General features: G+C 35.2%; 1 pseudogene; it reads right to left on the bottom strand.

The window, feature by feature from the left end:
* Positions 1–31,027: 31,027 nt before the first annotated feature.
* LOC112865220 (non-histone chromosomal protein HMG-17 pseudogene) lies at positions 31,028–45,027 on the bottom strand (annotated as a pseudogene).
* Positions 45,028–72,089: the final 27,062 nt, after the last annotated feature.

Consider the following 72,089-nt stretch of genomic DNA (forward strand, 5'->3'; position numbering starts at 1 on the left):
TGTAGCCTTTTCCCCGACCAGGAGTAATTTGTAGAATTTAAATCTCTTCTAAGTATGTGAGAATTGTGACAATAGGCAATGGATTTGTGAAAACAGATGATAAGAATAACTAAAAGGTTTGACTTGGAGGTCTAGAACTAAAGTTCATATATTATTAGAATGCCTCTCTTGAGATATCTTTTCACAAAAATTAAAAGTTGAATTGGATCACTACTAATTCTGTAGCAAATTCATGGTATAACTTGGCAAAACTTCCTTGAGCTCTCCCTTTGAGTTTTAATTACCTTATCTATAACATACTTTTTTTTTTGTAACGTAGATGATCAGCTCCAACACTCTATGTCTCATTATGACTGTAATATTTTTAATGCATTTAAATTAAAATGAAAAGGTCAATGACATTTCTCTGAATTCTCTTCATGGATATCTGGGTAGCATGTATTTATATAATATACTCTGTCAGTAAACTCAGGTACTGACAGCAGGATTTTAAGCCCTTGTGCTTTTCTTTATTGTCCAGCTGAGAAATTTAATTTCTCATTTCTTTGTATGAGCATAATCTCCATGATATTATTTCCCAATCTCTTCTTCAATATTAAATGCCTTCAAATTCTGTTCTCAAGTTCTTACTACTCTGTTCTCAAGTTCTTACTATCAAGTTCAGAACTTATCCTACTTTCATATTAATGTGTCAATCAAAAAAAAAGTCTAAAGCTTAATTACATAGCGATTTGATAAAGATCAGGAGATTTACCTTCCTTTCCTCAGTTGACATAAATGAATGTGTAGTTTAGCTGAAGAAAATAGCTTCATCTTTTGGCAACATAAAAACATTATTCCCTCTTTGATCATTTTAGCTAGAGAACATTTTTGTCACCTGTACATAACAGTGGAAACAATTTTATTGGTCATGTAAATCCCATAAGCTTTTGTGAGTCACTTAACTACAGCAAGGGATTGAATCATTTAGATGAGGAATGAAGTAATGGCAACAAAAGGGAGAGATTCTCATGGTTTTGTGTTTGCTTTCTCTGTGACTCATAGTCTGTGACTTTTTTTCAACAAAGGCTATATCGGAGCAAGGGGTCTCTGAGCAATGAGGTGATAGAAACTGCATGAAGATCATTGCTATAATTTGCCTTGAGATAAATGTAAATTGTTAGCTACTTATCTAAATCATCCTTTATCTGTCTAATGCAGGGCCTGCTATAGTTAGCCACAATGCCTCTCAATTTCAAAAAAGCATTACCTAGGAAAATGGCAGATTGCACAAGTGAGAAAATAGAAAATAATTATAAAATCCTCTATTATGTTCTTTACAGTCATTGGAACTGTGTTCTGGAGAAAGCTTATCATATCAACAATGAGATAAATACAATGTAAGAGCTTTGGGGGACAATACAAGGAGACTAACTGCTCTGGATTAGAGCCCTCGTGTGGCATCTACAGGTTGCATGATGGGGAACAAGTTACCTGGCTCCTCAGTCTTAACTTTCTCATCTGTAAAATGTGGATAAAAGTAGCACCTGTCTTACAGAAATTGTGTTATATGTGAGGAAGCTTTATAGTACCTTGTAAGGTACATAATATATTCTCAACAAATACACATTATTATTGCTTAGGCAGGAAATACATTCTCAAAAATATACATTTTTATTGCTCAAAGAACAATCTTCATCAAATTTGTTTTCGCCTGTTCTTCATTGTACAAGATTCATAATTCATCAGTGGTAAAAATAAATTAATTTGGATTCAGAGATATATCACCCTTTCAGATAAATTATTTTTGTAGTAGGAATTATTTTATTTCAACAAGTTTTTTTCTCAAATGCATACTATGTGCTACCCACAAAGCTGTAAGGATTAAAGGAAAGAAAAGGCTGAGGCTGTGATGACAAAATTGTTAAATGTGTTTAGGATGAAAAAAATATTCTCATCTGTAAAATGGCAGTTATGAAACTTACTTCATTTACCTCACAGTCATATTTTGGACAGTAATATAAGGTTATTGCTCTATTCACTCATTTTAAGATCAGACTTGCAATGATAAAATCATGGATACTAATGTACATAATCACATAAAGTAAAAAAACAAACACTTAAATGTAAAATGACACCATTAAAAGTGTGTACCTATCACCTCAGAAAACCCACTCAAAAGATAATTTTTAATTCTATGACAGGTAACATTTGGATACTGCTTCAGGGTTAGCCATAGTTGAACATAACCTTTAAATAAGGTGGCCTGTCAATAGACTACCAGTATTCAACATGTAGGCCATTAAATATTTTGATGGCAGGTAGTATTGCTAACTAACAAGGGGTGTTAGAAAGGAAAAATTGGATAGGAAGGGTGTGTCAGTGGGTCTGCAATATCACTCAGGAACACTGAGCCTGATTTTATTAACCAAATATCAATATTCTACCATAGTCTCAAATTCAAGTGGTTTTATTCGTCACTGTTGTAGAGTTAAGAGATGCATAAGAATATATATATTTTTAATTTTTAATATTTATTTTTGAGATAGGGAGAGACAGAGCATGAGCAGGGGAGGGGCAGAGAGAGGGAGACACAGAATTGAAAGCAGGCTCCAGGCTCTGAGCTGTCAGCACAGAGCCCAATGTGGGGCTCAAACTCATGAACCACAAGATCATGACCTGAGCCAAAGTTGGATGCCTAACCGACTGAATCATCCAGGTGCTCCAGAGATATATAAGAATATTAAGAGGATAATAAGAATGGAGATACATAAGATGCATAGGAATAACATTGAGAGAGAGAAATAAATTTCCTCTCTAATATTATTTAAAGTAAAATTATTGAACATCATGTGGACTAAACAAAATGCTTCAAAGGACAAATTGGGCTAAAGATTATGGACACTGAAAGATGGTGGAGTAGGATGCACCAGGGATTTGTCTCCCCACCTAGACAACAAGTGCACTCGCAGAATCTGTCTAACTGTTTTGGAATTCTGCAGTTTATCAAAGGCTTCCAAATTCCAGGAAGATTTGGATGGTAAATTTCACTTAATTTTTATCAATTTTATCTCAGCACAGTAGCAGCCATTCATCCTCCACCCACAGCCTTTTGGCAGGCAGCTATCCATGTGTTCGTGGAGCAACCTGCACGCAGTTTGTAGAAGCTGGGGTGAGCAAAAAAGACCATGTTCTCCAAACAGAGAGTATCTGTTCTCTGGTTGCTGATTGCTACTTTTAATTTCTGAAGTGCAAAGAGGCAGGTGGACCATTGCTATTACACCTCCCCCCTTTGTTATTGTCCCCTTCCTCTCTGGCTGGAGAGATTACCAGGAGATGTAAAGGGCCAGCACCTTCTCCCCTCTTCATTTTTTCTCTTTTTCTTCTTTTGGGAGCCAGACATTAAAGACCAGATATGTATTTGGGAGAAATTAAAAAGTGACCTTTTATGCCAAGGGAAAGGCACAGACTCATCAAAGACAAGATGACCTTGGGTTTATACTTCAGGCTGATACACAGAGATAGCTCACAGAATTAAAAACACAAAAACAGACATGAAATCAATAACAACAACACAAACACACAAGAAAATGAGGAAAACAGAGAATCTGATTTCCAGAGCTAACACATTATTAGATTCAAATGTGGTTTTCAACAAAAAAAGTCATAAGGCATAAACAGAAATAGGAAAATATGACCCATTCAAAGGGGAAGAAAACAAATCAACAGAAACTCTCTTTGAAAGAGATCTGCTGTCAGATATACCAAAGATTTTTGAACAATTGTCTTACAGATGTTCAAAGAACTAAAGGAAGTTGTAAAGAAAGTCAAGAAATTGATGGATGAGCAAAATGGTAACACTAATAAAGAGAAACTCTGGAAATTCTGGAGCTGAAAAGTGCAATAATTGAAATAAAAATACAGTAGAGAGACTCAAAGCAGATTTGAGGAGGGAGATGAAAGAGTCAGCAAACTTTAAAATTGGACAAAGGAAATTATCAAGTCTGAGGAACAAAAATAAAAATCTTGAAGAAAAGTGAACAGAACCTGGAACACCTGGGTGACTCAGTTGGTTAAGAGTCTGACTGCAACTCAGGTCATGGTCTGGTGATTCATGAGTTTGAGCCCCATGTCAAGCTCTGTGCTGACAGCTCAGAGCCTGGAGCCTGCTTCAGATTCTGGGTCTCCCTCTCTCTCTGCCCCTGACCTGTGCATGTTCTCTCTCTCTCTCTCGATCTCAAAAATAAATAAACATTAAAAAAATGGAAAAAAAAAAAAGAAAAGTGAACAGAACCTAAGGGTTCTGTGGGACAGCATCAGGAGACCAACATAGGCATTGCGGGAGTCCCAAAAGAAGAGAGAGAAAGAGTTTGAAGAAATGATGGCTGAGAACTTTCTAAATTTGAGAAAGAGCTGAATGTAAACATTCAAGAAGTTTAACAAACTCCACTAAGTTGCAGTCAAAGAGACCCAAACCAAGACACATTTTAGTCAAATTCTTGACTTCCAGGAACAGAAAATCTTAAAAGCAGCCATTAGAGAAGTGCTCCTCAGTAAGATTATTAGCAGATATCTCACCATAAACATTGGAGGCCAGAAGATAGGAGCCTAATATATTCAAAATGCTAAAAGAAAAAAAAAAATCTTAACCAAGAATCATCTATCTGGCAAAACTGTCATTTAAAAATAAGGGACATATTAAGACATTTTCAGATGAACAAAAGCTGTGTGAGTTTGTTACCTCTGGACCTGTCCTGTGGAATGAAAGAAAGGATACAAGACAGTAACTGCAAATGGTGAAGAATGAAAGATCTTGGGGCACCTTGGTGGCCCAGTCGGTTAAGCATCTGTCTCTTGATTTTGGCTCAGGTTATGATCTCATGGTTTGTGAGTTTGAGCCCCACTGTCAGTTGTCGGTGCAGAGCCTGCTTGGGATCCTCTCTCTTTTCCTATCCCCTGGTCGTGCTTGCTCTCTCTCTCTCTCTCTCTTCCCCTCCCTTACTTAAAATAAATAAACTTAAAAAAAATCTCAATAAGGGTAAATACGTGGATTAGTATAAAATTTAATATTATTGCCACAACAGTTTTGAATCCACTTTTTGTTTCCTACATGATTTAAGAGACTAATATATTAAAAAAATACAATTATTAGTCTAAAACCCAATATTATTTTAACTTTATTTGTAATGCTAAATGTGTTTTTGCATAATTTAAGACAATTATGTGTTCATGCTTTTGGGCACACAATGTGTAAAGATGGAACTTTGTGACGTTAACAGCCAAAAGTGTTGGAATACACACTATTAAGAAGCAGTTTTTATATGTTATCGAAGTTAAGCAGGTATAAATTCAAATTAGAATGTTATAACTTTATGATGTTAAATGTAATTTCCTTTATGTTAACATAAAGAAAACAGCTATAGGACAAAATTAAATGAGAAAAGATTTTACTCATTTCTCTTCAAAGAATAAACTAAACGTAAAAGAGGACAGTTATACATACAATGAAGAACAAAAAATATATAAGGCATATATTACTACCTTCTTTTATGTTAATCCCTTCTTGTCAGTAATTTTATTAAATGTAAATGGATTAAACTTACCAATCAAAAGGCAGAGATTGAAAGAATGGATAATACACATATTCTAACTACATGCTATTTACAAGAGTCACTTTAGATACAAAGACACAAATACATTGAAATTGAAAATATGTGAAAAGATACTCCATGCATATAATAACCAAAAGAGAGCCATGATAGTTACACTACTATCAGAAGAAATAGTTTTCAAATTAAAAATAAAGTTTACAAGAGACAAAAATGGCATTGTATATTAATAAAAGTTTTAATACAGCAAGAAGATACAAAAATTATAAACATTTGCACCAAATTACAGGTCATAAAAATATACACAACAAAGACCAACAGTTTTTGGGAATAATAAACAATTCTGAAATAATAATTGAAGACTTTAATATACCACTCTCAATAATGGATAGGAAACCAAACAGAGGATAAGTAGGAAAAGAAAGGACTTAATACAATAACAAAAAGGATCTAACAGACGTATACAGAATATTCCACAAGAGTATATGCATTCTTCTCAAGTGCACACATGGGATATTTCCAGGATAAACCATATATTAGGCCACATATTAAGTTTCAACAGATTTTAAAAGATAGCTATCATATCAACTATCTTCTCCAACTACAGTGAGATAAAATTAAATACCAATAAGAAGTAAAACTAGAAAATTCACAATTTGTGAATATTAAAACCTCTTAACCAATTGATCAAATAGTAAACCAAAAGATAAATTATGAAATACTTAGAGACAAATGAAAACAAAAACAGAATATATTAGAATTTTGGGATACAGTGAAAAGGGTCCTAAGGGGAAATTTATAGCCCATAAATGCTTACATTGAAAAATAGGAACTATCTCCAATCAAAAACCTAACTTTACAACTTAAGGAACTATAAAAGGAAGAACAAACTAGCCAAAGCTAGCAGAAGAAAGGAAATAAAGATTAGAACACAAATAAAACAATGGGAAAACAGTAGAGAAAATCAATGAAATAAAAAGTAGGTTATTAAAAAAAAAATCTATTGACAAAACTAACTAGATATACTGAGAAACAAGATTAAAATTATTCAGAAATTACTATTGATTCTATAAAAATAAAAAGGATTTTAAGAAAGTACTATGAATAATTATACTCCCACATATTGGATAACCTAGGTAAAATAGACACATTCCTAGAAACACAGCACTATCAAGACTAAATCATGATGAAATAGATGATCTGATTAAACCCATAACTAGTAAAGAAATTGGATCAGTAATAAAAAATCTCTTGACAAAGAAATTCCCTGAATCTGATGACTCCACTGGTGAGTTCTGCCAAACATCTATGAAAGAATAGTAATCTAACTCAATTTTTCCAAAAATTTGAAGAGGAGGGAACACTTTCTGACTCATCTATGAGGCCAGTATTAACCTGATACCAAATCAAAGGACACTACAAAAAAGGAAAGCTACAGGTTAATACCCCCTTATGAACATTAACGCATATCCTCAACAAAATATTAGCAAACTGAATTGAGCATATCAAGGGATTATGCACCATTACCAAGTGGAATTTATTACTGGAATGTAAGTGTGGTTCAACATATGAAAATCAGTCAATGTATTACACCACATTCACAGAATGAAGAAAAAAACCCACATGATCATATCAATCCATGCAGAAAAAGCATTTGACAAAATTCAACACCCTTTCATGATAAACTCAACAAACTAGGATTAGAAGAAAACTACCTCACCCTAACAGCCATATATGAAAGACTCATAATGAGTATCCATACAAAATAGTAAAAGACTAAAAAATTTACCCCTAAGATCAGTAACAATACAAGTATGCCTGCTTCTGTCACTTCTATTCAACATAGCACTGGAAGTTTTAGTCAGAGTAGTTAGGCAAGGGAAAGAAAAGAAAAAAATAAATAAAGTTATCTTTGTTTACAGGTGATGTAATAGATATAGAAAACCATAAAGAGCCCACAAAATAACTCTTGGAACTAATAAACGAATTCAACAAAATAGCAGGTTATGAAGCTGACATGCAAAACTAAGTTGCATTTCTATACATGAATAATGAACAACCTGAAAAAGAAATAATAAAAACAATTCCACTTATGATAACATCAAAGACAGTAGAGTACTTAGGGATTCACTTAATCAGGAAGATGAAAGACTTGTAAAATAAAAACTTCAAAACATTGCTGAAAAATGTTTAAAGTAGATATAAATAAATGAAAATATGTTCCATGCTCATGGACTGGAAGACTTAATATTAGTAAAATGCCAATACTACTATTCAAAGCCATCTGCAGATTCAAAGCCATCTGCAGTTTAATCCTTGTCAAAATCCCAATGACATTTTTTTGCAGAAATAAAAAACTCATCTTAAAATATATATAGATCTTAAAGTACGTCAAATAGTCAAAAGAATCTTGAAAGAGAAGAACAAAGCTTGAGGACTCACATTTCCTGATTTTAAAACTTCATGCAAAACTACACTAATCAAGACATTGTAGAACTGGCATAAAGACAGATACATAGACCAATGGAAGAGAAAAGAGAGCTCAGCACATATAGTCAGCTGATTTTTGACAAGGGTGCCTAGAACATTAAATGAAGAAAGAACAGTCTTTTCATTGATTATTGCCAAGAAAACTGGATATCCATATGCAAAAGAATGAAATTGCATCCTTTCCTCACATCATATACAAAAATTAACTCAAAATGGATCAAAGACCTAAATGTAAATCCCAATTGTAAAACTCTTAAGAGAAAACATATTGCAAAAGCTTTATAACATTGGATTTGTCAATGACTTCTTGGATATTATACCAAGGTCACATGTAACAAAAGAGAAATTAGACAAATTGGATTTTATGAAAATAAAAAAAATTCTGCATCAAAAGAAAATATCAATGAGTAAAAGAGCAACCCACAGAATAGGAGAAAATCTTTGAAAATCATATCTCTAACAGAATTAATTGCCAAAATATATAGATAATTTCTAAAACTCAACAACTCAGCAACAAAAAACAAACAATCCAATTCAAAAATGGGTTAAGAAATTGTATAAGCGTTTCTCTAAAGAAGCTATACAAATGGCCAATAAGCATATGAAAAGATGCTCAAAGTCACTAATCTTTAAGGAAATGTAAATTAAAGCTACAATAATATGCTACCTCACTTCTATCAGGACAACTACTATAAAACAGAACAAAAACAAAGAGAAAAGAACAAGTGTTGACAAAGATGTGTAGAAATTGGAACCCTAGTGCACTATTGTTGGAAACAGAAAATGGTGCGGCCACTGTGGAAAGCATTATGGCAATTCCTCAAAAAATTAAAAAAATAGATAGGATTACCACATGATTTAGCAATTTCACTTCTGAGTATATATGCAAAGAGTTGACAGTAGAGTCTTGAGATATTTGTATATCTGTATTCATGAAAACTACTCACAACACCTAAAACATGGAAGCAACCCAAGTGTCACTGATATAGTTGAATAAACAAAATATGTTATACGCATTCAATGGAATATTATTCAGCCCTAAAGAGGAAGGAAATACTTCAATATGCTACAATACAGGTGGACCTTGAGGACATTATGTTAAGTGAAATAAACCATACACAAAAAGACATTTATTGTATGATTCCACTTATATGACGTAGTTAGTCAAAATTATAAATAGAAAGAATGGTGGTTGCCAGGGGCTTAAGGGAAGGAGGAGTGGGGAGTTATTGTCTAATGGGCATAGAGTTTCTGTTTTATAAAATAAAGGTTTATGAAGATGGATAGTGGTGATGGTTGCACAACATTATAAATTTATTTAATACCACTTAATTGTATACTTAAAAATGGCTAAGATGGCAACTTTTATATTATGAATATTTTACCATAATAAAAATAAAGGGAAAATTATGAACATTAAAATCCCAGACATATTCCTAGAGTGGGGAAAAGCATACAATTTTAGATGTATAAGTTACATAGCACCATAGGTTATGAGGAATCATAATGAAGGATTCTCCCTTGTAGTAAAATCTAAATTACGTAAATTTTATTTATTAAAAAGCCTAAATAAGCAGTTTTCTAATGTATTTATAATTACAAAGGAGTTAAAATAAGCCATAAACAACAAAGGGAATGTTTTCTTCAAAGTAGGAAAATACTGAATATGTGTGAATTTTCTCTGTCATTAAAAAGTATAAATGAAAAGAATGAAGGAGAAAAGGAGGCACAGAAATCTTTAAAGCTAGTAAACTTTATCTAGTCAATTAGCTTTTTAAGTTTTCCTTAGTCCCCTTGCAAAAAATCAGTAATATTAATAAAACTGTATGTATGTATCCATTTAGAACTGTCCATTAATTTTGGATTTGAGATTTAGATGAAAATTAATGTATTTATCATTTCCTAAAAAAAAAAAAAAAAACACACAAAACAAAAAACTTGTGTAGTTTGGTATCTTGCCACAAATTCTGATATATCAAAGTGTGAAATGCAATGTATACTGTATTAGTAAAAAGGATAACAATATAACTAACATTTATTGAAAACTTAGTGTATGCATAGTATTTTGCAAATATTTTGTCATTTTTTCCTCCCACTAAATTTGTGATATCAACTTTAACAGATGAGAAAACTAAGGCTTAAAAATTTCCAATTATTTCATATAGGTTTCACACATAATAGAAAAGAATCAATATTCAAATCAAAGTGTACTTCACTCCAAAACATATGTTTTTTGGAGACACAAAGACTACAGAGAAGTGACTCATGAACCTTAGAACTGGAAAAGGTGGAGAGTAGGGGAAGTCAAGAGCCATAATGTGTCCCTTTCCCAGTTTCCACCAAAGCATTTCATTGATTATTGGTTTATATACTGGACTTGGATGTTGTTTCAATAAGTGTTTCATTGCTAAATATTTTTTAAAAACCACTGTTTTAAAGCAAAAACATTTCATGATACAAATGTGTATTATTACTTTTTTTTTTCTTTGACAGATTCAAGTGGTAACCTTAAAAAACAACCTCAAAATTACCTTGCTATGAAAAGCTTTTCCTCAGGTTTTCCTGAGTCTTCATATCCTCAGGCTAAGTTGTGATCAAAGGCCTTCTTCCAAGTTCACTTTGGGCACATCATTCAAGGTCATTATTTCTGTGATTGCCATTTTAATAACTTGATTCTGGAGTAGTTTTCACAAGGATTTCAATTCTTCACATCTGTCTCATATTAAAACTTATTATCTTTTATTTATTTTTTTTAATTTTTTTTTTCAACGTTTATTTATTTTTGGGACAGAGAGAGACAGAGCATGAACGGGGGAGGGGCAGAGAGAGAGGGAGACACAGAATCGGAAACAGGCTCCAGGCTCTGAGCCATCAGCCCAGAGCCCGACGCGGGGCTCGAACTCACGGACCGTGAGATCTTGACCTGGTTGAAGTCGGACGCTTAACCGACTGCGCCACCCAGGCGCCCCAAAACTTATTATCTTTTATGGAAACCAATTTGACAATAAATTTCATATATAAATAAAAAAAAAATAAAAAAAAGTAACAAAAAAAAAAAACTTATTATCTTTTAGAGGGGTGAGGGAAAACGAGAAGACAAACTAGTTATATTTTCCTAAAATTATAGTCTATCCCAGTCAAAGGAGACCTATGGTTTGTTTAACCAGATGTGGGCAATGAAACTGGTCCTGTTACTTTAGAGCTCTCATCGACTGGTGCTCCTACCTTACTCTAACAAAATTTATTTCCTGTCATTTATTGGTTTATTTCCAACCATGGTTTTAGGTACAAATTTCTTCAAAGTTGCCCAAGTAATGAAGTCAACATTTAGAAGTTCTTATAAGTTCTCTGAGGTCAGAAATCTTTGCTTCATTTTTGTGTTACCTTCCTTTCATCAGTACTATGCAAGACTAGTATTTTTCAAAGGAAGACAAAAAGATATTTATTTAAAATACTTAGAGGAAGGAATACAGAAATGAAAATGTACAATGAGAAGATCAAACAAGATTAGATTTATCTATGATTAAAACTAATAATTAGTCTGTGTGTATGTGATATTTGACTAGTGCCTAGACACACACACACACACACACACACACACACACACACACACACTATATATGAAGATGGAGTTATATAGGAGTCCATTTTTCCTACCACTGTTGTCTTCACATCTTAGAACATAGTAAGTTCTCAATATTTATGTGTTAAATAAATAAACTAATTTACACTAAATTCAATTTTTTTATTATCATATGTGCAACTTTGGAAGGGACTATGTCTACTGCAAAGCAACTTTTGTCTAACTTTGCTATGTTGCTCACTGACATATTTATTTGACTGTAAGTTAATTAGTTTGGGATCTGAATTTCTGTACATATTTATGACTTAAGACATCAGGCAACTTTGGAGTGGGGGTAGAGAAAGGCACTTACAATTTGGGACTCATAAAGGAATATTTTTATGAGGACAATAATATCTTGGATGGGTTTTGTACAAATTTATTGCATTCTCCTCATGGAAAAGCTTAATGTAAGAGTTGTAAAAGGTGCTCAAATGTAGGGTCATCACTCATTTGATAAAAGAAGACTGAATGGATAAATAAATGGTCAATGATTTGTTTTATGCCTACAGTCGCTTAACCACAACCCTTTATAATATTTTAGCACAAAGATATTTATGAGCAGGCATTAATATCTCTGCACATACCTCATGGCCATGCTGAAATGCCAGTAAAATGTTTTCAAGCTGTTTTTATTTGAAAGGTAAGATTTTCAGCCAAATCAACTTCATCTTGAAATAAAAATGAGTTAAAGACAATAGTACCAATTTTTATTGATTGAGGGACCTATATATTTAAAATCACTGTAATGGATGATGAATATATTCACAAATTGTTAGACCCTTAGAAGCAAGGAAAATATAATTGTTATATCAGATTACTAAAGAGTTCAAAGTTTTTTTTTTAACATAATTGAAATTCAACCATCAAAATACCTACAGGCCATGACTATCTATCTATATTCAGATTTAAGTTAATTTCTCAGACAACTTAAGTTTTTTAAACATTCAGTTTTGTGAAATGCTTCTTTATGTAGCATTTTGCGTGAAGCCAAGGCATGAAAAGGATTAATCCATACCTGTGTCATGCCTTTGTATTACTAGACAACTGGTTATCAGTTCTCAAATATCCTTTTAGCATGATTTAGAAATAAACATAACAGCAGAGAGATACCATGATTCGTAAAATCTAAAGGGATTTTCTGTAGTGTGTAAATTTCCTTAATATTATTTTGAACAAATTTCTCATTTTTTTTAAAAAAAGCAGCTATATGGGGACAAAATGATTTAACCCTATTTTATTCCTTAAGCTCCCATGTCTGATGTTCCCTCAAGACCAAAAGATGATGCAAAAGAAATTGTGCTGTGGAAATTTCTAGTATACTTTATGACTTTATTATTGAACACTATATTAACTTAAGCAACTCTACTTACCCCCAACATGTCTAGGGATGGAAAATTAAATACTATCATTGAATAGTCAGCGCATATAGGCATTCCTTTGACCCTACTTTGCTCATCTCTTTATTTTCCCTATCCTGTATAGGTAGACAACAAAAGAAGCCTTTAGAGCTGAATTAGTTATTAGCACTGTGAAATATCACAAGAATTCTAGAAAAATAACTGAATTACTATATATACAGTAGTTAACATGTTTATGATATATGCCAACATATCTGATGGTTTTCCTAACATCTTATGTGGTGAGGAAGATTTTTTCTTTGTATTACCATCAAAAGAATTACTTTCTTGCCACCATTATATGAGTTGGCTAACTATATAAACAATAATAAAAGAGAGATCTAGTTTTGTTTTTACCCCCAAGAGAATGCAACTTAAAAATGTGTGACTTGAATTTAGGTTTCCTGACACCCTGTGATGCCTATTATTCTAAATTGTGATTGACAAAGTGATGTAGCAATGCCTTGTACTTCGCAACACATTTATTTCTGATATTTCCAAGCAACATATAATTATACTACTACCATAATGACTAATAAGGAATATAAAGCAGTTTAGATTTTACTCTGGAATCTATAAAAAACTCAAAAAGATCTGAAACCAGTCAAGTTGAAAGCTGTACTCTAATATAAGCTGCATTATTACTGTTTAATTATCTCCCTCCTTTATAATGTAACCTATATGAGGGTAGGGACTTTGCTTGGTTTACTCATAATTGTATCCTAAACAGTTTACTAAGATAACTATATAGTAGATACTTAATAAGTAATTATTGACTAAATAAATAAATGAACTCTAGGGTAGGATACATGCAGAATTTTAGTCAGCAAAATTTTTCTAAAAGATTAGAAAAAAATCAAGGGAAAAATTGACAGGCTCCAAAAGGTCCTGGTTTAACATTTTTTCCCCAGAATTATTTAATAAAAATTGTATATATTTGGGTTGTACAATGTAATAGTTTGGTATATGTATACATTGTGAAATGATTATCACAATCAATTTAATTAACATATTTATCACTTCACATAATTGAAAGCTTACATCTTTGATCAACATATTTATCCCCTTTTTCTCCACTCCCAACTCATGGTTAACTAACTCCAGTTTAATCCATGTTGTTGTAAATGGCAGGATTTCCTTGTTTGTTAAGGTTGAATAACAACTTTATACCTATAAAATTTCACTTGTCAATGCACAAGTAGGTTGTTTCCATATGTTGACTATTGTGTGAACATTGGCGTATAGATATTTAAGGTAATGACTTTATTTCCTTTGGGTATATACCCAGAAATACATATGCTGAGTCATATGATGACTGGGTCATATGATAGTTCTATTTTAAATTTTTTGAAGAACTTCCTTATTGCTTTCCATAATGGCTGTACCAATTAACATTCCCTTCAAGAATGTACAAAGGTTACTTTTGTTCCATATCCTCACCAATAGTTACTATCTTTTACTTTTTGATGATAGCCATTTGTACATGTGTGAAGTAATATGTCATTGTGGTTTTGATTTGCATTTCTCTAAGGGCTAGTGACACTGAGCATCTTCTTGTGTGCCTGTTGGCCATTTGTATGTCTTCTTTGTAAAAATATTTATTCAGGTCCTTATTCCACTTTTAATTGGATTATTATGATTATTTTTGCTATTGAGTTGTAGGAGAGCTGTCATTTACTGCAATAAAAACAGTCTTTAAGAAGACCTTTGAGAGCTATCATAATCAAAACAATATGGTACTGGAATAAAAACAGTCACGTATACGCATGGAACATAATAGAAAACCCAGAAGTATATGCAAGCACATACAGTCAACTAATCTTTGACAAAAGTGCCAAGAGTACACAATGGACAACGTATAACTTATTCAGTAAATGATATTAGGAAAACTGAATATCCACATGCAAAAGAATGATATTGGCCTTTATCTTACACCATACACAAAACCAACTCAAAATGGATGAAATGTATTACCTGAAACTAAAAACCTCCTAGAAAAAAAAGGGAAAAACCTCCTTGACATTGTTTTTTGCAATGATTTTATGGATTTGACATCAAAAGCACAGGCCACAAAGTCAAAATAAACAACTGGACTACATCAAACTAAAAAGGTTCTGCACAATAAACAGTCATCAAATTGAAAAGGCAAACCTATGGAATGGGAGAAAAGGAATCCTGTGAAAAGGCAAACCTATGGAATTGTAAACTATATATACTAGGAGTTAATATCCAGCCTGACTTCTTTAATTGGTTATTTTTATCATGTTGGCAATGTTCTAAAGATTCCAATAAAATGAAACAACTCAGCAATAGAACCCAGTGAACTGTTGGGCAAAATGAAATTGGCAAATATATAGGCAGATGCATTTTGGCATAGAACATTGCAATAACAAAGTTGCTCTGATCATTTGAGCATTCGGTTATTAATAAAGTTCTCCAAGCAATTATATTGTTCTCTTCCTATGCATACATTTATCCTAAAATGCAAGTTGTAATTTTATCTCTGGAATTAATGTCCTACAGCTTGATTTACAAGATATTTTCCCTATTTCCACCAATACAGGTGACAAATGATAAATATGACTCATCAACAAATACATACTACTATTGTATCTCACTAAATGTGTATAACTCAAATTCCTTGGATATTAAATTTAGTGTACACATTGACAGATAAATAGAATTTAGAATCCAACTATTTGAATGGAATTGCAATAGCCTAGAGCTAATACCCTGTGGCTCATCAATAGTGATGGTCTTTTTTAATCTCCAAATTTCTGCATTGAAATTCAAATTTCAAAACTTATATGACCCACACTATCAGTGAATCTGGTGGAATATTTCTCCAACCTATATTTTCTAGGTTCACCTAACTTCAGGTAGACTCAGATATTTAACAACTTTATGTAATATTCGACTACAATTCTTTAAACTAATGGGGGAGCAATTTGAAATCTTACATATTTTAAAGCCCTTTATAATTTAGTTTCAGTTGTTAAGCCTTCAAAAATGTTAACTCCATAAAATAAGATACATTAAAATAACAAACATTTCATCAATATTTCTCTGTAACTCAAGTTCTACAAATTTATCTTAAAAAAATGTTTATCTATTTTGAGAGAGAGAAAGAGAGAGAGAAGAAGAGAGAGAAATCCCAAGCAGGCTCTGTGCTGACAGTGCAGGGCTCGAACCCACGAACTGTGAGATCATGACCTGAGCTGGAGTCCAGAGTCTAAAGCTTAACTGACTGAGCCACTCAGGCACCCCTACATCTTGAAACATGAGGTGTAGCAAAAGATACGGTGTGAGATTTAGGACAGCTGTAAGAATTTGGATGGCCAGGGGCTCCTGGGGGCTCAGTTGGCTAAGCATCATGCTTTTTTTTTTTTTAGTTAAAAAAAATTAACATTTATTTATTATTGAGAGACAGAGAGAGACAGAGCATGAGCAGGGGAGGGGCAGAGAAAGGGGAGACACAGAAGCAGAAGCAGGCTCCAGGCTCTGAGCTGTTAGCACAGAGCCCGGCCCCAGGGCTGGGACTCACAAACCCCAAGATCATAACCTGAGCTGAAGTTGGATGTTAATCGACTAAGCCACCGAGGCCCCCCAAGCATCATACTCTTGATTTCCGGCTCAGGTCATGATCTCATGGTTTGTGAGATCGAGCCCTGCATGACCTCTGTGCTTGACACCCTGGAGCCTGCTTGGGTCTCAATCTCTCTCTCTCTCTCTCTCTGCCCTTCCCTTGCTCACAGACTCTCTCTCTCTCAAAATAAGTAAATAAACATAAAAAAAGTGTACCTTAAAAAAATTTTTTTGAATAGCCATTGTGGGATCACCAAGATGAGATTTGTAGATACTTTTTTCAAATACTTTGAGAATTCTGTTGACTACTTTATTAGAATTTACTGGGAATTGTAAGCCTGAAATGTCTTAAAAATCAAAATAAATAAGCCCATTCCCTTCTTAACGAAGAAAATGTATATTCTGATCATGATTTTGAAGATAGGTAACACAGTTTTTAAGCATTTCTGTGTGTATAGGTGTGTGTTGTATGTTTTCAGCCTAAGACGATTTTATTTTTATAATGCTAGTTGCTGAACAAATTCACTATGTACAATGTACATATGTACAAACTATATATAGTGTTTGTTTTATATATATATTATACGTATTATATTTATATAAATTATATATATAATATATATGTATAATATAATAATATAATAGTATAATATAATATAATTTATATAATATATATGTATAATTTCTTGCTTGTGTATTGTCCAGGATGTATGAACCTGGCAGACTGTCTTCTTTCAAGAGTGGTTCAAGAATCCCAGTATCTTTCTCTTGTGGTTTTACTTACTTCAACTTGTGGCTTATATGGTTACTATGTTTATTTTCTCTCAAAATGGCAGGAAGGAGAGGGAGCTTGAAGTTTACATATGGAAGCTCTTAATGAGTTAGCAGTAAAAGGGCTTAATATGACTTGTCCCTATATTCCACTGGCCATAACTCAGTCACCTCGTGTCATGGGCTGAATTGGGCTTCCTTATAATTTATATGTTGAAGTCTTAAAACTCTAGTATTTCAGAATTTGACCTTATGGAGATAATTAAGCTAACATGAGGTCTTTTCTCCTTTAGACTCTTAGTTATCTGAGGTCAGGAATTGGATGCTGTCTTTGATTCCAAAGTGCCTAGCACACTGACTGACATGCAGTTGACATTTAACAAATATTTGTTGAATAAATGTTGAATGAATAAGAGATTATGTCAATATGAAAAACCCTGGAGGGAATGTTAGGAGTTGGTAAATAGATCGCTGATGAACTTCAGATATATATTTTTTTTCTGGGTTATTCCAAGTTCTTTATTTCTTGCCACAGAAATTGACCAGCTTGTGTATTTTGATTAACTGTTAGCTCCCCATGGGATAGTCAGAGGCTAGCAGTCACTTTGGCAAATACCATGAATATGGAGCATCTGGTTCTCTAAGGTTTAAGTCCCATGTTCAAGTCCTGTGAATTGTTCAGTCTAGAGACAGGCAGAGACTTTTCATTTGCATGCTTTCCCAGACAATAGTCTTTCATTAGACTTTCAGTAACACTCCTAAAAACCAATCGAACTGTCAGGAACTACTTGTCACAGTCTATCCTGTTTTCTTGGTTGTCCATTAGCATACTTGGGTGCCCATAGAGAGTTGAGACCCCTCATCAGAAGAGAAACAGGAATATGAAAACTCCTGAGTCATTCAGGAGTATTTACTGTCCCAGAAAAGCCCGGAAGTCATCAAAGGTTAGAATCAAAGCTGATAGCGATAAAAGATTATCCTGCCTAGAGAGGTAGAAGGACCAAAGTCATAAAGAAAACGAGGGGTGAAAATGTTTTTACTTGAGGTAAAATAATAGAGCAGAAAATGTAGAGAGGAAAGAAGGTTGTTGTTTTTTTTTTTCCCCCAATACTGCAGTATGCTTGTATGAGATATTAATGTCCCTCAACTGTACAAGATTCTTGAGTAGCTCTGGGAATTGGGAAGTCTGCAATTTACAACCTCTCTCCTCTGTTCTCATAAGCAATTTAACCAAGCTCCTGTTAGCAAGAGACACTTAAGCAACAGAAATCCTAGAGGAGATTTTTAAGCCCATAGTAAAGATAATACAATCCTCCTGCATAAAAACAAAGGATTATTAATGCTGTGCTGCTGGTGAAGTCTCATTTCACAACCGATGTAACTTTCTGTATTAAATCAGCCCCACCAGCCCTGGAATGAGGCAGGCTCAGGTGTCATTTATCACTAGCCATTTTGGGCGCACCAACCATAGAGCCAGCCCTCATTTTGACCCTTCCAATGGCTCACCCCCCTGTGAGCACAGGGGTTTTTATCTGTAGACATGCTGATATTTTTCAGGATTCAAATTTATTTTCCTGACATGGTTCATGGCTCTTGTCTCCAGGTGCTTGTCCTCTGAAGGAAGAGCCTGCCTCTGCAGAACACCTCCTGTATCAGATCATATCCCTTTGGCAATTTGTAGCTGTGGCTCCTTTTCATCTCCTAAATCTCAGTTTATGACTCATTTACCTGAATAATTCATAATCAATTGAGTTGCTTATTTTGCTATTTGCTGAATCACCAAGGATGTATGTCATGAGAAAGTGTTACTGAATTAGCTGGTGATTGGTGATTGATAGATTTGTTGGTTTTTTTGTTTTGTTTTTGCTTTGTTTTGTTTTGTTTTATAGGTTATTTTAACAGACCTGAAGAAAACACACTCCTCTTCCTTTCCCAGATGAAATCCTATATAAAAACAGGCAATGTTATTTTATACTTCTTTCTTCTTTTTTTCTTTACTTTTTAAAAAATAAATCATATTGTGGAAAGCAAGTCCTTTGCTCACGCCTAGAATGGATAGCTCATTAGAGTATTTTCTCATCATTATGTTGCTCCTCTATTCTTGAGGTGTTATCAGTGGGGGATTATAGTCATACATTACATATGAGGTCACACCAAAGTGGCTATAAACACCAGCATTATTCAATTCATTCCTTCCTCGGGAAAGGTTAATGGAGTGCCTATAATATGCCTGTAGGTACCTACATATGGGTGCTAAACATACAAAGGAAACAAGAAAGACAGTGTTTTTACCCTCCTAAACTAGTATTTTATATTCTTTGGATTACATCATGGTAGTATGGTGTCACCAAAAGACTGCAGGCTTTGAAGCCAGGAAACTGGAAGTTTCCCCATACACTAGAAGTTGATGTCACAGTATAAGGGAAAGGACAATATAATGATTTTCTCATACCCTTCAAAACAGACAGGTCCACTTTTTCTCTGGCTTTGTGACCTTAGCCAGATGATTCAACTTCTTTGAGTTTCAGATTTTCTCACTGGTACAGAGGTGATATTGATACCCCTTTCCACCCCAGACTATGATAAGGCCAAGATCAATAATAGATACGAAGTCTGTGATACCATATATCTAAATGTTTAAAAGGCATGAGGCAAGTTAATGTGCTGTTAAATAAACGGTCTTTACTCTCACCTTGGTATTTTCATAATGACCTGAACATCCAATTTAAAATTTAAAATTCTTGAATTCCTCAAAGTTCTGAACATGGAGCACTGATGCCTGCTCTGCAGTCTCCAGCCCAAAGTTTATGCTTTCTTCTCTTCCAACTCCCAGATCACTGACTCACCACAAGAGATCCATCCAAGTTCTATCTGCAACCCCTGAACAGCTGCCTCTTGACCACCCCCTGGCCCACGTGTGCATACACCAAGCTTGTAATATACCTGGAGGCAATGGACCTCAGAAACATGTACTTGCATGCTCTGAAAGTGGGCTTGGAAGGAGGGCAAGGGTTTCCAAGATCTCAGGGAGCCAGAGCATTAACCATGTTAAAAGATAAACTGAGGCCTGTTAAAAATGTTTAGTTCATTTGGGCAAAAATGAATACAAATAGGGCAATATTGCCTCTAGCAGATAGAAAGGAGCTCTGAGATGCTAAACAAGATAAAAAATTTTTATAGGCAGAAGGGAGTGGAAACAAGGAAGAGATATACCACAAAAAAGCAGGTTAGTGATTACAGTTACTTTCCTTTCCTAGATGACAAGGGTCAATCAGGCATATCACCTAACTAGTGTTGATGAAGTGATTCCTGATAGATTGGCTTAAAATTCCATTTCTGTGAGAGCTGAAACTGTAATTAAATCTCGGTTTGGTGAAGCAGGGCTGAGCACAAGTGACTCCATTTGGGGCCTATTATCTTGTGTTTTGAACATCCAGAATGGGAGGATGTCTCATGGTTCTGGCAGGCATATTCTTGTTGAGTCTATTGACTCCTTTCCTCATAAGAGTGGCACAGTAGGAGTGGAGTCAGAGTGGGGCCCTGTTAATTGAGAGACTGCTAACAACCAAGGTAATAGTAAGTCTAAATGAAGTAACAAAAAAGTTCTCATTTCTGTGCTGAAATCATGGTAAATACTCTATCAAAGGGGTATAATTTACATCTATAGTAGAATAATAATAATTTTGTCTACCTCAAAGTTATGATAACATATTCATAGCTACCATCTCAGTGCCTGGTGTGTTTACAAAGATCCTAAAAGATGTTCTCACCATTGATTCTTCATGGGACACCAAAAATCTAGCTGATGCCAGTGCCAGGGGCATTGGGGGCTTAGACTCTTCAGAGTTCCTCAAGGAGATCTCCTGCAGCACTGGGGCCATGCTAAGTTCTGAATATATTTTAAGGCAATTTCTCCTTTTGGTAATGTGTTTTTGGGGGGGACAGATAGTTTTCCACTGAGAACAAAGGAGAAGGCATCAGTATATTTACAGCAAACATCAAGCTAGCATGAAATTGCTCATCTTTTGATTTTAATTTCATGCCCCTACAGAGGTGCACTCATAGGAAAACTAGTTTATTCCACTTATCAAAATGAGATGAATGGGTGAGATTTAACAGCAGCAGCTTGATGAATGAATGAACATCTTTTTGTGACATTAAGATAGTTAAAACTCACTATTTTTCCCCATGACCTCCCACATCTCTTGATGGCTTATGGCATATTAAGAGGCATCTTTTAATCCTTAGAACAACCACAAAAATAAATGAAAAAATATATTTGAAAAGTATACAGAAAACTATCTATTAAACAAGCAGAAGCAACAAGAAAAAGTAAAAGAGAATAAGAGACATATAGAAAATAAATAGCACTTGGTAACCATACAGTGTAAGATGAATGATTTTCCTCTAAAATCAGAAAAAGGCAGAGATATCTGCTCTTTGCCATTATTTTTCAATATTTTCTTGCCAATGTAATAAGGGAAAGGGAAAAAAAAGCATCCATATTGGGAAGGAAGTAGAAAAACTGTCTTTAATCCCTGACATCATGATCCTCTATCTAGAAAATCATAAGAAATATGCACATGCCCACATACATTTCTCCTCTGAGGTCTCATAAACAAATTCAGTAAGGTCATTGGATAAAAAATCAGGACATTTCCATGTATTAGCAATGAACACGCCAAGAATGAAATTAAGAAAGTTTATTACATTCACGATAATATCAAAAGAACCAAATGCTTTACAATAAAAAGTGCAAAAATACAAGACATGCGCTGAAACCTATGAAACATTTCTGAAGGAAGTAAGTTAAAGAATTACGTAAGTGGGGAGACGTTCCAGGTTTGTGGATTTGAATACTGAATATTATCAGGGCTGAAATTCTCTTCAAATTGTTAACATACTTATATGCATTTTCTATAAATATCCCAGCAGATTTTTTTTTTGCAGAAATTAACAAACTGACCTGAAAATTTATATGGAAATGCAAAAGAGAATATCTAAAACAATTTTTATGAGGATCAAAATTGGATAACTTATGCTTCTCAATATCAGAACTTAATATACAGGTACAGTCATCAATATGATAATCATTCCAAGATGGCATTTCTCTGAGGATAGTTATATACAGCAAAGGACCAGAATTAAGAGTACAAAATACATTTTTATTTTTAAAGTTAATTGATTTTTGACAGTGAAGGCAAATCAGTTTAATACATACTTTTCAACAAATGATGCTGAGAATTTGGATACTTTATACAAAAGGTGAATTTAGACCATTACCCCACACTGTTGACAAAAGCAAACACAAAATGGATTGGATATATAAATGTAAGGGTTACTACTCTAAGCCTTGTAGAATGAAATATAAGAGGAGATCTTTAGGACTTTGAATTAGGCAAAGAGTTCTTACCTATATCACCCAAAACATGATCATTACAACTTATAATATGAATAGTTGGATTTCATCAACAAAAAATTTGGTGCTTCAAAAATAATCATTAAGAAAAATTTTTGAAAAGCCACAGCTTGGAATAAAATATTTATATATCATATGTCTGATAAATGATATATCCTGAATATATAAAATATTCTTATAGCTTAGTGCTAAGAAGACAAGTAATCAATAGACATTTAATTAAAGAAAACATATAAGTGGCAAGTAAGCACATGAAACACTGCTCAACATTAATAATTAAGCAATGCAAATTAAAATTATAATGAAATAATACTTCACACTCAACTGGAATGGTTATAATAAAAAGATAGACAGTAACAAATGTTGGTGAGGATGTGGATAAACTAGAACCCATATACATTGCAGGTGGGAATGAAAATGATGGAACCACTTTGGAAAACAGTATGACAGTTTTCAAAGAGTTAAAAATAACTATATGCCCAATAATTCCAATCCTAGGAATCTACCCAAGAAAAATTAATGTATGCAAATTCCTGAATGTGAATGCTCATAGCAATGCTATCCATTGTTGTAAGCTTTCTATTGGATGTGAATTATGATTAAGTTATTGAATTCTCAAAATGCCCATCTCTATTTTGTTACTGGATCCCAGAAAGGTTAAATGGTGTGCCCAATGTAATACAGTCAGTAAACAGTGGAGATAATATATCAACCTGGAGTTTTTTAACCCAAAAGTCTGTGTGTGTGCGTTTCCGATTATGTTTCCCAGTATATGACATACACTTCAGCAACAGTGGCATACATTTGAAATACTACTCAATTTTAATGATTGCAGTTTATCTTCTCTTTGACCTGGTTGTGTTTTCTAAAACTTTTGGCCAGATAAGGAGAAGGATTTCTTTCCTTAAATCAAACTATGTATTTGATACTTGTTAAAAATCCAGTCTTAGAATCCCAGTGGACAGATGCTAAGAGGGATAACAGAGAAATGGACAGCATGTTCAGATTTGAAATCAGATATGATAAGATACACTCTCTGAGCCTCCAGTTTCCAGCACTGTAGATTTAAAATCTTGTTCATTAAGTTTTCTGAATTTACTTATTTTTTTTAAATTAGGTAAATAACACATCTTTTCATGTGTCTGTGGCTATCTGTATGTCTTTAGAGAAATATCTGTTCATGTCTTCTGCCCATTTTTTAGTTGGATTATTATTATTTTTTTGGTGTTGAGTTGTATAAGTTCTTTATATATTTTGAATACTAACCCTTTATTGGGTATGTCATTTGCAAATATCTTCTCCTGTTCAGTAGGTTGCCTTTTAGTTTTGTTGATTGTTTCTTTTGCTGTGCAGAAGCATTTTATTTTGACATAGTCCCACAGTTTATTTTCGCTTCTGTTTCTCTTGCCTCAGGAGACATATCTAGAACGATGTTGCTACAACCAAAGTCAGAGAAATTACTGCCTGTCCTCTCTTCAGGATTTTTATGATTTCAGGTCTCACATTTAGGTATTTAATCCATTTTGAGTTTATTTTTGTATAGGGTATAAGCATGTGGTCCACTTTCATTCTTTTGCATGTAGCTGTCCAGTTTTCCCAACACTACTTGTTGAAGATACTCTTTATTTCACTGTATGTTCTTTCTTTCTTTGTCAAAGATTACAAAAACACTAATTTGAAGGGATGTATGCACCCCTGTGTTTATCGTAGCATTATTTACGATAATCAAACTACAGAAGCAGCCCAAGTGTCTGTAGATAGTTGAATAGATAAAGACTACACACACACACACACACACACACACACACACACACACACCATGGAATATTATATTATTCAGCAATAAAAAGAATGAAATCTTGCCATTTGCAACAACTTGGATGGACCTAGGGAGTATAATGCTAAACTTAATGCTTAAAATGCTTAAAAGTAAGCCGATCAGAGAAAGCCAAATACCACATTATTTTACTCATATGTGGAACAGAAGAAACTAAACAAATGAACAAAGGGAAAAAAAATGAGATAAACCAAAAAACAGACCCTTAACTGTAGAGAGCAAACAGATGGTTCCCAGCGGGGAGGTGTGTGGAGGGATGGGTGAAATAGGTGAAGGGGATTAAGAGCACACTTATCGTGATGAGCACTGAGTAATGTAGAGAATTATTGAGTCACTATATTGTACACCTAAAACTAATATAACACTGTATGTTAACTACATTGGAATTAAAAATCAAAAATAAGACAAAATCCTGACTTGAAACATGAAAACAAAGGAAAAATAACTTCTCACTTTGGAATTTGTAAGAATTAGAGACGTGTAAAGGTAATAAGCCCAGTGTCTATAAGCGCCCACTAATAATGAGCCTGTTTTCTTTCTTTTGTCATTGACTTACAAGGGAGCTTATGAAAAACTATAGTCCCCGTCCCCATGTAACTTCAAAAAAGAACTTGCTTTAAATGTGAAATTTGTAAGTTGATTTTTTCTGTAAATATAAGCAAACCTCTTCTTTTTGGCTCCTCTGATACTTTAGGTTCAATTATTATCATGGATTCAGTAAATCTACCTGCATTCCAGACTGTTCTCTATTGCATAAAAAAATGACTATTAATTGGATGAGTCATACGAAAACAAAACAATTTTCTTCACCTCCCTTAACAATTCAAGCATCTGATACATTTTCAAGAGACTATACAGAAATATCAATTGACATGAAATTCTAAATTTTAACCAATATTTATTGTCTCTACTCACCCATATATGAAGATAACCTCATAAATCCTAGTGCGTGGTAACTGTGGATTGAAAAGCTTATCAGATTGGTTAAAACTCTCTCACTCTCTAATATTGAAGTCTTTCTTTATTAATACCTTTTTATCAGAGTTACTGAGTATATTCAAAGAAACTGTTAATTATCTTTTCCCTATGGTTCATATTAGTTTCTTCTTTATTCCCATAGCTTTACATTCCAAACTTTCTTTCCCTGTAAACAATTGGGTGTTCTGTTTTGCAGACCCATCCTAGTGTCTTGTTCTAACAGCTAGTCTCTTCTCACTCATCTGCTCTTGCCCTCTTTCCTCTTCCTCCTGTTTGCCTCATAGAGCCCTCCTGTTCTGCGCTCTTGTACCCTGAAGCCATACGACACTTGGCATAAAATAGGTCATTTTCATCTTGAGACCGTCATGCTACATTGATTCTCCAGCAGACAGTCTCAACCTGAGCCTGACATTCAGTAAGCTGCAATTTTACTCTATGATGAACTACTCCTCTTTGCCGGTATTATCCCCTCATTCTAGGCAAACCAATAAATATATAGTAGAGTCCTCTTATCTCCAGGCTGTTCCCACACATCCTTGTTGTGTTAGCTTGTATTGATGTGGTAACAAATTACCACAAACTCAGCCACTTAATGCATTTATTATTTCATGTTTACCATAGGTCAAGAGTCTGGGCACAGCTATCTGGATCCTCTGTTTAGATCTCGCAGGTTGAAGCAGTGTGTTGGCAGAGCTCTGATTCTCATCTGAGGGTCTGGATCCTCTTTGAATCTTACTGGTGGTTGGAAGATGTGACTTCCTTGCAGATATACGACCATTTTCTTGCTGGCTGCTGGCAGGGGGCTGCTCTGAGCTTCTAGAGGCTGTCCCTCAGAAGCTCACAGCATAGCCACTTGTTTTCTTCCTTAAGGCCAGCAAGAGTACATCTCTGTCTGACTTCTTCTGCAAAAGAAAAATTCTGCTTGTAAGAGGTTTACTTGATTGGGTCAGGCCCACTCAGATAATCTCCAGTAGTTTAAGGTCATTTGAGGGACTTCAATTACATCTGCAAAATCCTTTCATGGCAGTATTTTGGTTAGTATTAGCTTGAAGAGGTTGGGGTGCTAAGAGGTCATCTTCAGAACCCTACTTTCCATACCCCTCATTGCCCAACCAACTTCTGCACAACCCTCAAGGTTAATCTCAAGCCTTATCTACCCCTTGTTGCTTTCTCCAAATTCCTTATTTCTCTTATAAACTTCTAGGCCGTACATAGGTTTTATTTATTTCCTTTTATGTTTATCCATATATACAAGGGTGGGTTTTTAAAATTTTTTTAACATTTATTTATTTTTGAGAGACAGAGCATAAGCAGGGGAGAGGCAGAGAGAGAGGGAGACACAGATTGCGATGCAGGCTCCAAGCTGTCAGCACAGAGCCCGATGAGGGGCTCGAACCCACAAACCATGAGTTCATGACCTGAGCCGAAGTCAGATGCTTCACCGACTGAGCTATCCAGGCGCCCCGAAATGTGTTTTTTTTGGAAGTGCATGACCCATCCAGCTACCCACCCACAACCGTAAATACGCATACATATACATTATACTCTCCCAATTTTGATTTTAATGCACTTGAAGGTACAAAACAATCTTTAAAATCTCTTTTGCATAAAACATATTCCTTGACTATGACACATGGAACACCCTGACAAGAAGAATTCACTGTTTAGAATCGCAGTAGATATATAGGGTTCTATGCTAACCTTTTGTTGAGATGGTAGAGCATCTCTGAATCACTACGTAGGCTGAAAGCTCACTGTAATTCCCTCTAATTCACAAACAGCAGAACTTGGAGCCAGCATGTAGGATGCTAACAAAGCTCATTTGTGAACCAAGTTGGGTTGAAGACAAGCCGGCGACACTTTCAATGGTCTTTGTCCAAATATTACCATAGGATTTTCGTCTAAATCATGAACATTTTTACTTGGTAAGCCCACATCCAGAAGATGTCCATTTAAGAAATGATCTTGTGAAGATGTTTGAGAGATCCCATGCTCATTTTTCAATAATTCTTGGACCAAGACTTACAGCTGAATGCACTTACAAATTATTTCTTCATTTTTGAAGGGGATGAAGGGAGATGAAGGGGATGAGGAAAATTTTTAATAGAGAATTTTTTTTGTAATTTGCTTTGTCAAAATCTTCAGGCTGTATATTTATGCCTGTATTGATAAAATATTGAAACAAATGAATTCCTTTTCAGAGTGAAGGCAAACATATTTTCTGGTTTTTTTTAATTTTAATTTTTGTTTTTTTTTTTAATTTTATTTTTTAAATTTATATCCAAGTTAGTTAGCATATAGTGCAACAATGATTTCAGGAGTAGATTCCTTAATGTGTCTTACCCATTTAGCCCATCCCTCCTCCTACAACCCCTCCAGTAACCTTCTGTTTGTTCTCCATATTTAAGAGTCTCTTATGTTTTGTCCCCCTCCCTGTTTTTATATTATTTTTGCTTCCCTTCCCTCGTATTCATCTGTTCTGTGTCTTAAAGTCTTCATATGAGTGAAGTCATATGATATATGTTTTTGACTGACTAATTTCGCTTAGCATAATACCCTCTAGTTCCATCCACATAGTTGCAAAAGGCAAGATTTCATTCTTTTTGATTGCCAAGTAATATTCCAGTGTATATATATATACACCACATCTTCTTTATCCATTCATTTGGGCTCCTTCCATACCTTGGCTATTGCTGATAGTGCTGCTATAAACATTGGAGTGCAGGGCAAACATATTTTCTAACACTCCTCTTGCATGATAGCAAGAACTAGATGAGGAATAAACATTTTTACACATGTATATTGTTAAACATATGCACATATAAATTTCCAAATTTTAAATGTTCAAATTTCTCTGTTTTGAGAATAATAAGTTAGTGCAGCTCAGGTTATGATGGAATAATTCCTGGTATTACTGTGATTAAACCAGGTACATTAAAGTAAGCAGTGATGAATTAAAAGCACAGTAGAATTCTTAGTGGGTGTGAACTGATGAGTAATCTTAATTAGAGGTAAAATGTGCCCATTATTTTTGTGCTATAAATGAATTATCATATTATGAATTACAGAGATAAAGACAATGTGAGGCACAGTGACACATTAGTCAAAGACTAAGCATAAGTGAACCGGGTACAGTTATTTCTTTTGGAAAGGAAGAAGAAAAAGACAAAACTTATTCCATAGCTGATAATCTCAATTTACCTAAATATCAGTGGTTCCCACATTTGTTAATTGGTGATGTTTTATTCTATAGTTCATGAACTGGATTTGCTTTATAGTTTGGCTATAGTCAAAATTCAATTATAATTGTATATTCAACTTAAGCTAAAATATTATAAAACTGCCTATTTTAGCCCAGTCACAGAACAAAGGAAATTCAGGAAAATGTACATCAATTGGCTCCCCCTCCAGTGAGTGTTGCATATTAGCCAATTACTAGAAAATAAATTCACCATTTCTTGAGATGAAGCACCTACTGGTTCAAATAAATAGAGGTGGGTGGGAAGGTCAGTAATAATAATTTGCTATATTACAAGTGATAACATAATTGTTAAGCTGTATTTTCTTTTACTTTAATTATTTGGCATAAAGTACCAACTGACAACTCACTTAATAGAGCATCTGAAGACATTAGTCAAAGGAAAATGACCTTATAGAGTAGCCTCCTTTGAACTGAACAACCTGTGGAAAGAGTATGTTTACTAGACTCTTCATATTGACTTAAGTTTGGGATCATGATATGGAAAAATTTTAAAAGATAAAAACTTTTGCTTCAAAAGTATTACTTTAATTAACTTATGTAATATTTCCACAGATCCAACAAAGTTTGACAAAGAGGATAGGAAAGTTCGGTTAAGGCCTAAGTCTTTAAGGGATGACTGGGTGGGTCAGTCAGTTAAGTGTCTGACTTTGGCTCAGGTCGTCATCTCATGGGTTGGGGATTCAAACCCTTTGTTGGGCTCTGTGCTGACAGCTCAGAGCCTTGAGCCTGCTTCAGATTCTGTGTCTCCCTGTCTCTCTGCCCCTCCCCCACTCTTAACTTTCTCTGTCTCTAAAATGAATAAACATTAAAATTTTTTTAATTAAAAAAAGGACTTAAGTCTTCATATATCAAATATCAAGTAGATAGTAAAATACTTCTTAATTCCAGAGAGTTTGTACTTTTGAACATATCACAAAGATGTCTTCTTAAACACTCTGGTGAAAAAACACAAAGATGCTTGGTTTTCTCTTCTATGCTCTTAGTAAACTAAAATAGAAAAGAGAATAGTACTTTTTAATCCAAGGATTCTTTTTTCCTTTTTTTCCCCCAAGCCAAACTGTATCCAGCTTTATCAAAGATGCTTTTCATAAACAATCATGGTGTTATAGGCAAGATATAGGCATATAATCATTAACAGTATGCAACCTTTAAACTCCCTTCTTTAGTGGACAGCCCAAATCAGAAAACCACTATAAAATCCAATGAAATCTTCATGTGATTCTCTGAACAGGGAAAGTTTAGATGAGGGTTGACATTTCACATTTAGCATGTTGTTTAACAACTTTTCACAAGCCAACCCTGACTTCCAGAAAATGAAATCTAAATGGCAGCATTATCAATTTGAAGATGGACAAGCTAAAAAAGGAGCTCTTTTGAGAGAAGCCATCTCAATAGCAGATTGCCTGATGTACTGGGAACCATTTTTGTGGTCAAGTTCCAACAGGTTTCTGGATTTAAGGGAGTCAAGTCTATACAGAAGGTAGAGAGGGAAAATAAGACATAAAAAAATGAATTTTAGTTTTTCTACACTACCAGGTGTTTGTCCCAAGGTGGCTAATGTCCATCAGCATCAAGGAATCCATCCTCCCGGGAACCAAGAGGAAGTTTCTCAAAACTAGAAAGGAAAGGTGTTTTCCCTTATATCAATCCAGCTTCAGAGATAGTCTATTAGTGACATGTGCCTTTCCCCCAAAACAACAATGAAGTGTTCTCTGTGCTAACAACTAGCTTTAAAAAAAAAAAAAGTAAAACATAATTCTGCATTTTTTATATTTATTTGAGAGAGAGAGAGAGAGTATGCACATGTATGTGTGTGTGAGCACAAGCATGGGAGGGGCACAGAGAGGAGGAGGAAACGAATTCCAAGCAGGCCCTGCACTGTCAGCACAGAGCCTGATACAGGGCTTAATCTCATCAACCCTGAGATGACCTGAGAGGAAATCAAGAGTTGGACATGTAACTAAATAAGCCACCCAGGTACCCTCCAAATTCTGCATTTTTATAAAACTTGATAAGAATAGTATTTCAAACACTATAGTCACCAGAAGTATACAGTTATCAAAAATGTACACACTTCACTTGGCATCTCCAGCACCTTCAGCTTTCTGTGTCTGGTCTGTTTTGGCAACTCCATTGTCTGCAGGGTTATTCCCATCCTTTCAGGCATCAACTTCCCTGTTTTTTCCTTTGGGTACCTTCTCTCCCTTCTTTGCATAGGCCTCTTTAGGCTTGGGCTTTGGAGGAGCAGTTTCAGCAGATAACCTTGCAGATCTTTTCTGTGATTCATCCTTCACCTTGGCTTTATCTCCTTTAGCCTCCCCTTCAGTGTTTCTCTTGGACGTGGTGACGCTGGAGGGGTGGGCTTTAGTGGGTCAAGGGGTCCTTCTCACTAGTTTTTCACACTCCTCCTAAGGATTCTTGTTGCCTTTTGATACCTAAATTAACTTTTAGAATACTTGAAGCGCTCTTTGAGGTCAGCACTTGAAGGTATTGGTAATCACACACACACACACACACACACACACACACACACACACACACACGCTGGAAATACCACTCAACAATCAAGAATAATGAAATCTTGCCATTTGTGACTACGTGGATGGAACTAGAGTATATTATGCTAAGCAATATAAGTCAGGCAGAGAAAGACAAATATATAATTTTACTCATATGTGGAATTTGAGAAACAAATGGATGTAGGGAAAGGGAAGGAAAAATAAGATAAAACCAGAGGGGGAGGCAAACCCTAAGAGACGTAAATACAGAGAAGAAACTGGGGTTTGCTGGAGGGGAGGTGGCTGGGGGATGGGCTAAATGGGTGATGGGCATTAAGGATGACACTTGTTGGGATGAGCCCTGGGGTTGTATGTAAGTGATGAATCTCTGGGTTCTACTCCTGAAACCAGTGCTATGCTGGTTAACTAACTTGAAATACATTTAAAATAAAAAAAAAATAATTTACATTGTACACACTTTAACTGGTCTGTACATACCATGACAGGTGATTTTGTAATAAACTATAATTGGGCTTCCTACTAGTAAAAATAGTCTTTGCTTAGACTGTGGAGGTGTTTCTGAAGATTTTTTTTGACAAGACACTTGAGAGAAAAAAAGAAAGTCTGGCTATGCTATTATGAAAGAATTAGAAAAATTATTTTGAGTGTGACCTTTAGAGCCCAATGGCTCTCCTGAGATAATAGTGGGCCTGTCATTCTTTTTGGACCAAAGTTGTTAGCTCTATGCAACTACTGTATACTGCAAGGTTTTCTAGAATGGGAGACTTTGCATAATGTATTACATGTCTCAGTTCACACCAAGGGGCTAGGAAAAGCTCAAGTGGCATAGTCTGATAGCTGTTCCAGAGATGGACATTTTAATTATAATCAGATGCTAAATTATTTCCAAGTGGGTTGTATTATTACCTTGAGAATTTCTCAATACATGCTTGAAGCATTTTCCCTAGGAAGTAAATGTTTCTAATTTTTACTGAATTTGGCATCTAAAAATGTTTGTCCCGAGTAGTTTTGTTTAAACAAAGACATCATTGGATTACAGATAAGGAACTGTTTCTAGATTAAGAATGTTACTTATATAATAACCTTGCCCAGTTAATTATTTTCTCTCAATATTTAAAACTCAGGTTAATCATATTAACAGAATCAAAAGACAAAATATAAATAGAATATAAATAATATAAATAATATTAACAATAACAACCATTTTAAGACATAAAATGAAGCAAAGCATGGAATTTGAAATGACAAATATGTTTAAGTTTCCTGTGTGAACCTATAGAAATTGATTAGTTTTTCTTAGTCGTGATTTCTTTCTTGCTAAAAATAGAATTAATAAAATCTGTTTCTTTATAGAAAATAAGTGGAAACAAGAAATGAATATATTTTTGTTTATTTCATACAATAGACAGCACTTTAGTATGTATTTAAGAATTGGTACCTTAATTCTGTTAGTGAATGGAGCACATTACAGTTTACAAATAATACTTTCATAATGAGTAATATTTTCACAACCTTTTCTTTTTTATATGCAAGTGAAACTGAGAGTTTAGATGATTCTCTCCAGTTTTGCATGTAGCAACTTTCTAAGTGATGCCTTCATCTATTCCACAAATATTCTGATGTTTTACACTATCTTAAAGTCTTTACAACTGAAGACATTGAGGCACAGAGAGCTGAGATCATCTTCTAGGGATCACACAGCTAAGGTATAATGAGACAGGACTCCTAATCTCAGCAAGATCTCAAGCTCTTTATGTTACAACACTCTGAACCCCCACACAGTTAAGGACACCATGCTGCACTTACAATCTAATCTCCATTCCCTCTTTCACTGTATTTTCCATCCTCTTATTATTAAAGCCACTTATTTTTCCCCAAACAGACCATCTACTTTCCACCATGTTTACCCACATCCTAAAATTTTATCCCCACTTTTCTTTACTGGTTGCATTCCTGGTGTTCTCTCAAATTTTGTGGACATTGGCCTCTCTTTTGAATTCCTTCAATAAACTACCAGACAAAATCACATCACCTTTGTGTTTCCATTGCTCCTTATACAAGTGTTTCTTATAACCCATTATAAACCAATAATAAAATATCTAACCACTGTTTTAGAACATGTGTCTAGTCTAAACATTTTACATGTTTACTCATTTAAGATCATAAAAGTCTTATGGGTGGGCACCTGGGTGGCTCAGCCGGTTAAGCATCCAACTTGGGCTCAGGTCATGATCTCAGTGTCCATAAGTTCAAGCCCCATGTCCAGCTCTGTGCTGATGCCTCAGAGCCTGGAGCCTGCTTCAGCTTCAGATTCTGTGTCTCCCTCTCTCTCTGCTGCTCCCTGACTCACACTCTCCCTCTGTTAAAAATAAGGTTTATTTTTTTTTGGTCTTATGGTTTACTTATTATACTACTTTTACAGACACGCAGGTGAGGGAAATTTCCTATTTACCCAGCTCAGCCTTCATATACTTCCTGGTTTCATGTTATGTCTTTTCCCACCCATTCACCTTCAGTTTTTGGTGTATTCCATACTTACAGTTTCTCTCTTCTAGACGGCAGATAGTTAGGCTTTGCTTATTGATCCATTCTGGACATTTCTTAGTTGGGAGTTTCATAAAAACATGTCCTTATTGGTGTGATGGTTATTGTTTATGGAACAAACTGCCATGTGAACACAGAAACTAGAGAAGCAGAGAAGGTGTTGCAGGGGAGAGGATACTTGATTTCACCCTTGAAGAGCAAATGAAGAAGGTCATATGTGCCCAATGGTGATAGCATCACTGACAGAGGAAATGGCATGTGCAAAGGTACAAAGTTCCCAAGTAGCAAAGGTATAGTATATAAGAGATATTTGGCACACGTACCTTTTTAATATACTTTTCTATAGGAGTACTGGATGCCTTCTAGTGAAGGATTGAGTTTTGCTGCCACATTTTTACAGATGAACTCCTGGTACTTTACATCTCCTGGCAGAACCATGACTAATTGGAACAGCTTTCAATGTGCTAATTAAGTTAGATTCCCTAAATCTCTCTTTTGAGGATTAGAACTAGGAAGCATGGGCATCCGTATTGGAAAATGGTAACACACCAAAAAATATATTTGATGAGGGTAAGAAAGCAATAAATGTTTAGGTAGTTATTTTGTCTTTACTTATAGAAAACAGTGTATTCCTTTCAACATAATTTCCAATTAGCAGCATGGCACTATTTATTTTTACCATATAGATCTATTAGGTGTACTTCAGAGATGTTTTCAAGATTCCTATGGTGCCTTTTTTGGCTACCCTAGGAGAGAATGTCGTGAAAATGATAGCTGATACAATCGTGGCAAAGATAGTATGAATGAATGAAAAAGAGAAATCAACTCAGTTCTGTCCATTTCCTTTGTGCTATTTCAGTGTCATATCACGAATATTTAATCATGCCTCACCGATGTAGGGAAATAGTGGGTGATATGAACAATAATGGGAATGGATACTAACATGATGAGAGATGGTTATGTTTTTATGTGTTCTATAAAGTCCCACATATCGTTATGGAATTCCATAAATAATGGCAAAACTGGCTTAATATATTCAGTAACTGATGTTCCACTTGAGATTGGGATTGACCGTGTTTTCATATTAGAGAACAATAATACTAATCCAAAACAGTTTAAAGGGATGGAAAACACTACAAATCAAAGTTGTGAAGAAATGATAGGCCATTTTCTTTATATTAAAAAAAAGAGTGAAAAGTGCTGAATTATGGCGGAGACTTGAATGGACCATAATGAATCTCGGTGGCTGAAAGCTGATTCAAAATAAATGGAGATAATTAACAGATTGGAGATCTGCAAGCAACAGGTAATTGGATTATCAATGGATAATTTGTTTCCATGGACGTTTTTACTATCTGCACATCTGCAATATTTCATTCTTGTCATTTTGTTCTCTGAAAGAATGTCCTCAAAACTTAGTTAATCCCCTGTATGATCTCTGTAATTAAGTTATTTTGAAGAGATGGCTACTGCTTTTTTATCCTCAAACAACATCCAAATCCCTCATTTTAATTACAAATGACACTTTACTTCCTCTGTTTTGTACTGACCCTTTGAAAAGAGTGAGGCTTTTTTCATTCTCTAGGGAGCACAAACACAAGTTTAATAACCTTGATCTTTTAAAATATTGATTCATTAACCTGGGTGTTTTTGCTAGTCACAACAATTGAACATTTCAAGTTTCAAATATCTTTTCATCAAATTTCTAACTCTGCCATAAATTTGAAAGTTTCAAATGTACAGTGAGCCTCTACATTACCTGCTTTTCTTTCTATTGTCATGTCAAGCCTATGATGGTCAATTTTCTCTTTTTCTAAGGAATATGGAAGACCACTTCCCTTTGTTGGTGGGAAGAAAAGGCAGTGGGTGTCAACATTGTTGCAAAGATTTAGTTCAATATATCTAAAGCATGTAGCAAATTTCAAACACAAGAAAAGCAGGTAATAAAACTAAGACTACTAACCAAACCCATGAGGCCCAAAGTCACAGAAATGGTAAGCCAAGAATTTTGTGAAAGGGCCATTATGTGTGACAGAGAGAAACACCGTTAATGGACCCAGGTATTGTATGAAAAGCACACTGTGAAGCCAGACACACTGGCTTCCTATCCCATTCTTACCTCTTGTTAGCTATATAATGTTGCATAAATTACTAAACATCTTGATTCATTCACCTATGAGTAGAACATAATATTAATCCCCAAATGCCAAATCTATAGAAATGATTAAAAGAATAATAAAGATCTTAGAGCGATGTCTTCTGACACATGGTTATCCCTATGTTAGCATTTATTATTGTTATTGCGGTTAAGAGAATAACCTTGGATGTGTGAACTCATAGTTAAATTAAGTTGTGACAACCATCTAGAATTCAATCAGATGTTACTATGATGTTAAATGTTAAATTCCTACAAGGCTGGTAAAATATCAAAAGAATGAAACCTTTTATCAAGTTCTATGGTCTTCAAGACTAAACAAAGACATTTAAATATCATATAATTGAAATCTCTTTAAATATCACATAATTGACTAAACATTGTGATTTTCAAATGAAAATCATGCTACGTTTTTAAATACAATATTAGAACATTTTAAGACAACTTGACACAATATTTGTTAATTTATTTTTTCAGATTCATGACATTCACTTATATTTTCAGAAGGCCTGAGAGAACAATGAGATACGTAAAAAGATGTTGAGTATATTATATTTATAAAATACAACTAGAGATATTTGAAATATGTAAGAAAATTTAATTAGTTAAGCAGTAAAATTTCCCGTAAAAATAATTGTCAAAATTTTCTGTTTTTACAAAAATATGAGTTAGTAAACTGAAGTAACGGATTTTTAAATTTATATAAAATTCTGAAATTTAAAACTAAAACTCTGGGTAGTTTTTTTCTTGGGGGAAAAGTCTTCAAGGGAATATGTGTGTATATGGATGCATATCATATTTAACAACCTTATCTTCAAACTGGTTTGATAATTTATTATCAACATCTTTCTACTCCTAGATTGTGAAAATTTTCTGAGTATTTGGAACTAATTTGAAAATCATTTGGGGTTCCAGGTATTGTATCTGGGCATCCTAAATTGAATAACAAAAGGCTTAATTTGTTGAGATTTGGGGGGAAAGGGTAACATACATATTTGCACTGTCCTATGGAAGATAAGTATTACAGATGAAGGTCAAAACAACCAATGATAACTGGAGCCTTCTCGTTTGAGCCAGATCACACAAATATAGAAGTCAATGAGTGTAAAGTTGTATAGTATTTTTGGAAAATACAATGGTTACAAGAGAATGAGGATATTTGGGTCCTTTAAACTTTCTACACTTCTCTGTGTTTTTCAAGACAAGGCTTTTCTTTAAAAAAGAACTTTTGTGTTTGCACATTTTATATGATCCTGTCATTGTTTTCTCTTTGTTCTTCTCTACTTTTTTAATAAAGTGCTTTTGTGATTGGGATTGTAATAGTTTCTGGTCTCAGTTGGTGCCTTGGTGGAACCAAGGGTAGGATTTCTGTACGCGTTTAGAAAAGCATTTTGGAGGGGTCATTGATCCCCAGGGGAGGAGACTAGCAGAGAAGGGAAGAGTCAAGAGCTAAAATTTACTGAGAATATAGTAAGATGCCTTACTGTCATCATTTGTGATCCCTTAATAACAATTATGTTGGCATACTTACCCATGTTTTAAAGGTTGAAAATGAAACAACAAAAAATCTGAGATTGTGACTAAGATCACACAGTTGGTAATTGGTAGGATGGGTATCAAACTCAGGTATGATGCCAAAGTCTTTAATTTTTCTAAAAATAGTAAAGGAAGTGAAACCTAGTGATAATGTCAGATTTGTTTCCCACCAAAGATTTTCATTTTAGACTTTTCTGCTTCTCCATTTTAATTTTTAAAACGATATCTATATTTGACCTTTATAATTAAATTTATCATGAGGAATCTATTTGCTTATCCCAGAGAGGTATATTATTATGTTCTATGTCTGCTAGGTTGAATTCTCACTAGTTTACAGAAGTCATTTTTTATTCTTAATTTATTTTTGTCTGTTATTTTCCATTTTGTTTTTGCCATGTGGTATTAAATAGTACAAGACCCTTTCTTAATGATTTTTGAAAATATATGGAATCAATGCCCATGGCCAAATTTATTTGCTTTCACGGGAAGAGTAATGTTAATGTCAAGTGTCTGTGTTTTTCCCCTTAGGATCTGTTTTAATGACTCTATGCGTAGGTAATCCATGACTTTTGAATGCGTACCAAAGTGAATTGCTTTGCTTCACACCATTGTAACAATCCATTCAGCCAGAAGAGGCCAACAGAACACAAATTAATGATGTTTGCATTGATTCTGTGTGAGTCTAAATTACAGTAATGGAAATGTCTACACTGTCTTGAATATTTTTTCTACTGGCATTTAAGAAGTAGTATAACTGTTTTCTCAATGTATCACCAACTGATTTGGGGAGGAGAGGAAATTATAGCTACCTGTTCCCATTGCTTACTTGATTCCAGACATTTGGCTAAATATATTACAAACATTTTCTCAATAGGATATGGGTTTTAATTAGTTGTAGGCTATTTATTTGTGTTTTTTCAAGCAAAAGTTTTATCCTAAGGCTAGTCTTGGAATGTGAAATAGAAGTTTCTGATGATAGTTCTCTTTTAAAAAGCCATTGTATTCCCACTGCTACTTCTGTAGGATTCCTGAGAATGTGAGAAGATCACAATAGGAAAAGGGGCAGGGGGAACCTTGGGTAGCATGTGGCCTTTCAGGTAATTTGGTGATTGCAAAATTGTCAAGACAGTTGCCATTTCTTGGTAGTGACTCTTTGGAAAGACTTTATCTCCTGTGGGTATAGCAACAGTTCTGAAGGTTATGTTAAAAATCTTGAGGGCAACTACTGATTAGTCTCAAAGTTGACCAGGGACCACTTCATGACCACCTGATAATTTCTATCAGTTTTTCTCCCCTAAATTTTTGCCCCAACTATGGTTATGCTGAGGGACACTGACAGTCATTCCAGATGGTGGCTTCACCACATTCTGCATGGAGACACTCTGCCCATCATTTCTGCATTCTGAATCTCCCTCTACATTTAGTCTTTTATTTTAAAACAAATTCATTTAGTGACCACTGTGTAAACACACTGACATCTTCATAGACAATTCTCATCTTACTACAGATCATCTCTCCATGTGTTATCTTAGGTACAAAAATGAAGATTAAAACATTTTTTTTCAATATATGAACTTTATTGTCAAATTGGTTTCCATACAACACCCAGTGCTCATCCCAAAAGGTGCCCTCTTCAATACCCTTCACCCACCCTCCCCTCCCTCCCACCCCCCATCAGCCCTCAGTTTGTTCTCAGTTTTTAACAGTCTCTTATGCTTTGGCTCTCTCCCACTCTAACCTCTTTTTTTTTTTTTTTTTTTTTCCCTTCCCCTCCTCCATGGGTTTCTGTTAAGTTTCTCAGGATCCACATAAGAGTGAAAACATATGGTATCTGTCTTTCTCTGTATGGCTTATTTCACTTAGCATCACACTCTCCAGTTCCATCCACGTTGCTACAAAGGGCCATATTTCGTTCTTTCTCATTGCCATGTAGTATTCCATTGTGTATATAAACCACAATTTCTTTATCCATTCATCAGTTGATGGACATTTCGGCTCTTTCCATAATTTGGCTATTGTTGAGAGTGCTGCTATGAACATTGGGGTACAAGTGCCCCTATGCATCAGTACTCCTGTATCCCTTGGGTAAATTCCTAGCAGTGCTATTGCTGAGTCATAGGGTAGGTCTATTTTTAATTTTCTGAGGAACCTCCACACTGCTTTCCAGAGCGGCTGCACCAATTTGCATTCCCACCAACAGTGCAAGAGGGTTCCCGTTTCTCCACATCCTCGCCAGCATCTATAGTCTCCTGATTTGTTCATTTTGGCCACTCTGACTGGTGTGAGGTGATATCTGAGTGTGGTTTTGATTTGTATTTCCCTGATAAGGAGCGACGTTGAGCATCTTTTCATGTGCCTGTTGGCCATCCGGATGTCTTCTTTAGAGAAGTGTCTATTCATGTTTTCTGCCCATTTCTTCACTGAGTTATTTGGAAGATTAAAACATTTTCTAATGCTGTGCCATAGAGATAAGTAAGGTGTTTTGCTGGGCCCATGTGTGTGAGCAGTTTCTATTTTTAAAAAATATGCAAATTAGAAAAGTCTTCAGAAGTGACCTTAGAAATTTTAACTGAGGCAGGGCTCAGTAAATAGAAATTTACTATTAGTGTCCCTCTTTTACAGATGAAAAAAAAAATTGGTGAGTTACGGGAACTTCCTGAGATAATATGGTTACTAACTACTAAGTCCACCTCAGTTTCATCAAATATCTGGACTCTTAATAACTAATTAAAATATTTAAGCTTTCAGTGAGAGAGGTGATGCAAATTATTTGATTCTAAAATATTAGTTTCTCTGTTCTTTAAATTTTATGAAGGCTGATGTCTTAAGGCTCTAAAGATTGCTTCACCTGCAAATGACTTAAACACAATTTCTAAATTTTTTTATGTTTATTAATTTTGAGAAAGAGAGAGAGAGACAGAGTGTGAGCAGGCAAGGGGCAGAGAGAGAGGGAGACACAGAATCTGAAGCAGGCTCCAGGCTCTGAGCTGTCAGCACAGAGCCCAACGTGGAGCTCAAACTCATGACTGTGAGATCATGACCTGAGCCGAAGTTGGACCCTTAACCTACTGAGCCACCCAGGCGCCCTGTCTAATGAGAGTTGTTATTGAAGCAGTGGATATCAAGTACTGTTCTGGAATTAAGAGACAGAGTTTCTTTTTCTAGGGACATACAATTTGCAGCACCCAGATGACTTTTCTCTGAGCTAATTCAAGTCTTTGTTCGCACATAGGTAATATTTATTCTTTGATAAAATTTAAAATAGCAGTTGAATAATGATCTAAATCTTTCTAAAGCACGTCCACATGTTTTGGTGCCTTGTACCCAGCCATTGTTTGCAAACTGGTAGAGCGTAAGTTAAAAATACGTTATGAATGTATTTATATCTGTCTTTGTATATCTAGTTAACCAGTTTGTCTGAAAATGAGTCATTTCAATTTATAAGTGTCTGATTGGTCCAACAAAAGGAACATTTAGTCATGGGAACCAGTTGAGCTCTTTGTACATGTAGAAAAAGGTAAATAATTTATAATCCTGGTCTTGACTTATTAAACTGATGGAGACACGATGATGCATGGCAGGTGCCTGGCTACCCTCCTCTTCATGACAGGACTCATTTTCTACAAAACTATCATTCACAGAGACTACATTTATGTTTTTCCCTCCCTCTTTTACAACGTGTTCTTTTTCCTGCTCAGTTTCCTTGAGTTAGGCCTTCCACAATTATCTGCCATAGTACTTAATAATTTTTGATGGCACCAATGGCTTACCTGAGTTCCTGCATGGGAATAAGCCATGACTTAAAGTTTGAAGAATGTCCTTGGACTCCTAAGTAGTAACTCAGTATTTGATAGACACACAAATCCCATAAAAGAAAAGTAAACCAATTTTTTTGTAATTTTATCTACTGCCAAAGATATTATTTGTTCAGGAAAAAAAAGGAATGAAAATACTGCTACAGGTGTTGGGAATAGTTATTAAATAAATAAATACTAAAAAGAAAATTTTCTTTTGTCTGTCAAAACCCTCTAGTGTTGCCAAGTCATTTCGTATCTGATGTTCAAGAGAGACAGGGCCACTCTCTTCAAAGGCTCATGAGAAAAAAAAAATCAACTTTGCAACTTCTAAAGAACAGAGGAAGAAGATAATGATGAAAAAATATTTGTGTTATTCCTCAAAGCAGAGAGAAATTTGAAAGCATTAATAAAAAGTCTTCCTGGGAAACTGAACTTTATTAATACTAACAAGGTGACAGAATGATATAGTGTTCTTATTCTATTTCATTTTAAAATATAGAAAGGATAATATTTTAATGGTTAAGGTGATCCAGTTTATATTTTTATAGTCCTGGTTGTGTGTTTTCTTTCAAATCTAGCTTATTACACAGATATATTGAGTCACTTCTCTCTGCTACACAGGTGCAGAGATCATGAGAATATGTATAGCTTGACTGACTCCTATGGGTAGTTTGCTGATGTATTTGTTTACAGAGAAGAGTGTCTTTGATCTCAATAATATATTTTTAGGCATTCAGCCTACAGGAGGATATACATTATCACCTCTCTTACACACACTCAGAGAAAATCATTTGTTTCTTTGCATAATCTTGACACCAACCAACAGTGTTTATATCACATTTGTTAAAGAATAATTTTCGGGAAAAAGTAAAATCATGAAACTCATACAGAGACAAAATGAACATGTGATAAAGACTGAATTTAACTCATTATTAATGAGGGAACGTGTAAGATATTACAACGAGTTTAAAAGAGAAGCCAAGAACAGACACATTTATAAATCAAGAATATTAAAATGAATGTGCAAATGAGGAGGGCAAACTAACTTCTAACACAGTGGCAGGGAGAAGTCAATTGAACCTTTACCAGACAAAATTTATTTCCATGTGTATACACAATCATTTTTGCATTGCCATTAATTATTTATAATTTTGAGAATTATCTATAACTTGTAAGTAGCTCAAAGGCAGTGAAAGATTATAATCAGATAACCAATTAAATGGGTGTAGTAAAAAAAATATATAATTGTCCACTGGAGATATCCAGTAATTTTTCATACTGATTACAAATTGTTTTACACACTGAAAAGTTCTGGCTGACATGTTGGCTACCTCTCTGATTATTTTCTGTGTATTTGTACATCTTTTTCCTTCTACCTAGATACTGGGATTCTCTGGGTCAAGAACTGTGCTTTGCTTTTTTAGGTTGTTTACTTTCTACTCCCAATACAGAGTGGGTGAAAACTAGCTACTTCTTAAATAGCTGGTGGAATGAAATTATAACATTGGGTGTTGTTAGTCAACCACAATGAAACCTTTGATCTTCATGGTGGGTTGTTTGATAACACACTGTAAAAAATGTTTTTGGAAGCTTAGGGGAGAATGATGTTTATTTTGTTGGATATAACTGGTTAATAGCAACACTTTCAGCCTTGCTTCACATCCTTAATTTATGCTCTTATATAATTTTATTGTCAAGAGCTCTTTTGACCGCAGCTTGGTGTAAGCATCCCCCTCCAAAAAAATGGGTATGACTTTAAACCAGACAAATCTATATTCAAATCTATCTCTACCACTTTTAATCCTTAGCAACTATGTGACCACAGAGAGAGATGATTAACTTTACTGAGGCTTAGTTTTTTTTTTTTTTTCATTTTTTAAATTGAGCTAATAATACTGTAACCAAAGAATGTTATGACGATTATGTAACATATATAAAAAGCTTAGCCTATGGAGGAATGTGTAAATACTATTTTCCTGCTTTTCTTTTTTTTCCTAATTTAATTTAAATAAGAAAAAAAAATCAAAATGAAGACTCTTACTCTGCTGAACACCATTTCAGACTAGAAATTAGCCTGAACACTCATAAAATAGATTTTTTAAGAAGATGCTTGAATCATTTAGTTTATAACACTGCTTTTATCTTGAAGATTGAAAATGTACTTTAAGGTTGGGGCAACTTTTAAAAACCAATAACTTGCTTGGTAATAATTAGAAAAAGCCTAGTTTATTAAAGGGCTTTCTCCCTTTTCACCTAGTAGAGGTAGAAATGTCAGAATATTTCTGGAATGCAAATATTACCTCTTGCATTCCATTTATTTTACACTCTCCCCATTCTCTCTCTTTCTTTCTCTCTCTCTCTCATAAGTAGGGGAGTCATCCCATTTCGAAAACAGATTAGCCATTGTATTTAGACTCCAGAACAGAAAATACTAGCATTCAGACAGAACATTCAATATGTATGCAGAGTTGGTCTAACTCTGCCATATCTCTTTCATATATAAAAATAAAAAAATCAGTCTCTTGAAAGGTCTAATTACTTGGATAGGAGTAGTATATGATATTATCTTTGCCAATCCCAAATGGCCACATATATATATTCCCTTTTATATGCTATTTCCTCATTTACAGATTACATGGGGCCTTTCAGCTACCACAGCAAAAAATCAGCCTGGGAGCTGCATACTTTGATGTGATTTTCAACAATACTTATTCTCTTAGAAACAAATTGTGCCCTCTTTGTTTGCTGGTATTTTTATGGCAGCTGCACAATTACTTTTTCTCTAAAAAAAAAAATGCATCTGCTGAGGAGTGAAAGCATTTCGAGCAACTTTAATGAGTGCACCATTTATTTGTCAATGATTTGTCAGAACGGTTTTGTTACCTTATTGTCTCCTGGAGGTTGCCGACTATTAAAAACAAACACAAGATAAACATAAATAAACAGATATAACATGTCCTCTAGAAAGCATCTGAATAATGAGAAATTAAATCCTGAAATCCTCTTCAATGTCCTTGGAGATTCCTGGGCTTCTGTGGAGATTGTAAGGCACATATGAGATCATAGTACAAACTTCTTCAGTAGAGGAGTTTTCAGAGACTAAAAAAATCCCCTCTGAAGCCCCATCACAGGAAAATTTTAAAAATCTGCAAATTTTACTGCAGTGAATTCTAATCATTCAGGGTTTGGAATCCAGAATTCAGTAGCTTGTATGAGTACTTTGGCATTTGGAAGCATATCTTGAAGGAGCTGAAATAAAAAGGTGGGGGCCACATACTGAAGAGAGCTGAGAATGCTCACATGACCAGCATTCGAGATAATTTTAATTTATGGGCTGATAAGATGTGAACCAAATCCTACTTCCTTCTCATTAGTGATAATTAACAACTAATGGAGCAGGAGAGAAGTCAATCTTAAAAGATTCCTTTCTTTTGTAAGAGATCTGATTATAGGTTATGTTTTCCCTTTAGATATTTTACTCACAGGAAGGTGGTGTTTAGTACAGGGAAAGCAAGCGCGTACATTTCCGAATTAGTTACATTGTGCACCTGTGAAACTTCAAAAATATTAAGACTCGTTTCAGGGAAAGGGTAATTCAGAATGGAGATGACTCTGCATTATCCACTTTTTTAAATGATTTATATGCATTCAAGATATATAGTATTAAGAACAAAAAGTCATGGCGAGAAATGAATGTGGATTTGAACTGTAAACCCAGCTGTAGAATCCCAGTTCTCCCAAACCAAACTCTTCATCCCGCCCCCTCAGACTGAGTCGTTCAGACCATATATTTTGAAGCTTGTCTTATTACCTTCCTCATTATTTACCGTCTACCAACTACTTAGGCTATTGATTCTACCTCCTAAATATTGTTAGAATTTGTTTGTTGTCCTTTTGATTCCTGTTCATTGCCCTTGTCTAAACTATGAGCCTCTCTAGTGTGCCCCTACATAAACAGATTACGACTGGTCTTTCTGCCTTAGGGCTTTGCATTCTTTTAATTATTTCTTAATCATGTAATATGCCAAAGTGATCTTTAAAATCTGATTACGTCAATATAACTCATTCTACCTCTCTACCTCTCAATACACACACACACACCCACGCACACACACACACACACACACACACACACACACACACAAGATTTGTCTTAGGAGAAATTCTCAAATATGTAGCATGGTTTATTGTCTCCTGAATAATTTTGTCCTCTGTCCCTCAGCCTCTGTATCTAAACTCTTATATCCACCCTTTAACCATCTCGCCTTGAAGACTAGAATTTTTGTGCCAGCATTCCCAGAGAAAATCCAGAGACTCGCTTCAATGGGAAGAATAATTTAGTTCAGTGTGGACTGCTTTGCTGAAACTATGTGGTTTTCTAAACCAAAATTGTGGACATGCTGTTTGCGAAGAAGACAGCCCAGCAGTATCCACTCGAATAGTATTTCTGGAATTTTAGTGTGCACAGGTATTCCGAGGATGCTGTAGAAATGTGGATTCTGATATGGGGCAGGCCTGGAGAGTCTGCATGTCTAACAAATTTCCTGCTAATGTTGATGCTGCTGGTCTACAAATCTCTGAATAAGTAACACATTAGGGTGTTTTACTCATCACATGTACGTCAGATAAAGTAGTGTCATTAGAATCTGAGTTTGGGAGTCAGAGAGGCAAGGATTCAAATCCTGAATCCAATTGTTACTTGTTAGCTGACTTTGGGAGGTTACTTGAAATCTCAAAGCCTCACTTTTCACAGCACCTACCTCAAGAAGATATTATGAGTATTTAGTGAGGCTATATATTTATAGTGCTTCATATAGACTTGCAAGCCATTAATAAATATAACCTGCATATAGTAAGTGTTCAGTATTGTTATATTAATATTGATTTACGAGCTAAAACACAGCACATGGTTAAGATCACTACTCTCAAAGAAGTTACTGTATTCAATGGAGTATTACTCGGCAATCAAAAAGAATGAAATCTTGCTGTTTGCAGCTACGTGGATGAAACTAGAGGGTATTATGCTAAGCAAAATTAGAGAAAGACAAATATCATATGACTTCACTCATATGAGGACTTTAAGATACAAAACAGATGAACATAAGGGAAGGGGAAAAATAATATAAAAATGGGGAGGGAGACAAAACATAAAAGACTCTTGAGTATGGAGAACAAACAGAGGGTTGCTGGAGGGGTTCTGGGAGAGGGGATGGACTTAATGATTAAGGGGCATTAAGGAATCTACTCCTAAAATCATTGTTGCACTATATGCTAACTAACCTGGATGAAAATTTAAAAAATAAATCTTTAAAAACAAAGTTACTGTATTCAGAGAAAGAACAAACATGACTATGTGAAAGTCTGTGAGGTCTCATTCAACTCAAAAGATATCATTACTGGGGCGCCTGGGTAGCTCAGTTGGTTGAGCGTCCAACTTCAGCTCAGGTCATGATCTCGCGGTTTGTGGGTTCGAGCCCCACATCGGGCTCTGTGCTGACAGCTTGGAGCCTGGAGCCTGCTTTGGATTCTGTGTCCCCCTCTCTCTCTGCCCCTCCCCCACTCATCCTCTGTCTCTCTCTCTGTCTCAGAAATAAACATTAAAAAATTTAAAAAAAAGATATCATTACCAGTGAGGTAAAAATATAATTATTTTCTGGGGCACATGGGTGGCTGTCGGTTAAGTGTTGGACTTAGGCTCAGGTCATGATCTCAAGGTTCGTGGGTTTGGCTGACAGCTCAGAGCCTGGAGCCTTTTTCAGATTCTGTCTCTCCTTCTCTCTCTGCTCCTCCCCTGCTTGTGTGCTCTCTCTCTCTCTCTCTCTCTCTCAAATGAATGAACATTAATATATAGATATGTATATATATGTAATTATTTGTAAAATCAATAAAAAATAGAATATTTTCATGATTCATATAAGTTGGACTGAATTAGCAAAGTTTTCTCTAGGCTGTATTTATTTTTCATGTATATTAGGAGAAGGCAATTTTATCAAAATTATAATTCTTCCCAAATATTAAAAAAAATTTAGTCTCAATTTATTTATCTGCTTACAGAATTAATATGGAACTTAAAAAAGAAATTAAGATTTAGATATTGGTCAGGTGAAATAAATGGTTTAATTCACTTTTTCAGATATGCTTAGAATTCATTGAAGCCAGACACATGTACATACACCTAAATTGCACTTAGATGCCAAATTATAACTTATTTTGGGAACGTTAGTTTTCGTGAATTCTGTGAAAGAAGCGGCTATGTTACTTTTGCCTTGTTCATCCAGCTTGAGTGGATAACCAACAAAAAGATCTGAATGCAAGTGTGTTCTTCTTCCTACGATGAGTATTTCTGGTGGAAAGAAAAGGACCTGAGTCTCTACTGAATGAACTCCTTTGCATTTGGCTGCAAACTGAGGCTAAAACTGAGGGGTGTTGGTGGGGAATGCTTTGAGCCAAATTTGAAATACGTTGGAAGAAAAGAGTGACTGTAACCTTATAGATGAAGATGTTATGGGACTTCTTACTGTCCCCTTTGGGTTAAGATAAAAGACATATGCTTCAGTACTGACATTCCTGAAAATTGTAATATTTTGCATTCAAATGATTGTGCAATTAGCAATAAAATCGCATCTTTATGTTAAAATTCAGTGCTGACCTTACAAAACATACACATAGAGGAGGAAATGTAGATATTTTATAAACTGGGAGGAGTATTTATTTATTTATTTATTTATGTATTTAAAATACTTACTTTGAGAGAGAGAGTGGGAGCAGAGGAGGCACCGAGAAAGAGGAAAAAAAACAGAGACTCCCAAGCAGGCTCCACACTGTCAGCACAGAGCCCATCGTGGGACTGGATATCACAAACTTTGACATCATAATCTGAGCCAAAATCGAGTTGGATGCTTAACTGACTGAGCCAAGCAGGAGCCCCATGAGTATTTTTTTAATGTAATATCTGGAGTAATATATCCCTTAATTTTCTATGAAGAGTTACTACTTAATGAAAAGTGGATATAATAGACATAACTAAAATTTATGCTATTATAGAAGATGCTCAATCCTTTTTCCACTTGGCAACATTTTTCTATATTTTCCTGAGTGCAGTTGTGCCCTTTATATCTATATCTCATATTTCATGAATATATTAATCCAAAAATCAATGATGTTTGTATACAAAAATCACCATTTATTCAACAAATGGCAGTGTTCTAGGTGCTGGGAATACAGCAAAGTTAGTTTACAAATGTGAAGAAAAGAAGCCATCTTTCTTCAGGAAGAAAGTCTGAAAACAGTAGGATGTTTCTGGACCAATCCTGTTGCTTCCATTGTAGTCTGTTTCTACCAATTGAACTCTAGAGACAGGAAAACAGAAACAGAAGTATTATGCTGGGATTTTAGGATGGGGGAGGAGAGTGGGATTAGTATGTTTGCTGTGGGTACGGGGGGACCTGAAAAATCATTTGTGTCACAGGCGAAAGAAAAAAGAAATTAGCTGCAACACTGTGTCCGCAAGAAGCGACTCCTTCTAATCAGGTTTTGTCCCTTGTTTCAAAGGCTGCTTCTTTATTATGTTGTTTATCTAAATGGCACATGGGAAATACTTTTAAAAAGGAAAAGATGATAAAGTTAAGGAAGGATTTTAAAGTCCGATCATTTCTCTTTTGGACAGTGATTTTGCCACCAGGGGACACTTGGCAATGTCTTAGAGACATTCTCACAACTAGGGGGAGGATGCTCTTGGCATTTGGAAGACAGAGGTCAGGGATGCTGCTAGACATCCTACCACATATGGGACAGTATCCCGAAAAAAAGTAATTATTCCACCCCAAATGTGAATAGAGGTGAGATGAAGAAATCCTACTTTGGAATTAGGAAGCATTCATTGCTTGTTTGTTTACTGAGGTAAAATTCACCCAATATTTCAGATATATTACATAATAACTTGATATTTGTGTATATTTTAAATGATAAGTACAGGAAGTCTAGATAACATCTGTGTCCATACACAGTTCTGGAGTTGTTTTTCTTGTGATATGAACTTTTAAGATTTGCTCTCTTAGTAACTTTCAAATGTGCAACATAAAATTATTAACTATAGTTATCATGTTGTACATTACACCTATGACCAATTTGTTTTACTACTTTAGGTATGTACCTTCCAACTCCCTTCACCCATTTCAGTCACCTCCCACTCCTCTGCCTCTGACAATCACCAATCTGTTATCTGTATCTATGAACTTATATGTGTCGGTATGTTTGATTTCACATAAGTAAGAGTGTATAGTATTTGTCTTTTTCTGACTTATTTCACTTAGCATAATGCCCTCAAGGTCCATCCATGTTGTCGCAAAAGGCAAGATTTCATTATTTTTCATGGCCAGATAATACTCCATTGTGTATGTAGATATTATATTTTCTTTATTCCTTTATCTTTCAATGGACACTGAAGTTGTTTCTTTGTCTTGGCTATTATTGTATATTGTAAATAATGTTGCAATGAATATGGGAGTACAGATGAGATACTGATTTCTTTTCTTTTAGATATATACCCAGAAATGGGATTGCTAGAACATATAATGGTTCTATTTTTAAACTTCAGAGGAATCTCCATACTATCTTCTATAGTGGCTGTACTAATTTAAATTCCCACTAATAGTGCATGAGAGTTCCCTTTTCTTCACACCCTCGCCATTCTGACAGGTGTGAGGTGATACCTCATTGTGGTTTTGATATTGGTTGACCATCTTTTCATGTGCCTGCTAACCTTTTGTGTATCTTCTTTGGAAATATGTCTATTCAGTTTTTCTGCCCATTTTTAATTAGAGGTTTTGGGTTTTTTTTTTTTTTTTTTTTTTTTTTTGCTATTGAGTTGTATGAGTTCTTAAATAGTTAAACTTGCTTATGAATATCCTAAATGAAGATAATGTGCTGAAATGTGTTGCAGTAGTTATTAACCATTTAAAGTAGATGTCAGATGATGTTTTATAGGGACATGGATGTATGTATCAATAGTTCTAGAATCAGAATCCGGAGTGTTAATCCTGGCCTTAAATTTCTCATCTGTGAAATGGACTTCTACTTTGAAGTATTTCATAATTAATTGAAATAATTGAAATTAATTGAGATAATCTATGCAAAGCATTTAGAATAGTACCTAGCATAAGTGCTAAATAAGCATTAGCTATTTTTAAGGAAAAAGAAAACCCCAAATAACTTCCCATTATTGCCTTGATCATGGGCACTATTTATCCTAAAGTTCCTCAACATTTGTGCCATTATACGGATGTATGTTGGCTTGTTTCATCCTCTCATAGGGGAGAGTAGCTGGATAATCATAAAGTAACAGTGAATTTTATAAGTAAAAATGCAACCAAGTAATTGGTAGATTACCTGGAATTTTATGTAGCTGAAGATTATTGAAAATCCTTTGCCACGTTATAATAATAAAGATTAGAACATATTCTGTAGAATTTTCTTTATTGGTCTATCCTTTGTTGATGCTAGCGTAGAAGATGCTCAATCCTTTTTCCACTTTGCAGCATTTTCCTATATTTTACTGAGTACAATTGTGCCCTTCGTATCTACAATTCATACATGAATCTATGAATACAAAAATCAATGATGTTTGTACAAAATGACCATTTATTTAACAAATGGCAACATGCTAGGTGCTGGGAATACAGAGCCAAATAAGACAATCTCCAGCCATGGAGCATACATACTCTCATTTGGGAGAGACACATACAGAGAAGTTGCTATATGGTGTGGTGTGCAGGAGACACAGGAAAGAAGTGCTACTGTTGAAATACATGTGATCTACATTTAACTCCACAGATATAGAAGGAAAATTTTTAATAAGCATTAAAATGACAGAGGTAAGGTCAACTACTTGCTGCACTTTTGTTTCATTTTCTGTAAATGCAGACAATGGTGGTCAGGGAGAGTAGCCCTGGGAGTTGATTTACTGAAGTGCATCCATTTGACAATTTACTCTCCATATGGTAACTATCAGAATAAGATGGCAATTATAAAAGTTTGTTGTCACATCACCCACCTTAAGGAAAAAAAAGTCACTTAGTTTGCATACAAGAAAATATAAACACGTACAGCCGAAGAGTGAAGCTTTGGTTTTCCTTTGTTACATAGTCATAGCAATTAGGGTATTAGATTCAGATCTCGGGGGCTCATCTTAAGGAATATAAACACAGTAAAGGGAGAGAAATGTATCAAGATAATGACACGAACACAAACAATGTAACACAGAAATAGGTTAGAAAACTGGGCATAAATAGCCCAGCTGTAAGAAGTCTTGTGGGGCAACATAATAATTATTTTCCAATACTATAAATGTGATTAGACCAAGGAATATGTCATACAATACAATTGATGGATGTAAAATATCTGGGTAAAGTATTTGTTTCATTCCGTACAGGAACGTTAAAGTTGTAAAAGCTGTGAGGTAAATTGTCCTAGGATGTAGAGAATTCTTCCTCATTGAAGTTGTTTGGCCACAGGACTGAACACACGTCATGGGGTTACCGAGGAGGCATGCAAACATCATCATATAAGTAGTAATGAATTTGTGTTCTTTCCAACACTGAGACATTCTGATTTTAAAATGGGAACCTGGATTAATCTGTACTCGACTGAAGTTCCTAATGAAAGTTAGAAATGTATTAAATGCTGAATACTATTCTGGGCTGCATTCAGGTATAGGGAAATAAAATTGCACCACTGGTGACCGTTGGATCTGTCACAGAAATGAGATATCTATCTCATGAGACTATTAAAGTCAGAAAAAAAATAATGACAATTAAAGGGTGGCTGGCTTCTTTAACTAATGAAAGTTCAATATCTTCTAATTATATTGGTGGCACAGCATGGTTGCAAAATATGACCTAGTAGCCCTAATGTAGTACTGTAATGAGTCTTTTCATTTCAGCTCTCTGCTGTATGCTTTTAACTCTCTTGGCCATATGAAATATGCTGTTGTGAAAGCATAAGGGATTCAGTGTTTTTGACATGGTAGAGGAAGGTGGCTGCTTAGGGAACAAGATTTAAAATTCAGTTTATTTCAGCAATGTATTACTACTTACCATCTTCATTCTCTATGCTGGAGACAGAAATAATACAAAGACCAGTAAGGTATGAAACTTGCCCTCAAGTTGCTCACTGTCCAATGGAAGAGTAAACACAATACAAATATCTGTTACAGAAGGCAGAAAGTGTGTTAATGAAGCTATGCAAAAAAAGTCATAGAACTGCATGGGGGAGAGCTATCCAAACTGCTGGTGGATGGATGGTAAAGAGAGGGGGAAAGGAGAAGATCAGAGTAAGTTATCTTTGAGCTGGGTCCTGAGAAAATATATAGTTCATCAGAGTAAGCCTTATAAACACTATAGAGTAAACATTATGAACACAGCTAACTATATATGAAAGCACAACACAGTCTGTATGATGAGACATTAGATGTCCACGATGGCAAAGACCTGGATATGAAACTGTAGACTTAAATGGATCCCAAGCAAATGGAATTGGATCCATTAAGAATCTCAAACTTATTTTCCTCAATCATTTTTCCCCCAGAGCTGACCTACTTCCCAATAGATCAAGATGGTTCTTCATTACTGTTTCTGGGCTATGAGCCCTCCACTCTGATATATGAAAAACACACCAAGCAAATCTACTTCTTTGGGATGCATGCTATTCTGAAAAATTAAGCTCTCCACCTATGCACCTGGTTATGTTCACCTGTCTTCTAGATTCCAGTCTCAACAATGTATGAGAAACTTGGCACTCGCTCAAGCTATTTGACTAAGCTTATATAATTTTGTTTGATGTCAAGTCTGAATGGATGGTAATCCCCTCAGTGTTTGGCCTCTCAGTTTTCTTGATGTCCTGACTCCCAAGGCCCTTCTCACTTTTTTTGATTTAGTCAGCTGCCTTCAATTCCTTTTTATTTGTTATATAGTGTAAATTTTACTCCTCCAAAGACATTACTTCAAATGTTCTAAACCCTAACCATAAGCTTCTCTTCCCAGACAGCAGGCTCAGTTATGTCTGATATAATGATTCTTTGCTTTAATCTCCACTTCCATGTCCTTCTCCTTTATTTATTTATTTTTGTTTCCAATCCTTCATTTCTTAAAATTTCTATCCAGTATAGATTGTTTGGTTCATCATTGTAAAAACACACTTGTCTCTTCTCTAAACATTTTAGGTCATTGTTCCTCTAGTCATTAACACTGACAATAACTGAATTAATCAAAGCACCTGGATATTTGAATTGTCTAGTCTTTTTTTTTTTTTTTTCTTTTTTTTACTGTCTGAGAGTTTGGCCCAACATGCCATCTACAATTACTTTGAGGAAAGAGAGAGAGATTTTTATTAGCCCTCCTATGAAAAGTATTCTAGGATTTATGCTATAAATTAGTAAAGTAAATCCATTTAGAAATTCTTACTGTAGTTTGGGACAGTTAGATTTTTATACATTTGTTTAGAATAATAAACATGAACTATGGGGCGCCTGGGTGGCTCAGTCGGTTGAGTGTCCAACTTCGGCTCAGGTCATGATCTCATGGTTTGTGAGTTCGAGCCTTGTGTTGGGCTCTGTGCTGACAGCTCAGAGCCTGGAGCCTGCTTCGGATTCTGTGTCTCCCTCTCTCTCTGACCCTCCCCCACTCACACTCTGTCTCTCCTTCAAAAATAAATAAACATTAAAAAAAAGAATAATAAACATGAACTGAAACTTGTGAGGCTGATATTTAGGCATGGAAATCCACCAAATTTTCTTTTTTCTTCTTCTTTTTTTTTTCTCCTTCTTCTTTTTTTTATACAGGTGGACCTTTGTAAATAGTACATACCATAGAACTGAAAGAGTAATTTGTTTCCATCCATGTCTTATTAAATGGCTAGATATTACTTGTACATAAACCTTTGTATTATATATTTTACCTTTTTTAAAGTTTATTCATTTATTTTGAGAGAGAGAGAGAGAGAAAGTGTGGGGTGGGGGGTAACAGAGGCAGAGAGAGAGAGAGAGAGAGAGAGAGACAATCCCAAGCAGGCTTTGCACTGTCAGCACAGAGCCCAATATGGGGGCTCAAACTCATGAACCATGAGATCATGACCTGAGCTAAAACCGAGAGTCAGATGCTTAACAAACTGAGCCACCCAGGCACCCCTAGATGTTATCTTTAATTATCTTTCAAATCCATACTTTTATCTTGGTCTCCACCACAACTATTCTACATCAAATTATCATCATGGTAAGACCATAATTTGCTCCTACCTGGTCTGCCTTTTTCTCTTTCCTCCTTTTAACTCATGCTGTCAACTCCATGTTTATGGTTTTGCTCCAGAAAAGATAGACTTTACTCATGATGATGTCCTCTTTGCTAATAATCACAGTTTTTGGTTCATAAAAGTAGTTCTGTAAATGTCCATTTAGTTAATAAAAGAAAACCAAAGGAATTATGTCAGCACATAGGATTAATATCCATTGTTATATGGTAAATTTTGTTGTTCTTAAATGACCACCATACACACACACACACACACATGCACATTTTTAATACTTAAAAAAAATCAGGATGTGTCTTACAGTCGATGATATTTTCTAGCTACTCCCTGCCAGTGGCTTTCCCATCGTAGTTGTCAAGGCAAGCATTGTGTAAAATTGCTTTTGCATTTTTAAAATATGCTTTTGCATCTGGCATGATGGTACAACTGTAACTTCTTGACTTTACAGTCAAGAAACCATCAGTGGACCATTTTAAGAAGAAATAGGAGTCCTGGTTATTGTCTCAAAACTTTCTGTTGGAAGTATCTGTACTGAGTCAAGAATGGGTGTCAGTCATTTGAGAGGCAGGTGAAGAGATAATACTGGAGGGGCACCTGGGTGGCTCACTTGGTTGAGCATTCTACTTCAGCTCAGGTCATGATCTCACAGTTCATGGGTTGGAGCTCTGCATTGGGCTCTGTGCTGATGTCTCAGAACCTGGAGCCTGCTTCGGATTCTGTGTGTCTCCCTCTGCCCCTCCCCTGCTCTCTCTCCCTTTCTCTCTCTCTCTGTCTCAAAAATAAACATATAGAAAAAAAGAGAAAGAGAGAGAGATTAGGGCATCTTGGTGGCTCAGTCTGTTAAGTGTCCAACTTCAGCTCAGGTCATGATCTCACTGTTCGTGTGTTCAAGCCCTGCATGGGGCCCTGTGTTGACAGCTCAGAGCCTGGAGCCTACTTCAGATTCTGTGTCTCCCTCTCTCTCTTCCCCTCCCCCAGCTGCACTTTGTCTGTATGTCTGTCTCTCTCAAAAATAAATAAACATTAAAAATAATAAAATAAAAAAAATAGAATACTGGAGCACTCTTAAGAAAACCACAATATCAAAACTCTTCTTTAGAACAAAGGAGGTTACCATGTGAAAAAAATATGGATGCCCATAGCTCTGAGTTGAAAGTGACTCAGAAGAGTAGGCCCCTGAATGAGATGATGTTATAGGAAGGCCTCAATCAATTTATTCTGATTATATTTTTTTGTGTGTTCATACCAGAGTGATATGTGACAGTAAAATTTTTAATAAATTTAAATAAAAAATTCTAAGTGATAAAACATTGTATCATGGTTTTTATTAGCAATTATTTTTTCTTAGCGATTTATAAAATATGGACACATTTTACAACAAATGGGATCTTATATTTAATGAAATTTATTAACATTCACTATTTTATAAAGTTCTAGGCCACACCATAGATTTTTTTTTTCTGTAAAAAAATCATGGAGTCATAAATAGATAGGACATTAGAATAACAGCCCAATTTTCTCACATTGAGGATCCAACTCTTAACTGATGATTAAAAAGAGTTACCTATTTTCAAGGAATTAGTCAATGATCTGATAGATTCAGTGTTTTTTCCCTGTCTGTTGGATCCATGTTGAGTCACTCCTCTCTCTCAATATTATATGGAAGTACTGTGTCTCTGCAATCTGGTTTTGTACTAGAAAGAACTAGCTTCTTAAGCAGAAGGTTCTAAAAGTGTACCAAGATGGTAAGAAATTCCAGAAGCCTATTTTATCCTCTCTGTTCCTGATAACTTGCCTGCCTGCCATGTGTTGAGGCCTATGATTCAAATGAGCTCTCCACAAAATATGGATACCAAAAATAATCGCTTGCTTCAGAAAAACTTCCTCATCCACCCCCTCCACCAAAAGGAAGAAAAAAATTGCCGTGATTAGCAGCCTTCCCACAAGGAAATTTTACATTCATATTAATTCACTCTGAGCTTCTCATAAATAATAGGAACCACCAATGCACTTAAGAAGGGTTTGATTTCACAATTTTCAAGTTAGAGTCAACTTTTTTTCTGAAGTTTCATTATAGTTATTTACCAGGAATTCAGATTTAGGTTGGCAAGCTGAGAAGTATTCATGAAATGTACTATTTTTATTCTCTACTCTTTATCAGTTCCATCTCTAGGATAAAATGTCTATAAAGATGACAAACCTGGTGACTGGACAATAGTTGGCACTTTATAAGTATCTGCTAAAATGAAAATAGAATGAAAAGAAAGGATTATCTTCCTTCACTCTGAGACTGGAAGTGAACTTATGGTGTGTATAGAGCCAAATGTTAGCACCGAAGAGAGCCCTGCAAAAGGTCTTTGCTGGGGACTGTTTCTGATGGCAGATTTCTTTAATAGCACTGCTCTGTCTCATCAACACTCACTGTGTCACAGAGCTAAGAACGGCTGACTTCCAACAGTCCCTAACAAGCTAGATATGGGATGTAACACAGAGTCATTTCTATGGTCTTTCTTTTTGTGTTTCATTTTCTTTATTTTCTTTTTTCCTGTCAAAAGTGCCTTAATTTGTTTTTAGTTTGCATTTGCCTTTCTTTTCCAAATGGCCCTAGAGTTTCAGAACAAAAATTAAACCAGATTCCTTATTATTGTGATCGTTTAAGGCAAACCCAGCATGGCTGACTAGTGTAAGAAAGAGACAAATTCTTGAAACCTATAAATTATCTGAACAGGAGCTATGGAGTCTCATAGTGTAAAAGGATTCACTGTAGCCTGTCACCGGGTTAAGAGGGTGAACTTGCGTATGGGTCTCATGGTCAGTGGTAGAAATTATTCAGCACCTATCTACAGAGGAACTACTCACCCTGAGTTTGGATGGAGTAATACCAGCAACAACTTACAAGGGAGGGAGTCATTAGTTTATATTTTTACTCTCTCAGGCTATAGTGTAATGACAATATCTGGAAAGTTGAGTGCTGAACATACACATCAGTGTTGGACGAGTTTGCCAGTCTAAGAGGGTTTTATTAGAATGTGACGATATTGAGTTGATCCATTATGATAATCCCATGGGTTGTTCTACAGAAGCATAGTGAGTACAATGTCTCCCATATGAACAATGTTCATGTAATAGAATGATATTTAGCATGGTGTTTAGCATGTAATAGCATGATATTTAGTCCCGCTTGGTTGTTAAACAGACATTATGTTTTCTTTCTCTTTGTTATTTCTCTTGGTAATTTCTGTTCTTCAAATGCCCACATCACCCCTGAGCACTCCCTATGCTTCCAGAAAAGTGACTTCACCATTGGTTTACTGTGGAGCATATGGGCGAGGCCTCAGGTAATCAGTGAAATACCACCTTTTGTATTATTAATTCAATGATAAATAGGTTCCCCAATGGAGGATGATGAGATATAAGATGTTTGTGAGGAATTCTTTAGAAGGACTCTTCCCTACTCTTCAAACTCTTCCTCTTTTTGTGGACTTAGAGGAAGAGCAGGTAGTCTGGAGTTTATCAACAGTCATTATGTGACCCAAGAGGATGCTTTTCTTAGGATGATGCTGATACCATGCATGGCAGAGCACAGGAGCTAAAAACTAAAAAATTGAAAGGGTCAATGAATCAAACAAATCGTGACACCTGACTTGCTTCGGGCACCTGCAATTGTAGGGGAGAAGGTTAAAGTTGAGCTTTTCTTATATAGGCATCATAAAATCCTAACTACTAGAATATAAGTTTAAAATATTTGACATAACTGGGGGTGCCTGGGTGGCTCAGTTGGTTAAGTGTCCAACTTCAGCTCAGGTCATGATCTCACAGCTTGTGAGTTCCAACCCCATGTTGGGCTCTGTGCTGACAGCTCAGAGCCTGGAGCCTGCTTCAGATTCTGTGTCCCTCTCTTGCTCTGCCCCTCCCCACTCATGCTCTGTCTGTCTGTCTCTCTTTCAAGAATAAGTAGAAATTTAAAAACAATTTAAAATATTTGACATAACCAAATAGAAATGAGGCTTATTAATAGACCAATTTTCAATAGATGTTGTTGGCTTTTTTTTTTTGTAAAGTTAAGAATCATAATCTGAGCTTCATCGTTGAAGTGTGCTGCTTTGCAAACTGTATACTCCGATTAAACACAAAACTCTTTGAATTCAACAAGACTCTTAATTAGGAGTTATGATCTATCATAAAAAATGAAAATTCTATACATTCTGTCATATCCTTAAGTATAACATACAAATATGAACATTAAGCAAACTTGTAAGACATACTTTAGAAATTCTATGGATAAGGAACAATCTCCCCTTGGCCAGCAAATACCAGCTGCTTTCAAGTGTTGGAGAAAGTTTTATGCTCTATGATCTTTTCTATGGCATGTCTGCTGTGAATCTCTTTATTCTCTACTAAAATGTTGTAACACAGAGGCCTCTTAAACTTCTATTGGCAGAAATAATTAGGGTATGAATCTTTTACGTAAGAACGTGGTAATAAACCTGGCCTTACTAAGGTGCAGGTCCTAAGAGAAGGACACTATCAGCCTTCCATTTATGCTCCAAGGATACCCTGTCCATGCCCCTAGTCAGCCTGCTTAAGGACATTCTCCAGACTCAAATTTGATATATGCCAGCTCATTTGTTTACCCTTAAATGAAAACCAACCAAGATTCACCATTCCCAGATAATCTGAAGGGTTTTTTTTTCCCCTCTCCCTTTTCCATCCTCTTTTTATCAATCTACTTTTTCCTGTGTTCTGTGAAAAAAGTGTAAAGGCATTCTCCCATATATGTATATAAATTTTGTGCCATAGCCAAATAGTATCTCCAATTGATGACTTTACTGCTTAAATAGTTCTGAGTTAACCTTTGACAGATCCAGGCTGAAAAAGTATTTCCATTTCCTCCCTGACACTGCTCAGAGACACACATTACTATGAATACTCTAAACTATTGGGCTAAGTATCCAGGACTCTTGCTTAAAATAATTGTCCACTTTCTCTTATGAAACTATGATGTCTTATATAATGGTGTCTAAGTCACTTAGTGGAGTTCAATCCTTCTAAGTTTGATTTAGTTTGATTCATGCAACCAACCTATCTGACCCGTCTTCCATGATTATTCCAAACCTCTGTACTGTGCTCATTGGGACTCTCTTAAGAGTTCCTGTTTTCTATTGTTTCTTTATTTCTATTTCTTAATTGAAATCTGGCTGCCTACCAAATGTACCATCTTCCTTGCAGCCCTCTGAAGGGAAAAGGGTTTTCTTCCCCTGACTCAAACTTTCAAAAGGTGAATCATGGCAAGTACACCCATTCCTGCTTATCATTGAAGCTTCCCAATCATTTTCGTTTTCTAACTTCCTAGAAATAAAACAAAAGAAATAATTTTAAAAAATACAAAAAAGATTCCTTGAATGTCATGCCATCCTGTGCCACTTCATTTGGGAGCTAATATCTCCAGAATTCCCAGTCATTTCCACTCATTTTTTGAAGAGTTGAGCTTTGGACTGACAGAACTCTGTGCAACTCTTCTGGGGTTTTTTTTCAGTGAATTTAATGCTTTTAATATATTCCACATATTGGTACTCATTACCTGTCTAATGCATTGGATCCTAAATGTCTCTGCTTTCAGTCCGCTTCCATATCACCTTTCTTCCATATCGCCTTCATTGCTCACTCCTTATTCACCCCCACGCCATAACATAGCACAGAATGCTCATCTTTCAAAATCTTAGCTACAGACCACTACTGCAATTCTTCCACCTTACTTTTTCTAGTATTCAAACTACAATATTTCTTTGAGTTTTAGGAGTTCTTCAAGCAATTATTAGCACCTTAAGTTTTTGGTCTTTTTCCTTTTGTTTTGTTGATGGTATGATGTCATTCTCTCATTTCCTCTCCTACCTTAACCCATTTTTATTCTGTGGTCTATTTTTATCATTATGCTTAAGGTCCTTCTAGGTTCTTGTCTTTTTCTCACACTTTACATGAACTCTATTAAGATATGCTTTTAATTTTTTTTCTAAAATGTACTTAAAATATTGCTTAGGGATCACCACTTTGTCTGCTACCATTCTATTACCATGCTGTAATATCTTAAACCTGGATTATTTCAATGGCCTCTAAAATGACATTTCTGATTTCACCCTTGTGTTCTCCACTCCCTGCCCCCCGCCCTGCCAATATCATTCTGAGCACAGCTACCTGTGTGTGTGTATGTGTGTTAATTCAAAAAAATCATTCTACTGGTTTCCTTTTCACTCACAATGGAATTCAGTCTTATCTATATACTGCAAAGTTTTACAAGATCTAACCTGTGGCTTCCTCTTGGCTGTCATCCTTTAATATTTTCCCCCTACTATAGCCACATCTGTTTTCTCTTCATTCCTCATTTTTTTCCAGATACATCTGTTCCTTGGGGCTTTTGCATTTGCTATTACCTCTGCCAGGAATGCTCTTCTTCCAAATTTCACTTACATATCTCTTTCTTATTATTTCTTTCCTTCTGTTTATTATGGATATAATTTGTTTTTCTTTTTCTATTCCCAAGGTGGAAACATTATTGATTTTAGATATTTCTCCTTTTTCAAATATATATATTCAATGCTTTAGCTTTTCCTTCAAACACAGCTTTTGCTACATTTTGTTAAGTTGTGGTTTTGTTATAATTCAAAGTGCTGTTTAAAAAAATTCTTCTGAAATTTTTTATTTGATCCATGTGTTAATTAGAAGTGTGTTCTCGTTTTTTAACATTTATTTATTTATTTTTAAGGGGCAGAGAGAGAGGGAGAGAGGATCCCAAGTAAGCCCCAGGCTCAGCGTGGAACCCAAAGTGGGGCTTGATCCCATAACCACGAGATCACAACCTGAGCCAATGTCAAGAGTTGGATGCTCAACCCACTGAGCTACCAGGCACCCCAGAAGTCTGTTGTTTAATTGCCATGTAGTTTTGGTTTTCCATTTATCTATTATTGATTTCTAATTTAATTTCATTGCATTCTGAAAGCAGACATTGTATGATTTATATTCTTTTAAATTTGTTCAGGTAATCTATCTTGGTGAATATTTCCTGTGTGTTTGAGAAGAATGTATTCTGCATTGCTGAAAGAAGTAGTCTATAGATGTCCTTTATATCCAGTTGCTTGATCGTATTTTGAGTTCAGCTCTCCCTACTGATTTTTTCCCTACTGAATCCATCCATTTCTGACGGAGGAATGCTGAAGTCTACAACTATGATAGTGGATTCATCCTTTCCCCTTTGTTGTTCCAGGAGTTTATGCCTTTTTACTTTGATGCTCTGTTGGTAGGCTCATACACATTAAGAATTGCTTTGTGTTTTTTGAAAATAATCCTCTTTATCATTACGTAATGCCCTTCTTTATTCCTCATAACTTTTCTTTGTTTGAATTCTGCTCTGTTTGAACTTAACTTGTGATAAGTGTTTGCACGGTATATATTTCTCTATCCACTTACTTCTAATCTATATAGATCTTTATATTTACAGTGAGTTTCTTGTCGCAAACATATGGTTAGGCCTTTTTGTTTTAAACCCACTCTGGTATTCTCTGTCTTTTATTTAGTGCATTTAGACCAGTGACATTCAATTTGATTATTGAATTATTAATACAGCTGGATTACTATTGACCATATTTGTTACCGTTTCCTACTTGGTGCCCTATTCTTCCTATTTCTTTATCTTCTACACTTTTCTGACTTTTGTGATTTTAATTGAGCATTCTATGATTCCATTTTCCTGCCTTTCTTAGTGTACCAGTTATACTTTTTAAAAAATCTCTTTTTAGTTGTTGCACTAGAGTTTGCAATATACATTTACAACTAATTCAAGTCTGGTTTCAAATAACACTACACTGCTTCCTGGGTGATTTGAGTATAATAACAGAATCCTAATTCCTCCCTTGTATAATCTCATCCCTTGTATAATCACTATCATCCATTTTGCTTATATATAAGAATACATAATCATTATACGATACACATAGCATACATAATTGGATACATTATTGCTATTATATTTTTGAGCAAACTGTTGTATGTTAGATCATTTAAGAATATTTAAAATGAGGGGCACGTGGATAGCTTAGTCAGGTACATGTCTCACTTCTGATTTTGATTCAGGTCATGATCTCATGGTTTGTGAAATTGAGTGCCGTGTCAACCTCTGTGTTGACAGCATGGACCTTGATTGGGATTCTGTCTCTCCCTCTCTCTCTCTGCCCCTTCCCTGCTTGTGTGTACATACACAGACACACACTCTCTCAAAATAAATAAATAAACTTTAAAAAAAGAGTAATAAAAGTGAAGTTTTTATTTAACTTTCACTTATTCCTTCCTCAATACTTTCCTTTCTTTATGTAGATCCAAGTTTCTAATCTATTTATTTTGCTTCTTTCTAAAGAACTTATTTCTTACAAGTTAAGTCTTTTGGCAACGAATTTCCTTAGTTTATTTCTCCTTCACTTTTGAAAGGATAATTTCACAGAGTACAGCATTTTAGATTGGTGTGCCTTTTTCCCCCCCAGTACTTTAAGTATTTCACTCATTGTCTTCTTGCTTGCATGGTTTCTGACAAGTCATATGAACTATTATTGTTTCCCCCAAATGTAAGGTAAAATATCTCTGGTTTCTTTCAGCATTTTTTTTTTTTTATCTTTGATTTCCTGTACTGTGACAATGATATGCCTTTGTGGGTTTCTTTGGCATTTATATTGCTCTGTGTTTCAGTGTTTGACATTAATTTAGGAAATTCCCCATCATTATTTCAAATATGTCTTCTGTTCCTTTCTTTATTTTTCTTCTGGTATTCCCAATATGCATATGTCACACGTTTTGTATTTGTCCCAGAGTTGTTGAATATTTTGTTGTTGTTGTTGTTTTGTTTTGTTTTTGTTCTATTTGCATTACAGTCTTGACAGTTTCTAGTGAGATATCTTCAAACTCAGAGATTGTTCTCCTCAGCCATTTCCTGTTTACTAATAAGCCTATGAAAGGCATTCTTCATGTCTGTTACAGTGTTTTTGATCTCTAGTATTTCCCTTTGATTCTTTCTTAGTCTTTCCATATCTCTGCTCTCAGTTCATCTATTCTCACATGCTGCTGTCTACCTTGTAAGTTAGAGCACTTAGAATACTAAATATAGTTGTTTTAAATTCCTGGTCTGGTAATTCCAAAATCCCTTCCATGTCTAGTTCTGATGCTTGTTCTGTCTCTTGAAATTGTGTTTTATGCCTTTTGGTATGCCTTGTAATTTTTTTTTCTTGGTGGCTGCACACGTTGTACCAAGTAAAAGGAACTGTTGTATATGGCCTTTAGTAATGCAGTGGTAAGGTGTGTGTCAGGTGGAAGGGTGGGGGCAGAAAGCATCCCATAGTCCTATTATTAAGTCCCAGTCTTTTAGTGAGCATGTGCTTCTAGATTGTAAACTTTGTAAGTGTTTTTCAGTTATTTTCTTCCCTCTTAGGTGATACAGGTTGGCTAGAGTGTGCACAAATTAGGTATTTCCCTTATCCTATGTGGAAGGCTACAGCTGACTGAGGCTGGCTATTTCTCTGCCCCCAAGTCAGTTAGGCCTGACAATACTCTAACTGATCAGGGTCTGTTCAACTAGTTACTCCTGAGCAATGCCTTGTTAGAAAAAAAAAATGCTCTGGATGGGGCTTTTTCTCCTACTCCTGCCAGAAGCATAAGGGAATTTTGTTCTGATACTTATGGTGAGTACCTGGTCAAACTCCTGGAAGTAAAACTCACAGTATTGCAGAAACCCCCTGTAACTAGGTCCCCTTGGAGTCTTCAACTGTTACAGTTGTTCACTCTGAGCCTCCAACAATTTATAAATTACAATTCAGGTTTTTCTACCCCAGTACATGTTCCCATGATGATTTCCTTTGTTGCATCTCTGCTCAGGTAAGCCACAACTCTCCATATTTGCTTTTTCTTCAGTCTTGGGGTCAGTGGTTGTCCCTGTATCCTCACCTCCCCTACAGATCCAAGAAGAGTTGTTGATTTTTCAATCTGTTTTGCTGTCCCTTGTTAGAATAAAGTGGTGGCCTCAAGCAGAACTAGAAACCAGGAGTCTTTGCTTAAGTTATTCTAATTTTTCTGATATATGAAATAGAGCAATTAATAATACCTACCTAATGAAGTTGTTTTGACTCAAAAATGTTTGTTTACTTAATACTTTCCAACTCTTCTAGGAACTTGGGATAAGGAAATGTGAAGGTGAATGTGAAATGTTTGCGTAGTCTTTTGTAAATCTGGCTATTATATTATTTTAATTTTTAAACCCCCAAAAGAGATGTGGCAACCATTAATTGACAGAGGCTTCTATTTATGTTATAATTTACGATGTCTTTCATTATCATGTAATTTCATAGAACGTATATTTGGCCCTTGACCATTTTCAAAATACTTTCATTTTTATTATTTATGTAGCCCTCAATCATTTTAAAATTTAAGTAAATTGATGGTTTCTAGTTATAGACTTAAATTAAAATTTACAGTGTACACAATGTAAAAAAAGTAATCTGAATGATTGATATGAAAAAAAAAATACCAAGCTACAGGTGATTGTTCTATATTTTTTAACATCCTCAGCAGATGATGAAAGCATAAAGACCAGCTTTATTTGAGAAAAAAATGAAAGTCTTTAAATATTACAGGTGATGTGTTAGAAAAACCTATTTGTTTCATTTTGCCTCCAAATACATGTTCAGAGTATAATATGAATGTCCAGGCAAAATGTAGTTGAGTTTCTGTTATTTTTCATTTGTAAGTAAGCCTAAATATGAGAGCAAAGTTATCATAGCATCATGTTAGTGTTTCATTTTTTGAGACCTTCACTTAGGTCATGCTGAAGAAAATGAATTAAGATCAGAAGATCATTTGAGATAGAGTGAGCCTCATCCAGCAGAAAATCTAATCAGTGCTCCCTGCCTCATAGGATGAACTTCATTGTTCCTTACCTATTGCTAACTCATGGCTTTTGCTCATGGTTCTCATTTAGGGAACTGGGGTCCTCAGTCCATTCCACAGAGGCTGTATGTTCCCAGGCCAACCTACTGTCCTATCTGGCATCACTCCATCTTAGTACAGAATAAATTAGGTTGTCAAAGACAGAAATCTATGAGTATGAATTCAATCACATTGTCAGTTGGTCCAAAGAAAATGCATGTTTGGAGATCCAGAGGATGTGGTTATAATTCTCCCTACTCATAAAACTGAAAGCGAGAAATCAAATTACCTACAGTAAAGCAAGTCATTATACTTAGAACTATCTTTTTTTTTTTTTTTTTTAAGAATACTGTTTCTGAGGTAATTTGGTCATGCTGGATACTGCAAGAATGTATTTGGGAATAAGGAACTTCCAAAAATTAAAATGTATGTGAGAGCATGGGATATTATTAATTTGATTTTTAAATTTTTTAATGTTTATTTATTTTTGAGAGAGATAAAGAGCACAAGCAGGGAAGGGGAGAGAAAGAAGGAGGCAAAGAATCTGAAACAGATTCTGAGCTGTCAGCACAGAGCCTGATGCGGGCTTAAACCCATGAACTGAGAGATCATAACCTGAGCCAAAGTCAGACACTTAACCAACTGAGTCACCCAGGCACCCGAGATATTAATTTTAATGGATGGAACTTTCTCTGAAATATTCCTAGAGACTATTCAATAATTGGAATAGGTAATCCTATTAAATTAGGCTGTGCACATACATTTTACATTTTAAGCTATTTTACATAGGCTTACAAATGTAAAATGGTAGAAAATATCTGGATTGCCCCATGTCACTAATCTTAGAAAACGAAAGAGAATAACAGTGATATACATTTACAGTACATTTTTCAGGTTTTTTTTAATGTTGATTATTTCATTTAATCCTCAGGATATCCACCGAATTAGTTATTTTAATCTGAAATTTTTCATATGAGAAATATTATCCAAATTTCTTAAGATCGCACAGTTCATAAGTGTTAGAGCTGGAACTCAAACTCACATCTTTGGACTCTTAAGCCTTGGTCTCATTCACTAAATTTCAGGATCAGAATTCATTTTTCTTTCACTGGAATGATATTTTACTTTCCCTTGAGAGAATGGCTGTCATATTTTACTATCACTTCCACAATTCACTTTGAGGGAATTTATAGCAAAGAAGAAACAGTATAGAGATTCATGAAGACCCAGGGAGATTTTCTTATAGTAAAGGAAATGCTCACACACTCTTCACATTGGAAAGAAATCATTAAAGGTTGTAGAAAAGGGAAATGAGCGGAGCCACAAATAGCTTTTCCACAAATACTCACCCATCTTAATCCCTGAGTTTCTACCTTTCCCTCTTTTCACCTATTTGTGACTTTCTTGCTGTCTGAGGAAGAAAAACATGATCTGATTTCTTCAGTTGACACAATTATTAGCGATCTAACAAATCCCTTTATGATTTTGAACATTTGTAAAAGAAAATAAAACTATATAAAACATATATAAAGAAAGAAAACCAAACAAATGAACGAAAATCCATGCAGTTGGGGGGCGGGGAGTGTCTCAAATACGAAGAGAACAGAACATCCAGTTATCATTTGGGAGTTTGGAAACTTCATGATTTAAAGGTAAACTCTCTCAGGTGCCTGGGTGACTCAGTGGTTAAGTGACCAACTTCTGTTCAGGTCATGATCTCAAGGCTAGTGAGTTTGAGCCCTGCTTAGGGCTCTATGCTGAAATCTCAGAGCCTGGAGCCTGCTTCAGATTCTGTGTCTCCCTCTCTCTCTGCCCCTCCCCCACCTCTCTCAAAAATGAATAAACATTTAAAAATTTTTTAAAAGTAAACACCCTTATTTTTCTGCATTATTTAAGTTTGTTTTCTGCATATATAGGAGAAAAGTAAAAATTTCACTCAACACGGCCAAGTAGAAAAGAAACATCTTAGTTCTTCTCCCTATGCCTGAGACATCATGGACAGGATATGTATATATCCTTTCTGTATATACATTCTGTATATACAGAGAGAGAAAGAGAGAGAGAGAGAGAGAGAGAGAGAGAGAGAGAGAGAGAGAGAGTTTCTGTGTTCTTTCTGTATTGACAAGACCTAGAAGTCAAAAGGCAATGTGAGGAGATTAGATTTTAATTTAAGAGATATGACTACTTGAAAATTGTCAAGAGCCTCCTACTTTTAATCATTTCCTCTTTCCTGAGCACAGAACAAAAGATATTTTTAAAAATCATAATATCTTCCTACATAGAACATAAGGTTGATATTTTTTTTTAAAGTGAAGGAAGGCATTCAACTTTTGGAGGGCTTTTTTTCCCCCTAACCAATGCAAAAGATGTTTTAAAAATACAGAGTGATTATACAGATAAGATTCAATGAGAAGAGTAATTTAGGAAATGTGCTCAAACAGAATCAAATCAATATTACTGAATCTCCTGTGAACATAGTTTTAAATATTACTCTCTATTCCTTCTAGGGTTAGGTTATTGATTACAAAAATTGCTCCCAAACCTCCATTCTGAATAATTACACTTTACTTGCTTGTCTTTTTCCCCTAGTGCTATGAAAATTACAACATTCTGATCAATAAAGATATAAAATGAGAGGAACAGAAACAGTGGTTTTTGCCTTTCCCAGGCATTTCACCTTTTTGTAAACACAAATACTTGTCCACAATTACTTTCCTCTGAGGGTTGTGTTCTATGAAGGCTTTTCAAATGCGAAATACTGGATATGTTTTTGTTTTGTTTTGTTCATTTTCCTTATCACATTCCATTGGATTGTCAGCTAAACATACCGGAATACATCCCTCAAATGTCTTTATGCCTAGTTTCATTTGTTTACATCATGTCCAAAACTACAATAGTGTGAAATATGAGGGCAAGGTTTGGCTGTAGTTACGAAATTTACAGAAACCCATTTTGGTTATTTTGATCATTAATTAACATTTCCACTTAAAATCAAGTACTTAAAATCAGCAAGCATTCACACTATTGACTCACATCAGTTGAGCTTAGTTTTACTTTCTTATTGCTAATGTTTCAGGCTGATCTTAATTGGTTTGGGTATTAGAAAGCCCAGGATAAACTGAGCCAGATTTCCTTTTAGCTAAATATAAAGCCCAGATCGTTTCGGTGATTCCTAAAAGTAATGTAGAAGAAATTCAGCCACTACTTGATGATAGATAGAAGCATATTAGAAAAGATAAGAGTTGACATTCTGTTTCTGTCTGAGGTTTTCTCAATTGTTAAAAGAACCAAGAAGCATTAACCTGGTCCAGAATAGGCCCTTTAAAAACAAAACCATCTACCAGACCTTTATTAAGAACGTAGGTTTTAGAACCAAGCGCACGTGGGTTTGAATCCTATCCCCACTGGTAGCTGGTTGTGTAATTTTGACCAAAATGCTGAAACCTCTGCAATATTGAGTTTCACTCTTTGTATGATACGATGGCATTCATGCTTACTGAAGGAGTTAACAGAATTAGATAATTTGCTCCTCCCTCCTGTGATTAGCAGTATGTGGCACATAGTAAGTTTTCAGCAAATATTAAGCATTAATTTTGTAACATTGTTACTCACTATTAAATAATCCATGGTAGCTGCGGGCTACTTCAACCAGGGACTACTTTTTCTCTGTTATTCACTATTAAATAGTCCATGGTAGGGCACACGGGTGGCCCAATCAGTTTAGCTTCCGACTCTTGGTTTCAGCTCAGGCCGTGATCTCATGGTTCGTGAGTTTGAGCCCCCGTCAGGCTCCGTGATGATGGCACCCAACTTGCTTGGGATTCTCTGTCTCCCTCTCTCTCTGCCCCTCCCCTGCTCGCTTGCTCTCTTTCTCTCTCAAAATAAATAAATATATTTAAAAAACTATTAAAAAATAGTCCATGGTAGCTGTCAGCTACTTTGACGAAGGGCTACCTTTTCTGTGTTGAACTCACCACAGTACCTGATTGAGAATAAACTTTTGTAGAATGAATGAACAATGATGACTAGATTTAGTTTTTCAGTCTTGATTTTGTTGCAGCCTAGGGAGTTACTGTCTCAAGACATATTTTTGGAACTGTAACCTTTCATAAAACTGCCATGCCCCTGAGGACCTTTCCCATCCTTTTTTGATTCCCATGGACTACATTCAGCTAGGTAGTGAAATGAAGTTACACGTGCTTGATGACTCCCCAAGGTTTCCTGAGAAAGAAAACTATGTGCTTCCCATGATGTATGGGAGGTCAGAAGGAGAGGAAAAAAACCATACATGAGGCTTCCTGAAATTCACCTCCTTTCCAAATTGCCTTTTCTTACAATGCCTTTTCTACCATCCAACTTCATTTTCTGTGACACCGGTCTAGTTAACGTTGGGTCAGAAATGGACTATCTGGTGTCAAAATTCTATTAGTTCAAAACAGTAGTGTATACGTCCAGTCTCAACCCTCCCCTTTCAGAAGAGAGGAAGTCACCTTCATAGGGAATTTTATAAGTTACTGATATTATCCAGTGATCCCTCAGATGCTTTATTTTGAATAACAAAGGGGAACAGGTATTATTAGGATATGACCTAATGGTTTGTTTAGGATGCTTGTAGAAGCCATTTGACATAGTCAAAGAAAGAAGGAAAATGATGGAGTGGAATAAGTTTGTCAGGTTTTATGATTATTTCTGGAATTGATCTCACAGTTGCAAGGATACACAGTGATTATAAATAAGGCTTTTTATAAAATATCCTTATAAATTTGGGTATTTTCCCAAAGAAAGTGAAAATACTTATTAAAAAATTAATTAATTAATTAAAAATTTAAAAAATCCCCTTATAAATAGCAATACATTTGCTGGTATTACATTGTGGTGGTTACATTGTAGACCTCACAAGTGTAAATTTATATGATAGGTGCAAGATGTGATCTGAATGGGTCCCTGTGTGACAGTATACAAGTTTCAGTGACAGAAATATGTTTCATTCAAAATTTCACATAACCTTTGAGGAAAGTGAAAAGAGCAAGTTTTAAAAGCCTAGGTGACTCAAAATGTGGCCCCAGTAGGGATTTAAACATTAAAATTGAAAAGGGACAAGGAGAGTTTTCCAAAAAAGTTTTTATGAAATGTTAGTAAATAAAATAGCAATATTTCTAAATTGCTATCCCTCTTTATATGATATGTGATTTCATGTATTTTGGTAATGAAATTAATAAACTAAATATCTTAAATATATACTTTTATTTCTTTACACTTGTCAAAAAGTTTTTTACAGACGTATCAACAAAAAAAACAATAAACAAATATTCTCAGTGTGTATATTGGAACTGCCTTATATTCTGGTTTATATTACCTCCAGGAATGTAGGGTAATTTATATTTATCATTACCCGCATCTTTCTTTTTTATTTTGTAAAAAAAAAAAAAAAAAAAACCTTTAATGTTTATTTATTTCTGAGACAGAGCATGAGTGGGGGGAGGGGCGGAGAGAGAGGGAGACAGAATCTAAAGCAGGCTCCAGGCTCTGAACTGTTAGCACAGAGCCCAATGCAGGGCTCGAACTCATAGACCGTGAGATCCTGACCTGAGCCGAAGTCGGTCGCTCAACCGACTGAGCCACCCAGATGCACCTCATTACCCGCATCTTTGAGTTTTCTGCAGAGTGATCCAGTAGCTTTACTTTTAGTGTGTGTGTGTGTGTGTGTGTGTGGCCGGGGATATGTAGGGGTAGAGAGGATGGTTTGAAATGCTCATGACAGAGAAAGTAATTTTATATTCCAAGGTAAATTTTACATTCTTTCTTTTCTGTTTTTTTTTTCATATTCCTTTCTTTGTCATTTCAATTTAATTTCTCCATATGAAGCTCCATCCATAGATTACTCAGCAGAATTTATAAGCTCAGGTGTGTGTGTGTGTGTGTGTGTGTGTGTGTGCGCACGTGTGCACACACACACAAATACACGCATATGAATTTGGTGTTGGAAGAAGATGATAAACATCTAATGACCAACATTTTTCTTGCCTTCAAAAATTGCAAGAAGCCAAAAAAAGTGTTGTGAAATGAAATAAACAGGAGTTTCACAGATATTAAGACAAAGGAATAAACTGAGTTTTTAAGCAACCTCAGTGTTCAAAACTAAAGCACAACTTTTAATAGAACAATAACGTGCTTACTGTGGTGAAAGGCCATGGTGGATTTGGAGATTTAATACAATCTTCATCAGGGTTTTTATGATAAACACTTTTCCTTCTAGTTTTGAAAGCATATTTTTGCTAATTTGGAAAATCTCATACCAGACTAGTTCACATACCTGCAAATCTGAAACCTA

Source organism: Puma concolor, chromosome D1 (assembly GCF_028749965.1).
Source record: "Puma concolor isolate L17-30 chromosome D1, mPumCon1.1.hap2, whole genome shotgun sequence".
NCBI lineage: Eukaryota > Metazoa > Chordata > Mammalia > Carnivora > Felidae > Puma > Puma concolor.